This window comes from Gossypium hirsutum, chromosome D02 (assembly GCF_007990345.1).
Source record: "Gossypium hirsutum isolate 1008001.06 chromosome D02, Gossypium_hirsutum_v2.1, whole genome shotgun sequence".
NCBI lineage: Eukaryota > Viridiplantae > Streptophyta > Magnoliopsida > Malvales > Malvaceae > Gossypium > Gossypium hirsutum.
Window position 1 is genome coordinate 26,980,112 of NC_053438.1, and position 72,089 is coordinate 27,052,200.

Genomic DNA, 72,089 nt, shown 5'->3' on the forward strand with positions numbered 1-72,089 from the left:
TGGACGGGATTATGACAAAAATTACGAGTTTTAGGCTTTTAATTCAAGTTTAAATCATATTGGGTTTGCGTTTTAAGCTTAATTTTTATTATATGTGAGCCCAATATTGTATTTATCAGTTCTTATTATTTTATTATTTTATTATTCTGAATTTTTAATAAGTATTAAGTAGTTTATGTTATTTAGGAGTTTTATGTCAACAAGAAAGTTTAGTTTAAAACTACTTCTTGCTTAAATTAATTAGAATTCAAGTATACTTAAGAGTTTTATTTAAATTTATTTAGCTAGCTTATATATAGGCATTTGCATTGTACACAAATCAAAGAATTGATTATTATTCAACTTCTCTTTTGAGTTAATGAATTCTTTTTGAGTTTTTCTTTTCAAGAGTTTCTCTTGAGTTTCTTTTACAAGAGTTTTAAAAAAAATTCAGATTGTGGGGATCATCTTTAAACTTTTTACTGCCAAGTTTTCTTTCTTGGAGGGGAAATTAGAGTCGCTTGAAGGAGGTTGTGGATTTTTCGTGTTTCCAAGGCTTCTTAGGACTTCTACATACCATGTTCTATCTTTCCATCTACCTTCTTTATTTTCTTCCTTATTGTTCTAATTATAGACTTATTATTCTATTTTAATTATGTTAGTTATTTATCTTAATTGTTTTGTCTGACTTGGATTTGATTGCGTTTCAGGTTGTGTCAAAATCCAAGTATCTTTCTGAATGTCTAAAGTCCTAAGTCAAATCCACGTCTTGAACAAACTTTACGATCCGGTTCCACATTCATCCTCCTAATTCTTTACCAGTACATGTTACAGGAAAAACAAAGCAAAGCTAACAAATACAGTGAAAATCTGGCTAAGTCCCTTCATGAACATAAAAGACCTAAAACACCTGAAAATAAAAGAGGAAACGGAGGAAGTTCAAAATTAACTTAGTGAGTTCCACACAAAAACAAAATTCTTTTAGCCCAAGGTTTCCCAAATCACGAACAGTATAGATCATCAAGGTAGATAAGTTACAAAATAAGCCTACAGTAAGGCTTGTCAAACATCATCTATCAAGCCCGCACTCAAACTACATTGGAGGATATAGAATAACTAATGCTTATCTGCACTTAGGAGAACTAGTTATCAAAATCCCTGCCAAAGCATTGCGCGTTCCTTCAATTTGCATAATCCTTCAGACTGCACAAAAACCTAGCTTTCACTAAAATCGGTTCACCTACGAATATAGCTCATCCCACGCAACAATTTACTTGGTGAGTTAACTTTCATGCAGATCCTAGTCATAACAGATACTTGTTCAATGGCGAATTCTTCAATCATACACTTCGCAGACAGATACTATCTCATCTAAGAATAGTTCGTCCGCTACCATCTTATCTGAACCACTCACACATAACTATCTTATGTAGTCACTAACACTTCCTTTTCTGTATGCTCATAGAAGACCATAGAGACAGTTGGCACACTAGCCCATATATTGATAATACATTACGCTCCTGCATTAGAAATACAATTCACAGATAATTACAAGCATGCCTAAGTACATTTCATAATTAGGTACATGTTACCACTTAAAGGAACCTTATAGTGGATACTATTCGCAAGCCACATACCATTTCAATAAAATCGTTACTGACCTTTTTTATGCATTTGAGAACAATTTACAAGCAAAACACTTACAGAAGATTGGACATCTTTCCTTGAGTTAGCTTCTGATCCACAATATGATCTGAAGAGCCACGATACGTTATTACTCTATAGAGCTAGTATTTCATTTATCCAACCGAACCTTCACAAATCTTTCTTGTTAATTAGAACACCTAAGTGCTTTCTCGCAATGTTAAGGCATTCACCAATCACGATTTGTAGTTGCATGCCCTACTGAAGGTAAAAATCATATCATTTCATATTCTCCATACATTTTTCCCATCACATTGACACATCAACGATTTACCTCCACAACCCCCACTTCCACCAATCCGGATACGAAGCTTGTGCTCTAAGGAATGAGTGTTCATTCAATCATTCATGCATATTCAACCTTTATTCTTTTATTAGTTAACACGATCATGCTCATCATGTAATGCACACGCAATTACATGAGCAAAACAACAACACTCGGACAAACAATTACTTGAGATGGTAACCCATACCATCAGTTGATACGATTAAATCGTGAAGAATGGCTACACATAACCCTATTAGCACACAAACACAATCAAACCTTTTTCTTGGACATGGAACATCTTTAAAATAGTTTCTTAACTCATCAAGAAAAGGATAAGAGAACTCACTTGGAAAATCTTCCTAGTAAGCTTCAGCCCACACATAGTTCTTTCCATATGCACACATGTTAACACCTCTATCCTCAGATGGAAAGAAAAAGGAAAAATGAAAAATGAAAAAAAGAGATTGACTCTTCATCTCTCTCCTCCACAATAAATATATAGGAAATATAACACAAACAAAATAACACTTTTGACCAGCTACCAATCAGAATACTTGCATAGTCAAATCCACTAATCAAGCACAACAAACGAAAAATTCAGCCACAAAAGGGCTCGCCACAAACGTGTCCGCCAGCGGAAGAACTCACCAAAATAGAACGAGAATCCACAAAAAGGCAGATCACCATGAAACAGTTCGTCCAAGGTGAAAGGGAAAAAACAAAATCAGTTAAATTTCACAAATTAAACTTAGCTTACATAATTCCTTTCTGATCTAACTTAATCAACTGGCCAAAATACGGGTCCGTCGGTTGACCCGTGGGCCTTGAGGTGTTAAAATTTTGCCTCAAACCCTAGTATGTGACGCCTTGTTTATAAAATAAATATTGAAAAAATATTTCAAAAATAAGGAAATCACCTAGTGGTTAATTGATAAATGTAAAAGCATGTAAATTAAATTAAGGTCCCAAGTTCGAACCCTTTCACATGCAAAATAATTAATTTTTACAAAATCCCTTGTTTTTATTGTGTGTGTCGTCCATGCCCTTGTAACCCTAGGTATAAATGCTAATTTTCCATAAAATAATCAGCTTTTATTTTATTTTTACTCACCCTAGCCGTTCCTCTCCTATCACTATCTTGATTTTTATTTTTTTTCTTTTTCCCTTCTCCCACCATTGTTGTCGTTGCCCCTACCACCACCATTCACTATTGATTTTCTTTCTTTTGTCACCAATATTGAGCATCATCTTCTCCATTACTTATCTGCCATTTATCCTTAACTAAATCAGCCCTAAATTTGAAATCTTGACCTTCAAGATCGATCCCAAACATTGCCAAGAAAGTGTCATTGTCGGTTCTCTCAACTAGCTTGTGTAAGATCTCTTCTTTCTTCAATTTCTTGATTGATATTGCCAATTAAAAGCCCTAAATTTATAGATATAGAATTTGGGGGAATTTTAAATATTTTAAAGTTATTTTTCCAGCTTTTAAATGGATCTCTAAATTGTTTTTAAATCAGCCCCAATTTTGGCCACCATGGGTGGTGGTGCGTGTGCCTAGGTGCAAGAAAGGGGGTTGTTTTGTTTCTAAATTCTTGCCCATTTATTTCCAGCCTTAATTTGTGTTCTTGAAACCTCCTAATTAGCCTTTAATTACATATCAATTAGGGAAAAATGTTCTTGATCAATTGGTCATTCGGATTTCTCAAATTGGGAAGTGTAAGTGTGATTAAATGCAAACTAATTTGTTGTTTCGACATAGTTATTGGGTAAAGATTATACATTGATTAAATGAATGGTTTTAATCAATATTTGATAATTATTTACCAATATGTAAATTTCTTAGGTGCTGGCCCAAACACCCTAAATCAACCGTCAAGCCAAAAGACGTTCGCGCGTGCAATTCGCATCAAAACAGTGTAAGAAATCTAACTAGTTTGAATTCGTAAAATAGTAGTAACTTGCGATTGGTTTGAACCCATAAGTATGTGTTTAAGGGCTGTTTAATAGATGAATTGATGGAATTTATACTGATTTTTTACTTAGGTTCGTTTTAAGGCATATTAAGGAAAATCGAAAAATTCACTAGTATGTTGCGAAAAAAGTGAAAGATAAGGTGTGAGTCCTAAACTCATAAGCTTGTTTGAAATTGATAATTATCATGTTATATTTGATGAATTAGCTTTCTAATTGGATTGACTTAATAGCCAAATAATTAATATTGTAAGTGACTGAGCGAGATACACTTCGAGCCCTAAAAGATTGATATGTTAGCAAAGTTGCTAGTTTGACAGTGTGATTATGTGATTGATGTTGTGATACGTGATTATGTTATTTGGTATGAGATTGGTTGTATATATAGCATGATTTGCTGAAATATGAGGTTATGTATGATATAATTGCATGGAAAATTTGATATGTTATATTGAAAAGGTTGATATACATGCATATTGGAAAAATCATAAAAGTATGTGAAATTGTGTAAAGTTGAATAATACCACCTTAATGGTAATTTGAAAGTTTGGACATTAATTCCATTCACTAAAAGTATCTGATTATTGAAGGCATGTTGAACATGTCAATTAAATGTGAAAAGTATTAAATTATGACTTCGAATGAGATTGTATGACATATTGCATGTGCATTGGGATAGGATATTTTGTGGTTGATGAAGGAGCTTCGTGGAGTACCGGAGACATATTAAGTTGACATTTTTTTTTGTATTCAATGCACTACATTCGAAGTACCAAAGGGATTTGTGATTATATTGCATTATTTGTTATTCAGCAGTTTTACTGCATTATTGTTATTCAGTGGTTTTCCCACATCGAGCTTTACTTGCATTCGTTGGAGTTTGACAGGCAGGTTCTAGGGAACTCGTGGTGTGTAGAGGATGATTTGGATACGAACTTTTTTTCATTTTATCATGCTCACAGCATACTCGAATGTTGTTGATTAATGATACATATTGCATTGTGTTGTATTGAATGGTATCAAAATTAATGATTGTTACTCGAGTGAATGATGACCTATGCTTATACACCATTTGACATCAATTTGATAGTGGCTATGTAATGATATGAAATTCTAATGATGGTTTTGTGTTCTTCTGATAATGCTAACATGTTTCAATATATTTGATATTTATGTCTATTTAAATAACTATTTGACTCACACTGAGCTTTCATAAGCTCAACCCACATAGTATTTAACTTTTCAGGTAAACTTTGAAATTAGGACCAGACCCGGCATATAGAGAAATCACCTTGGACCTCAGACTATTTTTAATAAGTATTAATCAATCTCTATTGGTTTTAGTTTGTAAAATTTTATTATTTCTGATCTGTGGCTTGGTAACTTTTCATTTAAGGATTTTTACATGCATGGATTACTCATGCATAATAACCGAAAAATGCATGATATTGGGATTAAGTAAAATTTGACATTGTTACCTAATTTCTGATGCATTTCAAAGGAACTGCTTTTGAAAAATAAATCCATAAGGCAATTAGATTTCCAAAATGACTTGAAAAATGATTTGTTTTTCTATTACATTAGTTTAACATGGAATTTTTATAAAGAAGAGCAACAAGCAAATGGTTTTTTTTCCTAAAATAAAACTATCAACAATAAAATGAATCTTAAGTACAATTGTTCTAATAAATGAATGTTTTAAACTAACATAAAAGTAAAACTACAATTTTTCTCTAAAATGAGTTTATTTAAGGTCTTCAAAAGTAACGTAAGTTAGCTTAGCCATTTCGGTGGCTAATGTAGCCTTCTCACTTTAACTATAACGTCTAGGTCGAGTTTGGGAGGTTATAGATCTGCCATTAAAGATTTTCTTAGAGTGCTTAGGAAACGCAACAAACTGGTAATTGATTGAGAGTACATCGATTAATCGATAAGGAATAGAAGGGTTAGCCAGAACCCAAATGATATAGGGAGAGCCCAAAAAGGGGAAAACCTCAAAATGGCAAACATGTCTATCAAGACTATTCCTCTCTAAGGGGGAAGAACTGGTGTAAGGTTATATGCCAAATGATTAGATTCCAAGAGAACCAAAGGGTGAGTTTGAGAACTCGTGAATCTAAATGGACACTCAATGACACTGACTGAATAGTTTAGGCCTTAGTGGTTAGTAGCAAGAAGATGTGCTTCCTTGAAGGGTAAGATAAAACTATTAAGGTGATTAGCAAGAAAGTAATTGTTGGGAAATGTACCCATATTGTAGTAAACATGTAATTTTTTATATGTATTTGAACGATGAATAAATAAATTTCACATTTCCTGTTATGTCTTTTGTATTTATGTCTTTCATATTTTGCATGCATAGCAAAATTGTGACAAGAAAATATTATTTCATTGATTTTCTAAGCTCAAACTAATGATAAGTGGCACTGTAAGAACATTTCCACTGCGAAAAAGATAAATTACTTCAGTAGATAACCTAAATGAGTCCGTAATCCCGTAGAATAATCAAATTGAGCATTTGATACAAATACTGAGAATGATTATTATGTCGTCAACAATTCCAATTGAGGAGATGGCTAGTCTTGGCCATTAAAGTAGTTGATTACATGGGTAGAGACATATATGTATTCATTGACAAAATGATACATTGGACTAACCAAAGATGAATTAATTATGAATTCGTTTGTGAATTAATTCACTTCTGACATTCGTGGTGTGATTTACCTAAATCTTGAGTTAGCCACTGACCATGCGTATGTAACTCATATGCTTTGATATAAGTGGAGGATTCTGCTCTAAAGATGATCGAGTAGATAGCCCGTATATTGGGTACATGACTTGTGTATGTCATGATTTTACTAGCAATAGTGGAATTCATAGCTCAATTAAAGAGTTAATGATATCCTCTCATTGGCATTGTGTGGATTGATAAATATGAAACGTGGCCACGTGTTGTTTGTTCTCAAACAAGCAATTTATCACAGTCATTTGTTGACAACGATCATATTAATCGCTAAGAAGACACAATGGTGACAATCGGATAAAATAGGATTGTATTGAGTGAATAGATTTAACTCAAAGGAATCTAGGATATCATATGAGGGTAACACACACATGGCAAGTTCATTGAACAGAACAATTAAATGAATTGCTTTCATAAAGAGTATATAATAATGAGTTTTCAATCATGGTACTTCTTGTGGACAGTCTCTATGAATAAGTAATTGCGAATTACCGAAATAATATTTCTGGACATAATTGCAATTACTAGAGCCTGATTGTTATGTCCGATTGGTCCCCCTGCTAGCTCAACAAAAATTCAATCGGGCTGTTTTTAAATTAGAAGAAAATTCTACGACTTTGAAAATAATTTAATTGAGTCAATTTATTTAATGTGGAATTAAATTGGGTGATCGCAAGAATTATTCAACTAGAGAATTTGATTAAAGAATTTTTTTGAAAAATTAATTCGAAAAATCGAAGTAATTTTTGGGAAAATTAATTTTGATCAAATAAAAATAAATTAATCAAATTAAGTAAAATTAATACTTTATTTTTGGAAATTAATTTTCAAGTCAGAAAATTGGCCTAATGGGTATTTGAACTTGAAAATTGGACTCGAGATTGTAAATTGGGCTAAGGAGCCCAAAACCGAGACCAAGACCAAAAAACTCGTCAAACCAGGCCTGGCATGTGAAATCAGGCTGTCGATCAAACCAATGGTTGGATTGGACCAGTCAGACCGTCACTGGCCTAGACCGAACCAGTAAGAATCAAACCAGCTTGGGGTGTCGGCGACTGCGACGATGGCATTCTGGTGACCGTCAAACGGTCGGCATTGATGGGTCTTCGGTGGTTGAGCGGTTGAAGAATTCCACTCCTACTAGGACTCTACCGGAGAATTTCATTACATATTAACTATTCTAAAAATAATATTATTTTAATTAATTTAATATTAAATTTAATTTAATATTTATCTTGTAGATAAATATTCTATTAATTTAATAATATTTAATATTAAATTTAATCTAATATTTTTCAAGTACAGATTTATTAAGATAAATATTATATTAAATTTAATATTAAAGTGATTAAGTTTAATCATAGTTGAAATCTCTAAACTCTCTCTATATAAAGAGAGTCGTGAGTCATTATTTGCACACACTTGAATTCAAGAGAAAGTTGTATTGAGAAGATTCTCTGAAGAAATTATTTCAAAAAATTTCTAGAGATATTTTTCTTATTTACAACTTCGCCCAAAAATTCAGAGAAATTGTGAAATTACCCCACTAGTAATTTTTTGTTAAAAATTTTCTAATTTGAAGTGAGCCCACACTCGGTAGACATGAGCTTGAGGATAGCGAAGAAGACTACTCGGTCGAAGTGTTCATCCTAGTCGAATAAAAAAGATACAATTTTAATTAAGTGTTTTGATAATTCTTTTTAAAACTCTGGTTTTTTCCTAAATTTATTTTCCACTGAATTTTCTAAGCTCGATTTTTCAACAGTAATTCGGTTGCTATTTAAGTTAAGTAGGATTTAATCATCCAGGGTGGCGTGAAAACTTTCTAGTCATACTAATGCATGACACGATAGTGAAAGTGCCATGTAGGGGAATGCTAATTAGAGCTACCATATGGAGGTTAACTATGTGGGGAATAAAGGATATAACCCTTACTCCAACACCTATAATCTGAGATGGCGTGACCATCCTAACCTTAGGTGAGGACGAAACCAAGGGGGACCCCCCAATCAAGGAACCAAAACCTTGATCATCTAAAACCCAATGCACCGTATCAACCTTCGTTACTTTTTAGGGCACCCCTACATCAAGAGAGAAAACCAACATATAGTAGTGTCCTTCCATTGTTGATTAGGATAAGTAAGGTAGAGGAAGGCTCGCATGTACTGCAAGCCAATGTGCATCAAATTTGTGGTCAATTAGACCAAGTCTTGCAATTGTTGCAAATAACTTAGCCTTTAGCATACCCATAATACCAAACCTAGTCCAAAGAGGGAAGGAAAAGAGCATGACAAGGTAGTCACCCTTAGATCCGAGGCTATGGTTAAGGAACCTATCCGACCAAATTGTGGGAAACGGAAGTTAGTGGGAAGAATGAGAGAACTAGCACTTCTAGTGCTGGAGATAGGGAGGGAGAGAAGGAAGGACCTGAGAGTGAGCTTACACAAGTTAAACCAGAGGATAAAATCGTTTTACCACCACGACCACCACCAAGCCTAAAGCCTATACCATTTCCTTCACATTTTGAGAAGAAGAAGAAGAAAGAGAGTGAGGAATTCTTGCAATTCCTCAATATATTTAAGGCCTTGAATGTGAACCTCCCCTTGTTATAGCTCATTTAGAAAATACCTAAATATGCCAAGCTCTTTAGGGATTTCATGCCTCGTAGGAAGAAAAAAAGGAGAGCAGAGCAAATAACTCTTAATGAAGATTGCAGCACGGTAGTGTCTAGAAGAGTTCCTCCCAAGCTTAAGGATCCCGGTAGCTTCACCATCCCAATAAAGATATGAGGAGTTAGTTTCTGTAAAGCCCTATGTGATTTAGGGGCAAGCATTAACCTCATGCCATTGTCTATTAATAGAAGGTTAGGTTTGGGGGACCTTAAGAAAATGACAGTCAGCTTGCAATTAGCCGACCAATCTTTGGTCTGTGCCAAGGGAATCCTTCAAATTATAGGAAGCTCGATCAATTTGGAAGCTTGTAAGAGACCTATCACACTATATAGAGATTAAATTGGTAGATTTTGATGTCTTGAGCAAGGTTATAATGGCATGTATAGGTGGACTTGTGGTTTATAATAGTTGATGAGTTTGGCATGTATATGTCATTTTGGTTGATGTAACCTTAGTACTTTTGATGCCTTATTGATGTGTGTCATTTTGACAATGTGTTAATGCATGTTTGAGGGGCCAAAATAGTAGGTAATGAATTGACCTCAACATTGTCAAGTTATAGTATGATTTGGAAAGGTTTTGAATATATGTGCATGATTGAAATATGGTATGCATATATGTTGGTTGTTGGTACCATTTGGAAATGGCTAGATTTGTGTCATTTATATGGTTTTGATGCATGTGAGAAATGGTCCAAATGGTAATAGTACTTTGACATGGCGTGAATCTAATATGGTATGGTTGAAATGTGTCAATTGTAATATGATTTGGTATGGAAAATAAGTTAGTTGATGAATGGTTAAATATGCACATGTTTAGGTATATTTGATACATTGTGTTTGATGTGCTTTTTGGCATATTAGTTGCATGGATAAATGACCTTTTGAATTGGTCTTATTATGCATGTTTTAAGATTTGATTGAATATGCAAATGGCTTGCAGCTGTGTACTTGAATTTGGCCTATTTCTTGTCTACACGGCCTAAGACAGGGGTGTGTGTCTCAACTGTGTGTGACGCATGGCCATGTGGCACGACCATGTGTCCCCTAAAGGTTTTAAAGGTTGCATTTTGAGTGTTACACGGCCTGGCACACGGGCATGTGGCTTGGCCGTGTGACTCAAGTCAATGAGTTACATGGGCATGAACACGGGCTGGGACACAACCGTGTGTCCCTACTTTGAATGACCACACGGCATGAGACATGGGCGTGTGTCTCAGCCGTGTGACCCCTACAGTGTGAATTTTTCCAACTTTTTCCTTAAGGTTTCATATGTTTCCGATTTAGTCCCGAATTGTTTTTAAAGTGTTTCTTAGGCCTTGAGGGCCCAAATAAGGGACGATATGCATGTCTTTAAATTGACTATAATATGATTTATGAAATGTTTAGAAATGAATGATTTAAGTTAAGTTTTAATGGTAGTGCTCCGTAACCCTATTTTGGCGACGGATACGGGTTAGTGGTGTTATAGTACGTCCGGTAAGTGTTGGAATTAGTCGTATAGTAAGTGAAAAAAGTAAGTAAAGAACGGCAAGAGGCGTATAAGTATGTATATTTATTTAACGATGAAAAGGTATCCGCCAAAGGCAGAAATGGGTAATTCAAATAATAAGGATGAAAACTTCAAAAAGAATAGTTTAAAGGTATTTTATATTTAAACTCACTAAGTTTGTAAAACTTACAAACATCATGTTTATGTTTCAGGTGTCGTTATATGAGTGGGTCATTATGCATAAAACTTACAAACATCATGTTTATGTTTCAGGTTTATGTGGCGAAATGGTCATTATGCATAAAGTGGACAACTTTGGAGAATGGTGTATAGTAGACCCTCACCTTAAAGAGTTGGTCTTTAACAATTTTTTGTGTTGTAATGAATTATGATAAGTGTCATGTATTATACTATTTTAATTACTTCTTTGCTTCTTAAATAAAGAAATTTTAGACAAAATAATAAGAAAAAAATTTTAAGTCAAGAGTTCAAGAAAGTTTTTTTAAAAATTTGTTAAGTATTGTGATGTAACACCAAAGATTTGGACCCAATGGTTTGAGTCTAGTAAAGGGCGTTACACTTCCAGCCCCTGTACCTTGGTTGTCAAACATTTCTAACTTTAGTTTAATGTATTTTAGTTTCTTTTACTTTTAATCAGCTAAAATTTGTTCATTTTATGTTTAATGCTTTAGATTTTCTTGTTGAATGACTTTAGTTTCATTTTCTTTAAGTTTTCTTGCATAAAAATCCAAACTTTTATATTTTTCTTAAGCTTTACTTTAATGGTTTCTTTGCTTTTCATTTCCATGTTCATTCTCTTTATTTTCGGTATGAGTAGCTAAACCTAAAAGGGGGTTGGTTCATGGAGATGTGGGTAAGTTGATTTTTGAACAAAACATTAAATCATAATAAATTGGACTAAATTGAATAGACCTAAAAACTTAGGAAGTGACGCTCCTAAGGGAATATCCAGGCAAGTGAGACCAAGAGGTAATCTTGTTGCGCACCCATTCATTATTCCCGGATTAACCGATGAGATCAATAGATAGATCACATTAATTCATCTAAGTCATTAAAATTGAGATTGAAAGATAAAATGGAGCCACTTAGTAATTTAAGTGATTTAAGTCTCTTGTTCGAGGACTGGCGAACCACATCGAAATCAACCAACCACTGTTAGTCATTTATTGGTTAATTTCTTAGTTTTGTACTCGTTGCGACTTAAACCATAGATTAGCATATTTAATTTTCTTGCAAAATTTTCTGATTATGATTTGTCGTAGTATAAAATCTTATCAGTAGTCGATTAGACTCTATAGTGTATGCTATTTATCACTCAATCGCCATATCATTTGGGTTCAATCCTTCGAATACTTTGGTGCCCCATTGTAACACTACAAATATTACAATTGACCTGTACACTTGCAATAAAACTATGCTTTAAAATTGTTTAATAAAATCATTTTTTATGCACACGTGTGAACGTGGTCATGAGGCAAGAAGTACAGGGATTATTTTCGAAATTTTAACATTGGAGTCGCAAGATAACTACACTCTGGAAATGAAATTAGATAAGGAAAAGAAAGAAGGAAAAGGAAAATGTAGGCGAGAAACATAGGGCAAAATGATCGGCAAGAAATGAGAAATTGTGGAAATTCCTTTAACGATTTGGTTCATTTATAACTAGAGGAGAGAGTTGAAAATATTGAAAATTTAATGGGGTACTAAGGAACCCTTCAAACTCATTAATGCAAGGAAGCCACCTGTGGTATTGGAAAAAGGAAGAAATCTTTAAGATTCCCAAAACGAGAATATATGCCAACTGTTACCCATTAGAGTTTGACCCTTATGAAAGTAGGACTAGTCACGGGTCTATTGAATGATAGCGCTTTCTAAAAAGGTAGACAAGCCATTGTTACTATTGGATTAGGACTCTAGAATCAGAGTGGTAGCTCTGGTATTCTGCCCAGTAGAAATGAAAAGGTTTTGGGGGGCAAATCTAGTTGCCTTATGACAAAGGGAATTGATCCGTTAGATGGGCAGGGGTACTATATAAGAAAATATAGGGATCCCGGGATTTTTCAACAAAATTTAAGATAAGGAGGCATCGAATAGGTGGTGTTCATTACAAGGCATTTGCAAAATTTTGGTTTTAAAGGGAGTTATGAACTAGGATAAGTCTAACATCGAAATGGTTAGATACTCGTCAATAAGTCGGTATCTATATTTTCTAAAGTATAGAGAGATCCGCGAATTGGGTGCAGTGAGTAAGAAGTGGAGATATGAAAGGAGGACCGGGTTGAAAGTTCCTGAAAAGGTGAAAAGAAATCATTTCCATGAACCATAAGATGGAAAAAATAAGGAAGAAATTTACTAAGTCCACCTTTAAGGCCAAACGTGAAAGGAAATTTCAATGATGAATTTTTTTTAGGGTGGGAAAGTGGTCACACTCGAAATCTTTTTAACCCGAAAATTAGGATTTTTTAGAAGTTAAGTTGGAAAAGATCATAAGCTGGCGGTCTCTATTGAAAAATCAGGAAAGTTTAGGAATAAAATGAAGTTTGGTTAAAAACTAAGCCTCGTTCAGTTGGATTAGAACCAACAGGTCCCTTAGTGGGGGACAAAAATGATTATGGATGAATGGTTGTTATAAGGTGGAAAGCCGCGCACAAGGGGCTATATATATAGTTGGGGAGTAACTTTCCGGGGAGGATTCAACTCCATCTTGTTTCAATTTCCTCTCTTCTTCATCTTCTTCATGGGTTGCTTCAAAGAAGAGACGGTTAAAGGGAACTCTGTATGGAGCGATAATCATGAGGTTCCAGTATGAAAATTTGAGAATCCAGTAAGCTGGTTTAAAGTGAAAACACCAAGTTTAACCCATGATTTGGTTGTCTTACTTAGCTACTCGGAGAAATGGAAGCTCTGGCATCAAGAAAAGCTAAGCGGATAAGGAGAAGAGGCATCAGGTGAGTTTCTGCACTCCAACCTTGGAATAATGATCATGTTGAAAGTCTGCATGAATATAAGAGTGTCCTCTTTTTTAACTCAGTTGGCATAATCCATGTTAATTGGTCTGCGAAAATACATGAGATACATATGTACGATGATAGTGTGAAAGGGGAATAATGTCGGAGTAGATGAAGTTAGGAAAGGGAAAAAGGGAGAGAGAGTAATTTTATTAGATACCGCCATACGATATTGTTGAGTGCAAACCGTGACGAGCAAAGCTTCGGGCCTTATGGAAGGGACACTGTAGTGTCCGAGCATCAAGGTTAGGAATGGTAAAATAGAGGAATGGAAGGAATGAAATGTGAAGAGTAAAGATCATGGCAAAGCCATGGAACAAATCGAAGGCTATAAGCCTAAAATGAGTAAGATCATAGCTGAAAGACGTTATGGCATCATCATAAACAGGACTAAAACCATAGTTGGACTATGGCATCCTAGTACTCTACCAAGAAAATAAACACGGTGAAACATAAGGTGTAAGACCATAGTTGGACTATGCCATCCTAGTACTCTACCAAGAAAATAAACACGATGAAACATAAGGTGTAAGACCATAGCTGGACTAAAGCCACTGCTATAGTCCTCTGGAATGATAAACACGGGGTTACATTGAGTAAGACCATAGCTAAAAGATGCTGTGGTATCAAAAGACAAATTGATAGTAGAATGAGTAAGACCATAGTTGAAAGTCATTACGGCAACAAAGATAGTCTGACGGGACATTAAACATGAGATAGTTTGACGGGACATCAAACATAGGGTTGTTCATCGAGATGGTAAATACAAGGATTTAAGAGGTAAGACCATAGTGCGGCTAGGGCAACGAATGAGTCTGCCAGGACCAAAAATGTGTAACCGTACAGCGTAAGACCTTGGCTTAGCTGTGGCAGCATCAGAAGGTTCACTTGGACAATAACACGGGGGAACAATCAGAATAGTAATTGTGGGGCAACCCATGAACAAGGAAAAAGGGGTTGGAAGGAAAATGGAAGTATGAGAAAGCATCAATTATGCAACGAGTCTAGGGAATCTGCCATTTAATAGAAAGAGAGATGAAGGTGGAAATACTTCGTTAGAATAGTTAGTATAGAAGCCCAATGGGCAAAAAGGATGGCAACACAGCTAGAAATAGACACGGGAAATGAAGCACAATTGATGATTATGAATGAAGGTTTAACCAAGGTCTGCGGATAAGGATTTGCCATTAAGGATTTTTCGAGAGTGTTCAGGAAACCCTACAAGATGGTACTTGATAGAGATTTCGTCGATTAATCCATAAGGAATGGAGGGGTTAGGCAGAACCCAAATGATCCATGAAGTCCCTAAAAAGGGGGAAACCTCAAAGTGGCAAACTTGTATGTGGAGGCTATCCCTCTTTGAAGGGGGAAAACTGGTGTAAGGTTATCCACCAAATGATTAGATTCCATGGGATCCAGAGGGTAAGAGAGAGAACTCATGAATCTAGATGGACACTCAATGATAGTGACCGAGTGATTCATGCCTTAGTGGTTAGTTGTAACACCCTTTAACCCGAATCCATCCCCAGATTAGGGTTACAGGGTTTTACTGGACATAGCACAAATCAAAATAGGCATTTACTATCTTTCTTGTTTCACAACTTAAAAATTCATATGCAATTCATGCTTTAAAATTTTAAGCATATCAATGTCTATTATTTACTTACATATTCGAAATAGCTAATGTGTAAAAAAAACCATGTTACAAGCACTCAATACATATATGCTGCATAAATTAATGATATACTAAGACCGAACAACTTAACATATTATATTCCATTAATTATATCACTGAATATTACACTATTTCATACCACGTTTGATAGTTCAATAATACACATGTTCTTCTAAGTTAATCAAAACATGCATATTTTCCCTTTATAACTTGCGGATATATGGTCTCAAATATACCATTTTCAAAGTCCATATTTCTTTACCATACTAAGCTACACATTACATATTCGAGTTTTGTATATGTATCAACCAATCCATATTATATTTGTATTATGCTATAAAACACATATCATACTCATTATTATAGGCCATCCCATTTAACCTACTATACATATACACTTAAATCATTATTTTATATCAACCTATACAATTGAAACATGCCATTTCCAGTTTCATATCCAAGCCATAAGTCTTAATCCGAAATACACTATAACATAGTAACATTCATTTACTCTATTAATAGGTCGAAAGTAAGTAGTCACTAATATTTACAAGCATACTTTAAATTATAATTATTAACCTATACTTACTTAATTACTATACTCAAACATACTGTACCTATCATTTACATATATAATATATAACCTAAACATTATCTTAACATTACTTATCTAAAGAAATATAACAAACCTACTTACCTCAACAACTTAATTGCCGAAACACATTAATGAAATATCACCATATAAATATCATCCACATAAAATTTAAACCTTGACCAAAGTAAGCTTAAGTCTTAATTCAACCAAAACCAAACACAAACAAGAAAATTAAGCCATTTTGGCATGGCTTTAATACATACATTTTCGAATTAAGCAAACTCCAAAACTAGTCTATACATGCCATAGTTCCAAAAGAAATTTCAGCTTATAAGATACCGTAGTTACTCGATAGTGTGATAAGCTTTTCTGATGATTCCCAAGCTCGTAACGACTTCAAAATCTATAAAACAAGGTAAATAAATACAAACACACACAGTAAGCTATTTAAAGCTTAGTAAGTCATAAGCATAAACAATATTTAACTAGTAAAGATTAAAGGCACATAATTTACTATATAAAGATATCATACATTACATGGTCATACTTTGATCACATATACAATTATAAAACCGAATATATCCTTTTATAAATGCATATAAAACTTTCACCTTTGGCAACATAGTTATCAACTAAAAACTGAATTACACATATATGTACAAACATGATAATTCAAAATTTATATTCACATACTATATATAATTCCAAATAAATAACTTACCTTATCTTAATATATTCATTTAACTAATACATACCTGCACATATAATTTAATTACATATCCGTCTTCATTTAACATTACCCGTTTAACCGTTCAGAATTTAAAAGGATACGCAGATACTTGCAAGGCTCGTACAATGCCAACGTCCCAGACGTGGTCTTACATGTAATCACAGATCGATGCCACTATCCCAGACAGGGTTTACACGAAAACACAAATCGATGCCAATGTCCCAGACGTGGTCTTACATGAAAACACTTTTCGAAAATCCTATGTCATGATAAGTATCCCATCTATTCCTAGGGTTCGTACGGGCTTCAAACATTGATTATCAATCGAATCGAACTCGAAATAAAATCCCTATCCTAGCATACACATTTGGCCAAGACAATTAACCAATTCAATAATTCAATTTATTATATATCTATTATATATTCATGAATTTTAACAAATTTAAATGCTTATCGACTTACCTCGGATATCGACGGACATAGTTGACTACTCGACTACTTTTGACTTCCCCCGATCTAATTCCGTTTTCTTCGATTCTTGATCTAAAAATATTCAAATATAACCCTTTTATTCATCAAATCATTCAATTAAATCCAAAAACACATAAATGGGAAAATTCCATTTTGCCTCTTATATTTTATACTTTTTGCAATTTAGTCCCTATTGCATAAAACACAAAATACACAAAATCTCACAACAACATAGTTAGGCCGAATCTTCCTTGTATTCATACAAGTCCATGCATTTCATTTATTTTTCATTTTAGTCCCTCAAAAATTAATTTCATAATTTAGCCCTAATTACTCAAATTCACCAAAAATTCAAAAACAAAACATGTTAATCTAACACATATATTTCATATTTCACCTACTAACATCATAAAACTCAAACATTAATCAATGGCACATTTCAAAATCATCAACAATTCACAAAATTAAGACATGGTTTTTGAAGTATTCAAAGCAACGATCTCAAAAACGTAAAGATTATCAAAAACCGAACAAAATTCATACCTTAATCAAGCTTGCAAGTGCTGAATATGTTAAAGCTGTTAAACATTCTTCTTTCTTCTTAGTTTCGGCCAAAAGATGGAGAAATAATGCTTTAATTTTGATATATTAAACATATATTACATTAATAATTAGTTTACTTTATTAACATTTATATAAATATATATACATTTATATAAGGCTATACTTGTACTTTGCCACCCACTAACTATATTTTGGCCTTTTTACATCATAAATCCTACATTTTATAAAGACAACAACAATTTGTTACCTTTAGATTTAACCCCTAAGTTTTCATTTTATGTGATTAAGCTATTTTCTTTAATTGGTCACTGAAACGACAAAATTAAAGCACGAAAATTTCATGCAATTAAATTCACACATAATAAACATAGAAGATAATATTAAAATATTTTTGAAACTCAAATTTGTGGTCCCGAAACCACTATTCTAATTAGGGCCGAAATCGGGCACTTAGATCAGTAGAAAGAATATGTGTTACGGTGAAGGGCAAGATAAAATGACTAAGGTGGATTAACAAGAAAGTAATATGGTCACTATTTAAGCTAAACAGGATTTAATCCTATAAGGTGGCGTGAGATCTTGCTAGTCATATTGATGGAGGGAAAGGTGAGCTAGTCATATGGGGTTAAGATAAGGACCTTTAGGCGAGAAAACGAGAAGGTCGCCTTAATAAGGCATGTTGTTTGGAAACGAAAACCATGATAGGAATAAAGTGAAGAAATACTATAAGTAAAAGAAGGGTAGGCTCCTTAGAGATGGCGAGACCATTAGTGAAATTGTCAAGGTCGACTAAAGGCAGGTAGAATGATCGGAAGGAAATCGTTTAACAATTTACTCTCAAGTACATATGGGTGGGAATAGGTGTAACACCCTAAACCCGATCAAGATGATTCGACCCGAATCCGATGTGCCACATTAGCCACCGAAGTGACTCTCCATTAACTCCCAACCTAACCTCCAACACACCACTTACAAATAACAATAATATGTTAAATAAAAAAGCAACAGTGGAAATTATACATAAAGAAGTAAACATGCAAGCTTAACAAATAATCCAAGAAAGGTTCATGCCTAAGTTCATATGACTAAACACCACATAAGTTCGCCTATCTTAATAACACAAGATTTCGCAAGGTAACTATAGTTCACAAGATACCTAAGTTCGCAAGCTTTAGAATAGGTCCATATATAAACCTACTTTGCATCAAACATGTTTCGCAAAAGATACCATGCATGCTTAGGTTTTCATACTTTGTGGTTTTAATAGTAAATAGGCTTTGCAATTGAAGGAAAACATGCATGAAAAGGTTACCATACTTTAGTAGGGCTCACATAAAACATGGGTTCGTACACATGTAAGGATTTGCAAAGTCAAGTGTATGCATGTAAATATTGTTCGCATCATACAGGGTTTCAAATGTAATAAAACTATCGCTACAAGGGTACGCGAGTAATTTATGCAAACATACATGGGTCAAAAGTTATGATAACCAGCCATATAATTGTCTCACAAATATTAAAGCAAAACAAAATAGTACTCATGCATGAATAACATCGATTTATTAACAACATAAACACTTGCTCCAAGTCATGGTTCACAGAATAATAAAAATTAAACTCAAAAATAGGTCAAAACTTTAAAGGTAAACTTAAGTAATTGTTCAATACTTATGTCAACAATATAAATAACATTCTAAATCCATCGTCTATTTCTCAGGTTCGCCAATACCCACCATTGCTATCCGCAACCTACTTACTTGAGAAGTAAGAGAGGAGTGGATGAGTTCAATTCGAACTCAATGACTAATCAGAAACCAACAGATTATGCTTTAAAAATAGAGTTTGAAAACAATAGAATACATAGTTTTGAAATTATTTTGCTTGTTAGGTTCGCAGGTGAGGTTGCGAGACCCATTTTGTATGTATTGTCAGAAAACATATTTGTGGAAATAGTTTAAAAACAATACTTATTAATCATTTCTTTTAAAACTTGCTTTAAAAGGTGCTTACCTTATATTATGAGGTCAATTTCATTCAAAACATTTAAAACTTCGAGTATGGGTTTGCCTTAAGTCTCGAAACCAGCTCATACTTATCAAAAATCAAAAACAGAGTCGGCATTAGGTCACACGACTAGTTAGTCTAACAAAAAATATGAACAAGGTCTGCCTTAGGTCGCAAGACTGGTTCGGTTACGGAAAGCTTACTGAGAAGCTGGTGATTATTCATAATCCTTGGTATGCAAATCAAATGGCTCACAAAGGAGCTCGCACATATCAAAGAGCTTGCATAAAGCTGATCTTAATAAAGAGCTCGCACGCATGCGAACTTAAAACATTTTCTTATAAAGCTCGCACATTAACTCCCTTTAAAACAAATTTTAAAGTTCACTCTTTCAAAACATTCTTAAAACCATAGACTTTCTTAGAAGCTCGCACAAAACTATGATTTAAAATAATCTTTTCAAAATTATATTTTGAAAATAGAGCTTTTTAGAAAACTTGCCTTTTTGAAACTTGGGTTTTGAAAACAAATTTCTTTTTAGAAAATCATAATAGTTAACATAATTCTAATCATAATCGAAATAATCTCAGACCACTCACACTTTTGCAAACTTTAAAAAGAACATATTCACGTCGAATCCTCGATCACTCATCTAAAACAAAGAAACTTAAACAAGTTTAGCTTTTCCCTTATCCTTGCTGGTAGATGGTCTGACCGGTTTACAATAAACATAAAAATTACTAAACAGAACATATAGATTTAACACATGCAAGTGAACCTAGCTTTTCAGACGACCAACCTAACAAGATAGAGACTTACCCAAATTGCTATGAACGAATTTTAGAACAAAGACTTTGACGACAAAATATTCAGTGAAGAATTTCATAGGACTAAGGGTCTTATTTATAGACTTAAGAGTCCTAAATACCTTTGGATACCCTATCTGACTTAGGAAAGACATTACTTGCACGTAAAGTATTCCTAGATACACTAAATCTCTTTTCCTTAATTTGAGTCTAACTTTCTCTTTGACCGGCAAACCCAGTTTGCAACTCAACTGGCAAACCCCGGTTCGCCAAATAGAATGGTGAACCCCAGCTAGCCAAATAGACTAGCAAACCCTAGCTTGCCAAATAGACTGGCGAACCCCAGCTCATCAGCACGTTAGTGAACCTGCCTCGTAGGGAAATTGGTGAGCTCCTTACCACATCATTTGGCATACACTACTATTGGTGAACCTTCACTTCACACGACCAAAATTTCCAACCCCAATCTCGGGATGTGACAATAGGAACAAGTCCATTAGAATGAATTGAAATAAAATTCTCAACAAACTCTCAACAAACAGGGAGTAGTTGTATTGTTATTAATTATTATTAAGTGTTTACTTATTCAATCACTAGAAAGGTGTGGCATGCATGTGAATAAGGAAACTCACTAAGTTCATTCGAACTTACAAACAGTTGACCTGTAGTTGTAAGGTTCATGGAGCAAGGAACTCAAGGAATGACCAAGCCAAATTAAGATGAGTCAGGAGGCTTCAAAGGAAAAAGTCATGCACATAGGTTAGGGGTCACCATAAGGAAAACTCTCCAAGAGGGTGATAACATTGTATCAATTTTAGATGCCTCAGAGTCCATAGAGTGGACAACAAACCTTGTTTAGAAATTTAGATGTTTATAAGATTATTTAATAAGTAATAAAATTATTTTAACATAGTGAAATTTTAGTACGAATAATAAATCGGTTCTGTTGTGATGTCTGTACTTAGATCTGATGATTGCATCGAGTTAGGGTGTTACATTAGTTGCTTTTCCTTTAAACCTTCCACAGTGAAAACCAAAGCTTTCATCTTTTCTTCAAGTTTTACATTAATGGTTTTCATGTATGTTTCTTTTATGTTAGTTAGCTTAGATATGTTAATGGGTAACTAAATCCTAGGGGGTTGCTTGATTGAGATGTGGTTAAATTAATTTGTAGAGTTAAAGACTTAATTGCAATAAATTTGAATAAACCCTAAACCCTAAATCCTAAACCCTAAAAAATTAAGATTGATGCCCTATAACACCCCTAGCCCCTATCTGTCACCGAATTAGGGTTGCGGAGCATTACCAAAAAATTTAGAACATTTAAATTCACATAGAAACAATTAAACATATTATTATTAAAATTACATTTATGGGCCTTAAATCGAGCCTAAGAGGCCCTGAAAGTAATTTAAAAAAACTCAGGGGTCATTTTGAAACAAAATAGAAGAATCTAGAAAATTTGAAAAATAAGGGTCACACGGCCGTGTGGCCAAGCCGTGTGACATAACCCAGACCGTGTGAGTACTAGAAGTATGGACACACGGTCGTGTCCCAGCCCGTGTTTCCACCCATGTGAATATTCGAAATAGGGTCACACATCCGTGTCGCAGATCGTGTAAAACCTACACTTTAAACAATAGTGATACACGGTCATATAGTGTGGCTGTATGTAGCACAGGGCCGTGTGATAGTCCGTGTCCAAGGTCGTCTACTCCAAAATGTACCTTCAAATTCAAGTTTACCAAAATATGCATACTTGGACATCAAGAAACCCAATTTCCATCAATTAAACTTACTTAAAACACAAACAAACAAGGTCAAAACATGTCAAGACATACATCCTAAGTGTCTAACCAATATGCCCTCATTGTCACCACAATCTAATAAGCAAACCAATATCACATTTCAAACTAAAGTAATTACATTCAAAGTACTCAAATACCTACACCAATTCATATCAAAACCACCACTCCTTTCAATCCATAATTCAAATTGCCATATTCCAACACTTTCATAAGACTTATAAAAAACATACCAAACAATTTCCAAAACATATATATATACCAATCAAAACATATTCACATGTACCAAAATCCATCTATTGGCAAGCATCATTCAAGACTAACAAACTTCACAAGTAACAAGTAACCAACGCAATACTATTCACCTATTACATGCCATATAACCTAAAGTGAACATTCAAAAACCACCAAAAGATTTCCAAATAGTGTGATTCTTTGAGTCGATCTGATCGCCCATTTCCATTAAAATGTATTTACAATGAAATAAGAGAAAAAAACACTAGTAAGCTTAATTGAGCTTAGTAAGTCCAACGACTAAAATAATAACTTATTGAATAAACATATCTAATACAGAATACAGAAAATAAACCAAAATCCTATCAAATCACAATCAACTAACGGGTGAGATTTATGATTAAAAGCAAATGATACAATCCAATCAATTACATTATACCATTGAAAATATAACTGATGAACGTTATAACAAATTTGAATACACGGTTAACCATCCAAACACACCAAATCGCTCAAATGAGCTAACCATCCGAGAACACACCTCGGCACTAAGTTCCAAGCCCGTAGGCTAACATCCCTCCGAAACACACCTTGGCACTGAATGCCAAGCCCGAAGGCTTTACATCCGCCCCCGGAAACACACTTCACTGTAATATAACACGGTTGTCCGCAACAAATGCAGAACTTCGGTATATTTAGTACACAATAATAAATCAAAAATCATCATCTCAACACCAATCAATCCCGTACAACGCGTGATATAACCTATTAGCATGCTAATTGCATCCTATCCTATGTTCATTGGCTCAATCATTTATCAAATGAGAACACTTAATATAATTACTTTCTCAAATCAATCCTCTTAATACAATTCAACACTTTCAGGACATTTAACAATTTCAATTCATAAATAAGTAAAGTTTTTAAATTATACAAATTTAAACCGTACAAACTTACCAAGGCTAAACTGCAGAAATAACAAAAGTTCAGGGACTATTCCATAACTTTCCATTTTCCTTGGTTTTGTACTTGTTCTTGATCTATAATATAATTTATTTCAATTATTAACTTCAATTTCATATACAAATCAATTCAATACATATAATTCCTTATTTACAATTTCGCACATTTTCCCTTAAACATTTACATTCTAAACAATTTAATCCATAATATTAAATAAGACAATTCCACAATTAACATATAAACCCAATATTTTCGAATACTTAACCTTTAACATGCAACCTATATATCCTTAAATTTATAATAAAATCCTTCTCATTTAACAAATTACTCAATTAAATCTCTAATTTCCAGATTGATACAAAATTACTCTATATAATAACACAAAATCAACATCAAGCACCCAAATAAAACTCTTTTAAGAAGAAGGCTTCAAAAACATTAAGGGTAGACTTTCTAAACTTTACTAATCTTACAAATTAACCCTAAACTAAATAGATTTCAACTCAACTAACACAAAAACATAAAATTCATGAAGAAACAATAAAGATATCACTTACATGCAAGAAGAAATGACAAAACCAAAGCTCACTTAGCTACTAAAGTGGTGTTTTGGTTAGACTGAAAAGAAAATATGAAGAAGATGATAGTGGCTTCAACATTTTTTATTATTATTACTTTAACCTTATTTTAATATAATTTTAATCATAAAAATCACTTAATTCAAACTTCAAAACTGGCCACTAATATTAACATTGGCCAATTTTCCATTTAAGTCCAATCAATAACACTTTTATACCTAATTAGTCCATATTAAATATTAGTGATTAACTTTTACATTTTTATGATTTAGTCCTTTTCTTTAATTAACTGTCTACACATTAAAATTTCTTAACCAAATTTTAATAGGACCATAATGACCTCGTAAATATTAAATAATTAATATTTACGAATTGACACGTTAAAATTTGTGGTCCTAAAACCACTATTCTGACACCACTGAAAAACAGGATGTTACACGCCATTAAGGGAAAATTAAGATAAGTGAGACCGATAAGTAATCTTATTAGGCACTGATTCATTATTTTCAAGTTAGCCGAGTGAGATTAAGAGATATACCGCACTAATTTGTCTAATTTGGTAAAATTGAGACCTAGAGGTAAAATGGAGTCACTTTAGGAGTTTCAACAATTTAGATCCCTAATTCGATGATTAATGAACCACATTGAATTCAACCAAACATCATTGTCATTGATTAGATAGTTTTACAACTTTGCATGCTTTACGATTTAGTCCTTTTGTTAATTAGCTAGCCAGCTAGTTTAAATACTCTCAATTTCATGGCCTATCGTACTATGCTATCTAGCGAGTAGTTGTTTAGACTTTTTTTTGCATGTTTTTAGCTAGAATTCACCCAACTGCTGACTCTTGTGTGTTCGATCCTTAGAGTACTCTTGTACCCCGTTGTACAAATTATATTACAATTGACTTGTCACACTTGCAGACACCGCACATAGTTAATTCGATTTTATTGTTGTATTTGTGTTGATTCTCAACCCTGATGCACACACACTCAGGTTGGGTGATCAATGTCTCCACGCCATTTCCAATAAGTAGAATATGATTGACATATAGAATGAGAAAGACCACCTTTCCATCCTCAATACGTTTATAAACACAAGGTTTATCTATGTTTTGCTCAAATTAAAAAATATTGACTGCTTGATCAAATATTTGATTTTGTGAGCTGGATGCTTACTTTAGTCCATATATGGATCTAAGCAATTTGCACACTTTATGCTCATTTCATTTAACTATATATCTGGTGGGTTGCACCATATGATGCTCTCTTCAAGACAGCCGTTCAAGAAAGCTATCTTGATGTAACACCCACTCCCGTCTTCGTCACCAAAGTAGGGTTAGGGGATGCTACGATAAATAACAGAACAAAATCATTTTATTTTAATTCAAAACTCAATACTATTCATAACATTTCAATTCTTAAATACAACTAAAAGTCTCAATGGTACACATGTATAAATGTATACAAGCTTCAATTACTCAATCTAAAGATTATATCGTATAATTTTATTTATTTATTTTTCAATAGTACATCCAATTTCAATATAATGACAATCATTATTCCATTTTATTGCTCGAATTATGCATCAAATTCATAGATTTATCACATTTTCATATTGGCCCTTTGACTCTTATATCTGATACATATAAGTATTCAATACTATTGATATTCATATATATCATTAATTAACTTTGTATTATCATATCACAATTATCAATCCAGTTTATATCTCACAAATCAAATATCACATTACTTTCCATCTCATATCTAATTGAAATCTCAATTATCAAATAATACTTTTCATTTTAGATTTTCAATCTTATGATTTCGAGGACTCTATCATCATCGTTTCGGTTATACTTATCCCACTTTTACCATTTATTCCCCCTATTAACTCGACTCAGATTCGAACGAATACACGGATCCAACCAACAAACTAGTTTGGTACCCAATCCTTCATCAAATAAATTCGAAGTAAATAGTTTGCGCCCACGGTGCTCATTAATAAGTTTGACATCCAGTGTCTCATTGATATAACCAAATTAATTTGGCACCTAGTGCATCATCGACTCATAGTCGAAGTAACCTTGAACTCTTCCTATCTTATGGCATGCCAACTATATCCAACTCTACCCGAACAGTTAATAGGGTAACCATTTTCAATTTCCATTATAAGCTAATTTTTCAATTCAATTATATATGTTCAATAGTAATTCATCAATAGATATCAATATACCAACAAAATTCTTCTCAATACAAAAGCAATTTTACATTTACATTAATATACAATAATCTCAAATCAATTCAATTTAGTCCTTACCGTAAACAACCGATCAATTTCATACCAGCACAATTCGACCAATTATAATAAATTATCAATTCATTTTTATTTTAGATATTAATTCATCATTTTAAGTTTTAACCATCAGCTTATCATTTTTCTATGTTTTAGTTCATAACTCACCCGTTGTACCAAATTGTGCAAAATTCAAACTATTATCAAACAAATACAAATTCAGACATCAAATATAAAACAACTTAAATACAATTATGCTATGCAAACTTACTTGGAAAAATAGAAAACAGTCAATTCTCTAAGGACTAATCAACAGATTTGCCTTTTCTTCGATTAATTCTAATTTGGTCCAATTCTTGATCTATACAATTATTCAATTCAATTTATCAATTTCCCCTCTTATTTCATCAAATTATAGACAAGTATCAGCTCAATTTCATTATTCAGCCGCCCCTAAAGTTTTTCATTTTATTCAATTTAGTCCTTAAAACCGAACTTATCATATCTTCTGAATTTAAACTCCAAAATTTAAACCCACTTCAGTTATGTCTATATACAACATCATATCATCACAATTTACAGAAAATTTATACCAATTTCTAGATATTCACAATTTAGTCCTTAAACTCAAAAGTAACAAAATTTACTTAATAAATTAATCCTATGTCATTTCTAAGCTTCAAAATCTACCATAAACATTCAAAAATGTCAATTAACATCAATGGAAGCTTTAGAAGTCTTTAACAGTTTTGAAAATGGAGATACAAGTTAGCTGGACCTAGTTGCAATAATCTGAAAAACAAAAAAAATTACAAGAAAAGGACTTAGAAATCATACCAAATGAGGGACAAAATGTTTAAATATTTGAAACCTTTTTCTTTCTTTTTCTCACGGCCAAATGAAGAAGATAATGAATATATCATATTTTCTTTTTTTTTATGTTATATACTATGATTATAAGTTAATAGTTATAATTAATTAATTAAAGTTCAAACTTACACATGATTAGCAAAATTGGTGGTATACAATTGGCATCCACCACCGTTTGGTGGTTTAAGAAAGGCCCAATTACTCATTTAGTCCTCAATTAATTAAAAATCCATAACAATTAACTTTTATCACTTTTACAATTTAATCCTTATACATTAATTAATCACTAATTCGACAAAATTTCCTATCCCAAATTCAATTTACCGATATAAAAAGTCTGTAAATATTTAATAAAAATATTTACAGGCTTGATTTATGGAAACGATGTCTTGATACCTCATTTTCCAACATTATTGGCTTTCAGTACGAACCACTTATACCTTGACTGAATGACCAATTAATAAAATCTATAAAATCAAAATTCACAATAGCATAATATTTAACTTGTAAATATTAAATGATAATATTTACAGACTCACTCGTCGAAATTGTGGTCCCGAAACCACTATTTTTGACACCACTTAAAATTGAGTTGTTACACTTGATATCTGTTTGCCAGCTCTCGTAATCGAGAGTTGTCGCAATCGATAAAAATATGCAGATTGAATTGAGCACGAATAAAAATTTTCCAGCTATATATATATTTTGCTATAAGTTTGGCATTGTAAGTTTCCACTTTCCATCTGCATTTCTTTTATTCTTGTAGATCCACTTACACCCTATGATTTTTATCCCTTTCGGTAAGTCTACAAGTACCCAAAGTAAGTTGGATTCCATAGAATCCATCTCAGCTTTCATAGCTATTTCCTAGAGCTTGAAATCAACATTCTACATCGCTTCATCAAATGTGAGTGGGTTATCATCTTCCTGTTCGGAAAACTCAGTGTTTAAAACACTTCTTCTAAATTGGAAGAACTTAGGCTTGTGAGAAACCCTCCCACTACAATGAAGCTCCTTATGCTGCTGATTATTTGTAGGTCTACTATTAGAAGTTGTTTCTAGAATCATTGCTACAGGGTTTTGTATATTTCCCAAAAGTTGTTCAAGTACCTTTTTTACCTCTAGGCTTAAATTAATTCGTGTAACTTTCTTCAAGGAAAGTAACATGAGTCGACACTATCATTACTTGCTCTTTTGGGTCATAAAAAAAATCACCCTTTTTTCCATCAGGATATCTCACAAACATGTACAACTTTGTCCATGAATCCAACTTCATCGCATCTTTATCCAATAAGTGGGTTGGGCATCCTCAAATCCTTCCATGATTTAGACTTGGCTTCCTATTGTGCCATACTCCATATGAAGTTTTAGATGTAACCTTAGTTGGTACATCATTCAGAATCTAGTGAGTCGTTTGCAGGGCATATTCCCAAAAGGAGATTGACAGCTTCGAATAACATAACATTGAACGAACCATGTCTAACAAAGTTCAATTTATTCTCTCTATCACGACATTTTGTTGTGGATTTCTCAACGCGATTAATTGGGATAATATATCATTTTTTATGAGATACCCTAAGAACTTATTTGATAAATATTCCCCACCTCAATCAGATCGAAGTGTCTTTATGGGTAAACCTAGTTTTTTCTCCACCTCTATATGAAACTCTTTGAATTTATCAAAAGTTTCACTTTTGCAGTGCATTTGGTACACATACTCATATCTGAAATAATCATCAATAAATATTACATAATAATTGTAACCAACTCTTCCATTAACGTTCATGAGGCCACATATGTTAGTGCGCACAAGTTTTAAGGGTTTCACAACCCTCGTTCCTTTTTCATTAAAAGATCGCTTAGTCATCTTACCTTCTAAGTAAGATTCACATTGTGAAAGATAAAATTCTTTAAGCGAACTTAAAGTGTCATCTTTCACAAGTCTAGTGATTCTTTCTTGGTTAATATAATCAAGGCTCAAAATCTCAAAGGTATGCCTCATTAGAGTGATAATGTTTAAGTCTTTTATTCAAAATTTTAGTTTCAGTGTGTACATCTTTGGTTTGATAAAATAGAGATTATTAGACGTTCATCCATTAAAATAAAATTACGATTTCTAAATATTACAAGACTATTATTAAAAGCCACGGTTAAGCTGTCTTTAAATAAACATGCACCAAAAATTAAGTTTCTTTTGAAATTTTATACATAGAAAGTGTCTTTCAAAATAATCTTTCTAAAATTATCAAAATAAATATGTACAACTCCCACTACTTCAGCTACCACACTTGTCTCATTCTTGGTTCGCAACAATAGACTCTTATCCCTGAGATCTTCCATTTCCCCAAACCCTTATAGAGAAACACATATGGTTAATGACTTCAAAATCAATGACCTAGTGGTTTATCGAATCTTCCACTAACCAAATTTCTATCATAAAGAGTTTCATACATTTGTCCTCAGTGGCTAGGGTAATCCTTCCACTCTTTACAGCTGGCCTTAAAATTTTCTTTCTTGTTGTAGAAGAAACACTTAGACTTGGTTCTCTTCCTTTCTAATTTAGTTGGCCTAGATGACTTAGTCTTATTTCTTTTAGTGTGTTGTCTCTTCCTTTTAGAGGAAGAAGCAACTGGTAAGTTTACTTCTACTTTTCAAATCGGTTGGTTGCCATTTAACATTAACTCATAGGATTGTAATTCCTTCATGAACAAGAAAATCTCTCCTATAAATACCTTGATGAACGATGCAGAAGGGATTGATTTCCTACACCTTAAAGTTACTTTGAGCAACTCTCTCCTTAAGTCGTTTGTCCTTTTGTCCTTGTTTTGGCTCTCAGCCTCTTCAGGTGAACTAATCTCCACAACACCACCATATTCTTTTCCTTGTTCCTCCTTATCCTCTTCTCTTGTTGTACATTATATCTAGGGGTGAGTAAAACTCGATTCGACTCGAAAAAATCGAGAAAAAAATTTTAATTTTGAGTTAAATGAATCAAGTTATTCAAATTAGTCGAATTATTCGAGTCAACTCGAATTTCTTTTTCAAATTTCGAGTTTGAATTGAGTTTGGTTTTGAAATTCGAATAACTTGAATAATTTGAATAAACCGAATACCAAACTATAATATTTTACACTTTTACCTCAAACTCCCAAACCTCTTTACTTTCCCTAAAACTTTTACTCCCTCTCACTTTCCCCCCAAAACTTTTTCTCCCCTTCCATCCCACCCCTTCTACCCCAAATCCATCCTCCCAAATTTTTTTTGAATATTCCCCCCCAAAATTTTTACCAACCATTTACTTTTCCCCAATCCCTCAACCCCCAAAACTTTTTATTTCCCCCCAAAACTTTTATTTCTCACCTTTTACCCCCAAATAAAAAATCATAATCATCCAAAAAAATCCATAAATCTAAATAGTAATAATTTTATTTATATCTACTATTTATATTATTAAATTTAATTACACAATTTGTACTATTTATATTATGGAATTGTTTAATCATATTGAATATTTATAATTTTTTGTTAAAATTAAATTATTAATGATGCTATAAATATTCGTGTTAAAATTTTATGTTGGTATCAATTTCACATTTTATTTTTAAGATAACTTCTATTAAAAAATCACATTTTTTACATTTAGTATATTTTTTAATTTCAAAATATATAGTGACAAGAATCAGAAGATAATTGAAGCAACTAAGCAATCAAAGAAGCTAACCCGTATATAAAATATTAATAAAAAATTATGAGGGGATGAAAGTTAATAATAAATTTGATTACGATTGACAAATTTGATTACGATGGGTGACAGTGATTACAAGGACTCAAAATCATTTTTTTTAATTTAACTCAAACAAATATATTCGATCCAATTTAATTCGAATTTCATCTCACTCGACTCGATTTGAGAAAATTTAAAATCGAGTTAGGATGATAAAGTAGGATTCGTCAACTCAATTAACTCGAAATTTTTTCATTCAATTCAATTCAATTCAATCGAACACTCACCCCTAACTATATCAACACACTTTCAAAAGTTCTCTTCTAATGAAAACGAAGGGGAAAAAGTATAAGATAACCCTATAAAGCAAAATTAATGAATATCCAACAAGTTTGAAAGCACGAATTATGAATTTGTTCAAGGAAGTTAACTAACATACATATCATCCATGAACTTTGTAGCAACTATCACACAGGGGATGAACGTTGAGAGAATAGATGTGCGAAGAGGGTTGCCTTTGAGTAAACTGATCAAGCTAAACCCAAAATAATACTAATTTAACATTTTCTCAAAAAAAAAAAAAAGCTTTTGAAATTTACAAAAGTGAGGATTCAACAAATCTAGTTGTTTACAAGAGACTAATAGAAATAGAAATAAATTTAAAGGGAATTGAAAGAAAAAAAAAGACCAATTCATCCAATTGATTCCTTAGCTCCATTTAGCCTTTCCTTAATCTTGTTCTTGTTCTTTTGCATTCTCTTCTGTGGTTTTCCATGGATTCAATGTGTATTTTTCTCTAATAAAAATCAAAATGAATAAATCCAAAAATAAATTAAAAAGGAATCGAAAGAATACAAAATATATCAATTAATCCAATCGATTCCTTAGCTCCATCAAGTCTTTCCATCTTCTTCCTCTCTTTGGTTTTCCATGGAACTGAATATATATATGTATATTAATAAAGTGAAATGGATTTTTGGCAAAATGAAGAAAAAGTAAATTGGGTATATTGAAGATGTTCACTAATACATGTATCAAGAAAGGACTCGAGGGGCATAAATATAGCGACACATGAAGAGGTAGAGGAAGTTTATTTGTTAGGCAAGGACTTGAACTCTCAAAGTGGAAAATTTTCTTTTAGTCCCTATAGTAATTACAATATTTTAAGTTAATCAAATGGTAAAACTATATTTCCCCATAAAATTTAAATTTCTGTTGTAGTTCCTTCAAAAGTCAAAATTTTATATTTTAATACCTTAAAAAATTGTAAAATTTTATGTTAATACAATGATAAAAATCCAAAAATTTGAATTGACTTATTTTTTATAACAAGTTGCCATGGGGCAAATGCAACATTTTTTTTTCAAAATTGGATAAATATTATATTTTTTGTTTGTCTTTTTTTAAATGTGAAAAAAAATTGTCTTATTGTGAAAATCAAAGTCAAATGAAAAAAAATTAAGATAAGGATGGAAATATATTAAAGGCTAAAGAAATTGGAAATGATTAAATTATAAGGTAAATTATATAATTAGTAACTAAAATATGGGTAAATTTTTGTTTTTTTCATTTAATTAAAAAAATTTATAATTTGATCACTAAATTATTCAAAAAATTTTATTTAAGCCACTGAACTATTTAAAAAATTTTATTTAAGTCATTGAACTGTTAAATTCTTTTTTTGTTTAAGTTTCACCAGTGAGCTCCAAACAAGAAGTTGACAATCAGTATGGTGGATCAGTCAGTATACATCAATAATAGAAGAACATACCTTAGATCCAAGTTGATTTGACGATCAGTGTAAAAAATCGGAGAAAAAAGCTATTTTAATTTTGATTCGTAGACTCGTCGCATCCTAAGTTGTTTTATAAAAAAAAAAACTTAACTATGGAAAAGAAAAAGAATGAGAGCTTTTAATTGGTGTAAATAGTGCGAACTGAGAAAACTATAGAGTATCGATTTTAACTGCCCAGCGACTTAAATGTAAATTTTTTAATAGTTCAGTAACTAAATTGTAACTTTTTTAGTTAAATGACTAAAACAAAAATTTACTCATAGTTTAATGACTAATGTTGTAGTTTACCCTAAATTATAATAATGAGACTAAATTAAACAAAAACGCATAGTACAAACACCATTTACAGAATTTGAACTAATATTTCTGTTAACCGCTAACCCAATAGGTTAATAGATCTGTCTGATATATTATAGACAGAGAAGAAACGGAAGGAGTCAAGACAGAGTTGAAGGTCTGAAAAAGGAAAAAAGCATTTGTAATTGTAATTGTTTCGAGATCTCTGTGTGTATAGACAGTCTCAAATGGCAGTAGCTGCAGCACCAGATCACTTGTTCCATTTGAGGAACAATTTCTACTTGGGTTCCTTTCAGGCTGCCATCAACAACAGCGATCTTCCCAACCTCTCCCCCGACGACGCCGTCGAGCGCGACTGCCTCGTCTACCGCTCTTACATCGCTCTCGGCAGCTACCAAGTACCCCCTCCCTTTTGTACTCAATTTCATATTCTTTTTCCAATAGTATTTGCAAATCTAAAACTCGTTTTTGTTTCTCTAATCCCAGCTGGTGATCAATGAGATCGACTCCGCCGCTGCAACTCCTCTCCAAGCCGTTAAACTGCTGGCCCTCTATCTCTCCAACCCTCATGATAAGGTGAAATTCGTTTTAGATCTGCTTGAATTTTGTTGTTATAGGTAAAGATCTGCTAGAACAATGGGAAAAATATGTAGTTTTGATAGAGGATTATGATTGGGTTTTGCTGAATATCGCCTTTAGGAATCAACAATTGCGAGCTTGAAAGAATGGTTAGCAGATCCAGCGATTGGAAGCAATGCCTTATTAAGGTTGATTGCTGGAATCGTTTTCATGCATGAAGAAGATTATATTGAAGCTCTTAAACACACCAATGCTGGTGGCACCATGGAACTGTGAGTTTTATTATTCGACTGCATTTTCATTCTTGCTTGGGTTCTGTTATCATTGATGATGCCGAATTCAGCTTCATCAATTCTTGTTCTTTGTTCTATATATTTTCAAATTGGTGACCATTGATTTGCACAGTTAAGTCATCTACCCTTCTTAACAGTCCGGATTCTTGGGCATAGAAGAAAAAGGCTCATAAGATAGGGTAAGATTACCTCCCTTTATATACCTTGAGACTAGTTAGGGCACATACGAGACATAATACTGTCCGAATTCCACTTGAATCAGAATTATGAACACTATATAGCCCTAAATCCTCTGCTATTTCATATTGGTCCAGAATCAGCAGTTGCCCCGTTCAACGTGCTAAAATTCAGACATTTGATAATAGAAAAATGTCATTTTTCTTTTATTTTTTTCTGTAAATGAAAGCACACTGAAATAGTTTAGACACTAGTGTAGAAAATGGATTGAAGTTGTAAAGTGCATTACTAATCTGCTCTCTTCAGAAGGGGGGGGGGATGGGATATTAACCCATGCATGTGGTGTAAGCGTTAAGGATTGGCTTTCCTATAAAAAGGAGACCAGTTGATAACAATGTTATTACAATAATATCAATGTTTATCCACTTTCCCAATCATTGAAGATAATGTGGGAGTGACTAGTTTTATTTTTTATTTTCTTTGCAGTGAGCGAAAGAAAAGAAAAAAGAGTGCACATCCAATTTAAATGGATCAAAATAGGTGTAACTGCTGCATATTGAGTTTCACCTATTTATTTTACTTTATTCTGGTATACCATCCAAAAACTGAAAATCATATTTTACATGGAAATCACATATCATAAAATATTTTAAATCTAAAGAAACAGATCCTATATCTAAAAAGATGTCATCTCTTCAAATTACAAGATACAACAGCAATAGTAGATAAGTTTCAGTAACACATTTTCTCTATTCTGATTCAAGTACTGCCGATGCTGCAATAGATCCTCCATTGTACCGAATGGAAACATGTAAGTTTGTACTTGGTAGTAGTGCAAAAAGAATTACTTTTGGTTGATACCTGACTTGCATGTTGCTGCATTTGCCTTGCCTCTATGTTTGTGGTCAGAGGTGAACGATACTGCTTTCAAATAGTTGAAAGCTAATACTTGAAGTACAGGACAGGATTCTAGGTATATAGTGGTAAGTCAGATGTTTAAAATTGCAAGTTTTGGCTGGATTTCATTGAATTTTTCCTCCTAGGAACGCACTTGTACGGGCTGACTGTGACCTTTGAGATATCCCCTTCCACTGTAGCTAAAATGTTGAGTCTTCTATGGTTTCACAGCACAGATTTGGCTCCGATTTCTTTGTCCCTCATATCTATAAATTAGAAAATATGGAACAATAATACAGTATGATAGCTTAACTAGGAACTATGTAAACAATTAGGTTCTTGCATGTTGCAGGTGATTTCTACCAGCATGCAATTTATATTTAGAAGGAAATATAGCCCTAGCCCTACAATTATTTCTCTTTCATTGGTGTTTAGTTGGTATAAAAGAATGTGGACTATTTGTGTTTCGAAGCTCTTGATACTCTGTGAGCTTGATGCTGAAGGAAAACTTTTCTAAATAAGGCTACTTAAGTAAAAGCCAAAATTCATAGTTAAACCACTCCAATGGTGGTCTGCATCACCTAATTTGTCAAAGGCTGATGTTATGTGAACATTGGTCACAGTTGCCTTTGCAACTGGCAGTTCATTCCATTTCCCCAATACACTAGCAGTCTAATTGGCTGGGATGCTGCATTGGATTGGCTCACAGTTCCCTCTTTGGATTAATTTTAAAAGGAATTTTGCTGATAGATAAATAGTAATTAAGTAAATTCATAAGCTGGTGACAATAAAACATCTCTTTCCTATGCAAATTCTCTCATCTTTCCCACAAATGAAATTTTCATACATAAGTTTGTATAGCACTGGCTTAATACTGCATTTCTATGAGAGGTTTTCCTACTCAAAAGTTGTTGAGTTATTCTGTAAAATCTTTGTACCAAATATACTTACAAATGTGAACTAGGAGTTGCTATCCAATTCCTCTAGAAAATGCGAATGTTCCATTTAGTGGGCCTCTGAAAAAGGATTCTTTTCCTTCTAGTGAATTTGAGTTGACTCTTTGATTGCTAAAGTATAACATCAGCAACTTATACATCCAGAAGCAAATTGGAACCTCTGATTCATCTGTTAAGTTTCTGTTCTCCGTTTTCAGTCATGCATTGAATGTGCAAATCTTCATTAAGATGCACCGGTCAGATTATGCAGAGAGACAACTGAGGGTCATGCAGCAGATTGATGAGGACCATACACTGACTCAACTTGCAAATGCATGGTTGAATCTAGCAGTGGTATGAGATAATTTTCATTTTAATAATACTATAAATGAGAAATCATGGATATTATGTAACATGTTATCCTACCTAATCAGGGTGGTTCAAAGATACAGGAAGCTTATCTGATCTTCCAAGATTTCTCTGAGAAATATCCAATGACTGGTTTGATCCTAAATGGGAAGGCTGTCTGCTGTATACACATGGGAAACTTTGACGAGGCTGAAACACTGTTACTTGAAGCACTTAATAAGGCAAGATCAAATTGTGGAAATTAAACTTTTGTTTTCTCTAGATTTAAACCTATGATTTGGCTACTCTTTTGGTCTGATTATGGCCCCGTGAACAGGACTGACTACAGTAAATGTGTTTCATGATCATAAATTGCTCTGCCAAACTTGATATGTTTTAAGTTTCTGTTTCTGATATAACCTCTTAGTGATGTCAAATGATATTGAATTTGACTCTTGGATTTTCCTCTAGTCCCTTGTGTTCCTGTCAATTTTAAAGTTTTGGATGCATCACGGCACCAAATATTTCACTACCAAGTTTCATTGCTTCGAATTAGTTGGCTCTTATATAACTTTGTGATAAGGGGTTGTTTGTCAATGGATAGGATGCAAAGGATCCTGAAACTCTGTCCAACCTGGTTGTATGCGGCCTTCACCTCGGTAAATCATCTTCACGTTATCTAAGGTAATCTAGTTATTTGTATCCTTTATCTTTATTTGTCCTGGCTTTTATTGTTGACTACTCCCATATCAGTTTGGAAATTTCACAAGTTTTGGTAACATTTTTCTAAGTTAGCATTAAATTAACGAATTCAATACACTAATAGGAGTTTCCACCGAAGTTCCTAGTTTGGATTGCCTAGTTGGTAGATGATTAAGTTCAGGCATGCCCGTTTAAACTCAGATTCAGCATTCCTTTTAATCAATTTTCGTGGTCCATATTCACTAAAGTTTTCTTATTTTCATGTACTTCATTTTTGAAACATAAGGGTAAGGCTTGAAAGTCTTGCAAATTTGATGCATAGGTTGCACTTGTTTTACAGAAAACAGCTTTCAGAAAGTGATTTTTGAAAATGCTAATATTTTCTGGTATTTAGACGATTCTGTATAAAATATTTTCCATTATTTGACAAACTTTTCTGAAATCATTTTCTAAAAGTTGTTTTAAATGAAACAAACACAACATGAATATATCTGCTATAAAATATCATAGGAACATTCCTTTTGACAATCAAAATTTATTTTTATAATAATTAATATCTTATATAAAATTAAAAATAAACTGTGCCTAATTAAAACTTAATTTAGATTACATATATTACATATATGAGAGTGAATAGTGGCACATTAGAGTTGGAAAAGATAAATGAACCTAATAATGATTTAAACAAATATTCATATTTTATACTATAAAATATCTATTACTAAATATTTATAAATTGTAATATATATTTATTATTAAAATATTAATATAAGTATTTTTCAATGGCATATTAAAAATATTATTGTTAAAATTTATTATTAAATTAAAATTGTAATATTCAATAATTTATTCAAATAATAAATTACACTATTAATTTATTAATTTATTATATAAATAATTAAATATGTATGTTTAATAATATTGAACATTATAATATTTGATATTAATATTTTAATATTTTGAATAATTTTAAAAATTAAAAATTAAAATTTATTATTAATATAAAAATATTTGGCTTGATTCAAATTAATTTTATATAAAAAATAAAATTATTCATAAAGTAGCTATTTTTTGAAAAATGACTTACCCTTTTCAAAATAATAAGTCAATTTTCAGAAAAAAAATGTCTTATTTTCTTTTGACATGTAAGTAATTTTTCTTTGACCAAGTTGTTTCCATTAAACAAATATAGGAAAATGCAAAAAAATAAAATAAGATTCCGTAATTCATTTTTCTTGAAACAAGTGTAAATGATGTTAGCTGGTGCAAAAATAGCTTTTCCTTTTAATTTTCCATTCACCTTATTATTCATGATGAAGATGGCAGGTGCTCTAACCTTGAATCAATTGAGAAAGTTAGACTTTATATATGTACCTAAATGCATGTTATGCATGTATTGTGAAGAGTATTTCAATCTTAAATTCAGTAGGTATTCATGCATGCTTACGTTGCAAAACTAGATACTTCAATTAGGTAAGTTGAAGCAGCATTTCTGTGTGAAGTGAACATGCTGGTTGTTTTCATTTAAATGTAGCTTGTATGTTTTGCTCTTTTTAATACACCAGAATATGACCGTTAACCAAATCAGTTTTCTACCTGAGGCGGCTTCAAATCTCAATCCTTAGTTCTAAGCCGTTTGTAAAAAGAAAAATGAGCAAGTCTTAGACTAATTTATACCGAGTGGTGTTACAGCCAGATCTTAATTGAGATGCTACATTGTTGATTGTTTTGGCAAATGCTCCCAACCCTGACCTTGTCTTTTGACTTCTTGGCAGCCAATTGAAACTCACACATCCAGAGCACATTCTTGTTAAACGTGCATCATCTGCGGAAGATAGCTTTGAAAGAGCAGTGCAATCAGTTGCTTGAAGAATTGGAGTTAGTTTTGTTTTATTCTACAACTGTTCTGACTGCTATTCTTTGCCTTACGTGAGTCTATGATCAATTATGAGATTGTTGGCAAATTTAGTGCTTGCTCGGCAAAATAGAAGGGTAATTGGAAACTTTTGGATTGTATGTTTTTTTTTGGCTGTTTGTACTGTTCTTAAAAAACACTTGAAATTCATCATCTTTTATATCACTCTGCTATTGTTTGTACTGTTAGAAAACTTTTTTAAGTTCATGGAAATTTTGGGTAAGGATGTTATTTATCGTAATTTGATTAAGGCAACGGGGTTTTGGGCCAAGCCAAAATGAGCCTGGGTACGGGATGATCTGGAAGCTTATCTCCCTATTTAAAAAAAATATTTTTACTAGATTATCTTAAAACTCATTATGAGGGAGAAAGGAAAATATTTTTAAACAGATATATTTATATTTTTATCCTTAAATTTGAATAAAGAAAATCCTCTTTAAGTAAATAAGGTGTATATATATATGTTAAAAAAAGCTCTTATTGATAGTTTTTTTATATTTAACCAAATACATATGTTTTAATCATAAAAGCCCTTATTTTTTATTAGATATTTTTTTGATGATATGGAATTTTTTTGAGAAGTTGATGACATGGAATTTAAATTAATAAATTGTATGGAAATTAATTGTTGATTTGGGCACAAGTAAAACTATATATATAAACTTTTATCACAAATCTAATGCTAGTGTAACATTGACATAAATCTATATTTGTAAATTATTAACATAAATTATTTTGTTTTTAATTTTATCACAAATCTGGTATAAGATTGACATAAATCTATAACTATACAATTTGTTAACCTAATAAAATGATTTTGCCAGGCTTTGGTAGTTTACCTATAACATTGCTAAAAGAACTTGATACTATTTTTTAGAAAAATGTTAGGTTAAAATAATATTTTTTTAGTTAATCATAGGTTTCATCATCATCTGTTTTACGATCTAGATCTAATTTTGAGATAGTATTTACGTAAAGTCCTCCCAACAATAATGCTTGATGTATTATTTTCAAACCCTATGATTCTCATAATGTATATGCATTTTATAGATTTAACAAAATATAAAAAGATATAAATACCGTCAAAATAATATTTGTTGCTTTTCTTTGTAAAAGAAACAAACTTTTGGTAATTTCACAACCAAATTGAGACTCGGTTGAGGGGTGACACCAACTCAGTCAAATGTTTAAATAAAAGTATAGACAATAAGTACAAAAATTTTAATTTAAATTGTTTGGTCAAAAGTTTGTTAAAATGATCTACTAATTTATCCTTGGCGTAAATATTTATTTGGTGTAACATTTGAAAATTCCAATATGACATATAGTATTATTCTAATAGTATACGATATTACAGGTCAATGCCCAAAGGTTTCGAGCTCCAGCATGTGTTTTGGACTCAAGAATACGTGTACACTAAGCCTTGTTCAGACTATTTACCTTGTAGGTTTAACCCTAACGGGTAACTAGACACTATTACTCATTATTTGTGTAGGTTTAACCTTGACGAGTAATCAGACACTATTATTCATTATTCATGTAGGTTTAACCCAAACAGGTAACCAGGCACTATTATTTTCACCTGTGCACTGAATTCTTTTACGAAGTTTCATCGGGTGGAATTGTAAATGGAAATGTGATGGTATGATGTTGAGGCTAGCAAAAAGGATGTTCATGATATGAATATATGATACAAGTTAGATTGTGCTAGAAATATGAACAATTGAGGTTATGAGTATGGTTGGAGTTCAAAACCTTATGTATTTAATGATGTTGTATTGTATTTTATTAGGGATAATTGTTTGGCATAATGAATTTGTATGTGATAAGTAATTGAGGAAAGTAAATGTTTATATTGTATAAGCTTACTAAGTATTTTAAATACTTACTCGTGTTACTACTTTTTTGTAGATTTTGGACGTCCGAAACATGTTGATCAGATCAAGGAGATGTATATGTTTCAACTTTGATGTTTCAACTTGGTTACTTGTGACATGTACATAGGTTGGTTAGGCTTGTTTAAGTGAATGTATATGTTTTGGTATGTTTATGTTTGTATGTAAGTTTATGGAGTACTTTGTTATATGATGTGTGGCTTGATGACAAGTTTGGTATTTTGACAGTTAAAGGAAATGGAAAACTTTTGGATTGTATTATGCATATGAATTAGATTGTGTCATGAAATGGTTAAAAGCTTTGGTATGAATTGTATTTTTGAGTTTGAATATATGTTGGTGCCAATGAATGCATATTGGTTGAATGTTTAGATGGTTATATAGATGGAGGTTTTAGCTTTGAAACATGTATGTTTTGAATTAGGTTTGAATGGTATGAATGGCATTTTAGGTCACCTTGTAGGATTGGTATGTTCCTTGCACAAAAAGGGTCATATATGCTGCACACGGGTAGGTGACACGGCCCTATGCTTTATTGGTTAAGGATGGTTTTGGTTTCACATGGCTACAGTTAGTTACACGGCCTGGCGAGATGGTTGTGTGACCCTGGATTACATGGCATCGGTCTGTTGCACGATTTGGGGACACAGTTATGTGATATAGCACCACACAGGCTCAGCCTGTCACAAGGCCTAGCCATACGACCATGTGACTCCTCTTTTACCATTTTACCTATCTTTTTTGTAAAAGTTTCAAATTGGTCTTGAATTGCTTCCAAGCCGGTTTAAGAGCTTTCATAAGCTCGTTTGAGACTTGAATTTGTTTGAAATGCATGTTAATCATTAAATTCAACTCGTATTTATTTATATATTGAATATTATTGATTAAAACATATGTGATTATTTCTATTTACTGTTGTAACATCCTGTAGCTCGAGTCCAGCGTCTGGACTGAGTCTGGGTTGTTACAACACTAGCAGATTAAGTTCTTCTTGGGATGTTTAGCGGTTGGATTACTTCCTTGTAATCCACCTTATTTGAGATACTATGCTCGTGAGTGTCTCATGACCGTCTGTTGTGAACCATTTTGTCATTCAGTACCTAGCACACTATTATCAGAGTGGTCATCTGTGCTCACGATTTCTCCCGTATTTTGGTTCCCTACGAAACTAACCATTTGACTAATACTTTCTCGATAGTATTCCTTAAAAAAGACTAGTCTTGATAGACATATCTGTCACTCGGTGTTTCTATTTTTGGCAACTCTATCTATTATTGGGTTCTAAGTAATCCCTACTTTCCTTATGGACTAATTGGCGTACTTTCAATCAACCACTAGCATACAGGGTTCCTTGAGCTACTTCTGGAGATTCTGGATGGCAGATCATTATCTGCGATCCTCGGTTAAACCTTATTTTGTTTTTCTTGTACACCAGGCACTATTGGTGTGTCATTTTTCATGGCTAGTTCTTGTTGGGTTACCACCCATATGCTCTGCTAGCCTTTTCTGATCACTATGCTAGCTGACTGTTTCCTTTTTCACTTTTTTCTTTATCCAATGGATTCCCCAATGATCCGTTGGCTCACTATCTTTTTTCCATTACTTTACATTTTTCATTCCCCTATTTTTCCTTGTTCGCGGGATTCCCACTACTACTGCCCTGATTGTCCACCCGTGTTTCCTGTCCCTACAGACTTTGGTATGCTGCCTCAGTTGAGCGAGGTACTTACGCAATATAATCCCATGCTTAACGTCTTGGCAGACTACCTTTTGTTTAGTGCCCCGGTGGACCACCCCGTGTTTACTATCCCCATGGACTCTATTGGTTGCCACAGTCGAGCTATGGTTTTACTATAACACCCAAATTCTTAATAACTTAAAATTAAAAAAGAGTAAGAGACTAAATTAAAAGAGATCGTAAGCTGGCAACCTATCTTTGAAGAAACGGAAAAGCTAGAAACCAAATTGTACATGGTTGAGATCCAATTCTGGTTCGATTAGAATGGAACTAGTTGATTCCTTAGTGGGAGACATTATAATTAGCCATGGATGACTCTTATAGGATTGAAAATGGCACGAGAAGGTTTATAAATAGTTGGGAGATGGCTTCCAAGGTTGTTTTTTTTCCTGACCTTGTTCCAAATTCTCCCATTCGTATTCTTCTACAATAGATCGTAGAAGGAGTAGCCATGGAAGGTTCTGCATGAAGTAGACTTCATGACAATGAAGCTAGAAATGTAGGGAAACCAACAAGCAAGTAAGGTTCTTAACCTTTTTGTGTACGTAAGAGCTATGAAGCTATAGAGCTTCAAAATTGTTTTAAAGGTTTTGCATGTTTTTGAAAAATGAGTTAAGGCTAAGAATATTGAGTATAACCTATGATTATTTTTGGTTGTAAGCTATTGTCTAGAGAATGAAAGATTTGGTGCTCGAAGAGAAAGAATAAACTATAGCAACGATAAAGATTCAGGTGAGTTCCAAACTCTGAACTTGTTATTATGGTTTACGTTGTTTAAGTATACCATGGTTTCATAAGCATGAAGCATGATAATATGAACATGCATTACATGATTTTGGGTAAACTTCAAGGGATTAGATGAAGATAGTAAGAGAAATAGAGACAAAACCTTTAGTTACAACCTCGGGTGAAGCTCCAGACCTTGAGGAGGGAATAATACGGTGTTCGAGCTTCAAGGTTAGGTGGTGTTAAGGAGGTAATGGGAGGAGGATTCAGGAAATGAAATAATGAAATGGTATTTACCATGACAGTAGTATCCACTGGTCCTTCGGGGCGACATCGTGACAATGGTATATAGTGTAAGACCGTAGATGATAGAGGCTATGGCAGTCTAGTATAAGGCACGTAGCGTAAGACCATGGATAAAAGACATCATGACAGCATGGTACACGGAAATGATAAGGGCGTAAGACCATGGATGAAAGATATCATGGAAACAAGGTATATGGTATAAGGTATATAAAATTAAGACCATGGATGAAAAACGCCATGGAAACAAGGTAAATGATATAAGGTATATGACTTAAAACTATGATGGAAAACACCATGACGGCTTGATATATGATATGAGGTGTAAGACCAGAGATGAAAGATGATATGGCAACAAGGTATGATGAGTAAGACAATGGATGAAAGACGCCATGACATCATAAGATGGTACGCTAAGATTGCGAATCGGTGTAAGACCATGGGTGAGAAACTCCATGGAATCCATAGAGATAGTCCACTGGGACGGTAACTGCAGAATAGATAGTTTGTCGAAACATTAAAAATGGATTAGAGTAAGTCTATCGGGACAGTAAACACGAGCTAGGTTTGTTGGGACAGTAAACACGAGGTAAGTTTGTCGGGGTACTAAATAGGGGCAAGTTAGATGGGACAGAGAGAATGAAGAAGAAGGGTATAAGACCATAGCTAGGCTGCGACAACCCATAGAGTCTGCCATGAAATGAATGCGTAAAGTACGCTAGAACCTCAAGTGAGGAGTATGCGGCCAGTGTGCTAAGTATGGGAGCCCATATAGGTGGAAGAAGAGTTAAAGGGAAAGTGCAAGTAACAGTAAGTGGACTTTAAGGTATCCGCCAAAAGAATGGTAGTGATAAGGAATAAGACATGGGTGAAGGCCCACCAAGAATTAAAAGAAGATAGGTTTGGTGAGAGTAAGCCTAGTTACAGAATGAAGGATTGGAAATTACCCAAGGATCGTAAGATAGGATCCGTGATTAAGAACTACCAAGAAAGGTGAAAGAAGGAACATGAGAGAAATGAATGCCCTTGTAAGAAAGAAAGTCTGGTGCAAGAACTCTGCCATGAGGTTAGCTCCATAAGGAAGAAATGATAAAATAAGATGACAGGCTTGCATAGCTGCATGGATGGTAACTTATGAGTTTGCCAGAGTGGCGATTTAAGCTGAAAGATGACACAGTAAAGAATTGCTAACAAGCCATTCAATAAGAGTGTACGGGAGAGGGAGTCCACCAAAGGGGTGGTACAATCAAGTCTACTAAGGACGGTATGCTCTAAGCATCCTTGGGCGGATAGTTAAAAATTTAACATAAGGGTTCATGATGGGAACCCGACAAATAGTCCAGTCAGTTTAAGGTCACAAACAACTCATGTAAGGAGGTAAATGTAAGAAAGGAAAGATAAGAGATAAGAATGTTAGAGTATGCCCAAAGACCAATTATGAGATGATTGTAATAACATACTTGTTTTACCTCATTTATTAATATAAGACATTGCCATTATTATTTCAATTTCTTTTGTGTATATAAATAAACTATTTTATAATAATGTTCTGAGAATAATATGATTATTCTTAAAAGGTTCTTAGTCGAGTATTATTATGGGCTTGGACAACAACAATGCATTAAGATTAACATGTAGTTGATTGATGACAAAGTGTTGTCATTGACATATGGATTTCAAAATCAATACATGAGTATATGTTAGAGAATAACATATTAGACTGACCCGCTATGAGTATGTTTCTAGGATTATTATATAATAGTCACTACATTACTCATAGTGATAACTATGTATACGATCCTTAGACTTTAGATCATCATTGTCCCAATATAGTGAATCGTATATTTTGATACAGCCAAATGTCTACTGTAATATGTTATACTATAAAGACTGATGTCGGGTATGCCACAATCTATGTAGTGGGATATGATTGATCAAGATAGGATTTGTCCCTCCTACATAATAGGAGTAATATCTTATGCCATTTGATGAAGTGAGACTAGAAATGCATGGCCGTGCTCAAATAAGTTACTATGAGATATTACACTTATTTTTTTTATTGTAGTCTACTTCGGGTATCAAGGAATATGAGATTGGACTTTGCAAGTGTGGCTATTTCATGACTTGTGTCCAATCGAGATATAAAGGAATAAATGATATAATACATGAAAATTTATCACAAAAAGGTTATGTTGAACCACGACTTCTTGTAACTTGGGTAGCAAAGATGCATTGCTAGATGTCAATCATTGCTTGTAACGTTAGAAGTGTTCTAGTATTACTACAAATGTTACAAGAGCCTACAGGGTCACACCCTATGGTTGAAATGAGCAGAATCTAAACACAGTTGGTATTAAATTTAACTATCACGAGAAATTATATTAATTATTAAATTAATATAATTTGACAGTTAAACAATAAACACAATTTATGTACAAATTCGTTGTAAAATAATAGAGAGAATAGTTAAAATAAATGTATGAATTTGATTCATATAAAATATTAATTATGATATGTTTACTGAAATTATTAAAATAAAGTATAATAATAATTAATTTCAGTCAAACATAAAATACATAAGAAAATTAATTTCCTTTTGGAAAGGATATTACACTATGATATTTTCATATATATTCTGGCACCAAAAAGGGGATTTCATTTTTTTTGGAATAGTAAATACAAGGAATCATAAAAAAAAACCCTAATGTGCAGAGGAGTGTTAACCAACATTAACCACAAAAAGAAATGAACCTAGGTCTAGCAGCCGCATTTCTTTTCAGAAAAACTCCCTGAAACATTCAGTGAGAGTTTTTGTTCATTCATTCGTAACAAGGTGGATTATGTAAAGGTTGGGAGGATTTTGTTACGGCTTTGGATCGGCAGCGTGCTAAAGGGATTAAAACAGCAGTAGGTCTTTCCTATTTTTCAGAGTACGAAAGGTATATTTTTCAAACCTTTTCTTCCTGATTCATTTCTCGTGCATGGATTCCTGGTTTGGATCGTTGGAATAATTTTTTCACTACGCCACGGGGCATCCCGGTTGTCCAACAAAGAATTGGGTTCACTGAAGTGGCGAGGTGTCCAGAACATGACTTAGTGGAAAGTCCGACCACAGGAAGGTCGACTAGGGAGCCAAGTAGCTCAAAGGGTTGGGTAAAGTTTGCCACCATAATGAACTAAACTTGTAACAACCCGATTTTAGCTAAAACGGAACAGTGGTTTTGGAACCATAAATCCAAAGTCGTAAAATGATTTTAATATTATTTTTGGTATTTACAATATGTTATTTAATATGTGTAAAAATTTCGTGATTTAATTTTACCGATTGGTTAGTTAATTTGATAAAAGGACTTAATCGCGTAAAATACGAAAGTTGCATACTATTTGTTAAAGTGCTCAATTGATATGATTAATTAAATGTGAGGTCCTTATGATGTGGTTAGAACATAGTTAGTGGATAATGACACAAATGGTCATCCATTATATGATTTTCTAATGATTTCATTAATGGCATTAAAGTAAATTAATAAATAAAGATAAATTAAATAAAACAAAACATGGCTATCATCTTTTTTCACCATCTTCAGCTAATTTTTCTATGGAAAGAACACAATTTAAGCTTTCAAGGTTCGGCCATGGTATCCTTGGGGTGCATGGTGAGTATTTTTGTTCCATTTTTAATGATTTTTATGTTTTTGGAGTCGTTACAACTAGTACTAGTAACCCGTGTCATCGATTTCAAAATTGTTAAAGATTTTGATAGTTGCCATTGATGAACTTATGTGTTCTTTGATGTTTAATGGTGAAATATGAATATTTGATGTTAGATTATCATGTTTTATTTAGTGATTTTGATAAAAATTTCAAATAGAGATTAAATTGAGAAATGAGTAAATTGAGTGGTTGAAATGTGAAATAAATGCAAGTTTTGGGCTGCTAGGGACGTATAATAAATTCGGCTAAGCATGGGTGTATTGAAATTTTGTTTAATTTGTGATTTTGTGAAATAGGGACTAAATTGTAAAAATGTGAAATGTTAAGGGCTAAAGTGAAAAATGCCCATTTATGTGTTTTTGGATGAAATTGAATGAATATGTCTTTAAATAAATTAAATTTGAATTGATTTAGATCAAGAAAGAAAGAAATAGGAGTTAGATCGGGGAAAGTCGAAAGTTATCGAATAGTCGTTCTAATCCGTTCGTTTCCGAACGAGGTAAGTTCATAAGTAATTAAATGTTTTTAAATTTAAATGTATGTATAAATATTATATGTAGCTGAATTGAATTGTATTTATTGATATATATGTATTGTCGAATTTATTTGAGCATGGGATTACCTGTTTCGAGATTGAATTGATGGAATTATGATGTTCGAAAGCCCCATACGAGCCATAGGAATAGTATAAGATACGTATGTCTTGACATTAGGATTTTCGAGGTATGAATTCCTGTAAGACCATGTCTAGAACATTGGCATTGATATGAGATTACGTGTAAGACCCTGTTTGGGACAGTGGCATCGATATGTGATAACATGTAAGACCATATTTGGGATATGGCATTGTATGTGATATATGTGTTTTCGAGTATCCTTAACGATTCTGAATGGTTCAACAGGTAATGTCGATACGAGTCTGAATGTGAATTTGAGCTAAATGAGTCAGGTACGTACGAGTTTTACATGTTTATTGAAAAATAAGGTTAGTGAAGTTACTTAATATGGTAATTTGGATGATTTGAGATGAAGGACTTTATATGTGTATGAGATTAGCTAAATTTAGTTCTATTCAAATTGCATTATTTATGTTCTTGCAATGAATTAATTGCTTATGACTTACTAAGCTTTCAAAGCTTACTTTGTGTTTCATTGTTATATAGATTTTGAAAGCTAGTTCGAGTTCGGGGATTGTCCAGAAACATCGTCACACTATCGATCGTTATTTCAATACCTTATAAGTATGTACTCTCGACTTATGGCATGTATAAGCTAGTTTTGATATGATTCATTTTGATTGGTATATATGTAGCCATGCGAAAATGGCTTGATAATGATGTAAATGTTTATGTTTATTAGGCCATGTAATTAGTTCATTTTGGAAGTATGTTATATGGTATATCTTGTGTGATAATAAGGATGTCCAAATATGTTTGCAGATTTTTCTTCTTAATGTTCGGATATGGTTATTAAGTTATGCTTGAATGTGTTCAAATGCTTGTTTATAATTGTCTTAATGGTGACTGAATAAGGCTACTCAATTGTGCTATAAATGTGTTTCAAAGGTATTAAAGTGTGGTTGTTTTACATATTACAATGATATCCAAATATGGCTATTTTTACATGTTATAATGTTGTACAAATTAGTGCTTAAATGCTGTCCTTTTTGGTTCAAATCTATGTTGTTCGAATGTTATTAATGCTGTCCAAATTAGTGCTTAAATGCTGTCCATTTTTACAGCTGTCCAAATATTTGTGAATTAATGATGTATGAATGTTGCAAATCAAAGCTGTTCAAAATAGGACATGTTTCCTATGATTATCTAGTGTAAATGCTTGTTAATGACTTATGTTTTGATGTGTAAATTGCCTTGTAAGTTGTTTTGTAAATGATGAAAATTTTCTTTGATCATTAAGTGAGATAAATTATTCAGCTATAGTATTTGGTTCATTTTGATAAGCATGAAATTTTGATATTTGGTAATGTATAAAGATTATATTTAACCATTTGTTAATGTTTGCTAATGAATCATATTTGGTTAACTAATAAATGATATAATATAATTAGTTTTAACTTGTTATGTGAAATTGCATAGGTATATAACATGGTTCGTATTTGTGATATGATTAATAAGGCCTATTTGAATTAATTAGTTATGTGCTTTATATATATATATGAATTTCACATATATGAATGAGTAAATGGTTGTTGTTTGAATTTGATAACTATTGTAAAGAAGTCATTATAATTTCGTGCATGAATTTTAATAAATGATCGTGATAAACTATGTCTTATTCGGTAATACCTCATAACCCTAATTCAGCGACGGATATAGGTTTAGGGTGTTACAAAACTTGCCATGAGCAAGCATAGGCTATTTTATTTATGTTAGTTTACTTTACATTGTTTACCCTAGTAGGATAGGGTTTAATTATATTGCTGCAAAAGAACTCACTAAGTTCGTTTGAGCTTACAACAGTACACTAATGTTCGCAGGACTTGTGAGGATGATTGAGGACGTCTAGGAGGGACCAAGCCAGATGGATTAAGACCAAGGATCACAGGAAGCTTATAGTCATGCACATAGGAAGTGGGTACTGTTGGAGGCTTCGCCACAATACTAGTGACAACGATGCTAGATGGTATATTTTGAAGCAAAACTTAGGAACAAATAGTCATTAAAATTTTTTTAGGAAATTCTTTGTAAATAAATAGTCTGATAAAAGATGAAAATGATTTCAATAATTAATTATTTAGTGGATTAAGGCCTTAGTTGCAAAGGTAATTAGTTTTTTTAGTTTAGTTTCAATATGAGATAATTTATTCTTGACTGTTTACAACAACTAATTTAGCCAAATTAAATGCAGGTCCATTTGTGACGCTTAATACCTAGAGTCGGCAAACGGGGCATGAGGTGTTACACTTACACCTTGTTGTCCTCATGTTTACTGTCCCAGTGGACTCTATTGGTCTCCTTAGGCGTGCCATGGTATTACACCTTGTAATCTCCATGTTTATTGTCCCGACGAACTCCATTGGTTACCATATTTGAGCCATGGTCTTACACCTTAAAACTCTATGAGGTGTCGCCCCGAAGGACCTTACCATCGTTGCAGTGTCACCTCATAGAGCCTATGCCTTCATGGTGTTGATAAATGGAACCTATTAACTATTAATATCATCATATCTAATATCAACCTTGATGCTCGAACATCGAAGTGTCCCCCCTCAGCGCAAGGCTCGGAGCTTCGCTTATCATTATTTGTTCCCAGCAATCTCGGATGGCAAAATCGTAACAAAATTCCAAATTTTCCTTTTTCCCTATTCCTTTATTCACCATCCTATACCTTGATGCTCGAACACCGTAGTGTCCATTCTGTAAGACTTGGAGCTTCACACGTCATGGGTACATTTAGAAACACTGTATGGCGGTATCTAACAAAAGCACACCTTGTTCCTAATCCTAACTTTGTCTAAATCAACGATGATTCCGTTACATGTTCCACTATCATAAACATGTCATACATGCTTTTTACAGATGAAATATCATGGGATCATAGTTAATTCATGCATTCTGAACTAAAATAGTGAATACCCATACGTCTATATGATCGTACATGTACTTAGCCTTTCCAGGGTTGAGGTGTAAGAACTCACCTGACACTTCTTTGTCTCCTCCTTCACTTAGCTTTTCCAAACACCAGAGCTTCCATTCCTTTGATAACTAAGCATGGCAACCCAAAACCATGAGTTAGATTCATCATTCTCAGTTGAAAACTCAATTTTCCAGAAACATGCAAAATCCTTAAAATTAACTTTTTTTCTAAGTCTTATGTACACCAAATGTAACATCCCCCAACAGAATCTTAATATTCAAATACTATTTAGAAAATGGGTCAGATAAGATGAGTCTAGAAGTGAGTAGTGTTAACACTAGTCCAAAGATAAGAACCATTTGGGTGCGCCCGTGATGCCTTTGGATTTGGCGAGCACTGAGTTAGCACAAAGTGAACAATAAGTAATCCGTTAAAGAAAGGTTCACCCCTAGAAGCCTCTGTTGGTGTGCATAGGATGAACAGAGTCTGTTATAGGTAAATTAACATTGTGACGAGAAGCATATGTCAGAAATGAAGAACACCCCTAAAGATGGCTTTGAAGTAGTTAAGTTATAGGGAAACAATATTTAAAGTTCAATTGAATGTGAACTAAGATAGTTGAGAACCAATGAAAAACACTTTATTAGTTTCCTTCAAATTTGTATGATTTGGATAAGACCACCAAATGACTAATGTGATGTTTTTTGAGTCCCAATAAAGTCTAGGGACAAGTCAAAATGTATAAGACAAGAAATATATCTTATATATCTTTCCTCGGGAGAGCAAAACCAAAGAGAGATAGGAAAGCTCCTCTAGGTTAAGCATAAGGCCTGACGTATGGTGAGTTTTGGAGTCCATAAGTAAATAAAATGTTGTCCACCCCAATAAGAATTTTGACGTTTATGTGGGCATGTAGTCTATGAAAAATCTAATGTGAGACGCCGTTAGGAAAGGATGCCCAGTAAACCACATAGTGGACTCAAGTAATAGAGTTCCCACCAAGAAGGCATGATGCGCCAACGCGTGATCAGTCGAGCTATCAGCTACACCCTAATGAAGGATGGGCTACGACCCATGCATAAGTTATGTACGCGTCTATATTCATGTATATGTTGTTTTACAGCTGTCATGCATTTAACTAGTGATCACATAGATCAATACACATGTCAAACATCCACTAGAGAAAATGAAAATATCTAATTGAACGGGTGAGTGAAGAGGAACTATCCATTACTTCCTCAAGAAGTATTCTCTACCTATACATGGGTGAGCTGAGCAGAAAAATCTCTCATCCTTTAGGATGAGCTGGGAATGAGAGGATTAGATTTGGGATGCCCCTTGGTAGGTAAGTCTCCCAACCTTGCATGCTAAGCTACTAGAGAGCAATTTTGTTTAACTTGGTAAATCAATCTTGGTAGAGATTTTCTAGGTGATTTTAGTGTTTGAGGTAAAAGGATAAATGAGTTATATTATTAGATCTTGATGATATTTTTATGGTTTAACATTTAGGGCTGTTGGTCTACTCGATAGAAGCCAAATCTGATGGTTAAAGCCGCGAAAGGTGAGAATTATGTGAGGATTTCGTGAGAGTCATGTGAGTACCTCGTGAATCTCTAATTGATCTTTTTGTGTATGTTTGTATGTTTATATGTTGATCCTCTTTGTTGACGATTTTTTTGTGAAATAAGAAAGAAAAGGCATGCAAATGTAGTGTGTTAGTTCTGTGATAATTAAAGCTTGATGAACTTGCATGTGATGCTTGCATGATGTTATGTGCCTCTGTTAAGAAAGAGAAATGTGTGCACGATAAATGTGTAAGGAAGGTGTGAGCCTGATGATATGTTTCTGCTCCACAAAAAAAAGTATAAGTGTAAAGAATGCACTTGAAAGTATGTTTCTGTTCGCAAGAAGTAAGTATGTACATGCATAAATACACTTGAACTCATGATGGAGTCTGTGCATAAGTAAGTCTCTACATGAGGAGTTTGCATGGATAAGTTGAATAAGGTGCGTAAGTTTGCATGTCGAGTCTGCTTGCGTATGTGTTCGTCAGACAGTAAACATAAATTCTGATATGGAAGTCCATGGCCATGGGAAGAAGACCATATAGTGTAAGACCTAATCTGGGACTATGGCATCATATAGGAAAGTGAAGATCATATAGTGTAAGACCTAGTCATTATGGCCATGGCATCATATAGGGAAAGAAGACTACATAGTGTAAGACCTAGTTTGAGACTATGGCATCATGTGGGAAAAAAGATAAAAGATGGTTGGGCGAGTACCAGGCGATGAGGGACAAACCTCAAGACATTGAGTTTAGGCAAATCCTTATCACCGAAAATGTCATTTACCCAAATGTGAAAGCCTTTGTGGTAGTTCTCTATTATATGTGAGCCATTGTGATAGAATATGTTATATGTGGAAGACTTTATGGTTGTTCTCTGTTATACGTGAGCCTTTATGGCGATATCTGTTATATAAAGCCTTAGTGGCCGACTCAGTGAATGCGCTTTCATGGAAAATTATGTTAAAGTCGATGCCTTTGTGGTTGATTCTATTATATGAGAGTCCTCGTCTCTGATTTTTTATGAGAAGAGCCTTCATGGCCGATTCTGTTGGAAACACCTTCGTGGTGAAGTCTATTATATGTATCTACACACTTTCGTCGTTATCTATTGATCAAGCAAGTGTCTAAAGCTTTCGAGAAGGAGAGAAGATATCTTAAGTCAAGAATACGCCTTGGTGGCACAGTCTATGAAATGACCTCGAGACAACAAATCAAAGGCAACACCGAATTGGTGAACTCTGAATAAAAGTGTAGTTATCGAGCTTGTGATAATGAAATATTAGTGAGGAACACTTCAAGCTGAGGAGCATACCAAGTCTACCTTGCCACAGAATGAAAGTATGTCGTGAGTTCAAGACCACAAGTAAGTTGAGTGATACTGATAGAGGTAATATTGTTTATAGAATATTAAAGAATACAAGGTATGTAGAGATTAATACATGTTCTTGCTGAGTTGATGAGTACTTGTTTGGTTCCATAGAGTAAATTGTTATATTATATTTAATATGATATGATGAATCAATGTATGATAATGCCTCACTAAGTTCTTATGAACTTATTATGGATGCCTTTGATTGTAGGACCTGTTAGAAAGATGGGAGACGAGAGACGATGCCAAGGCTATGCCAGAAGAGCAACGACCTTTGCTAATATCCATACAAATAAGAGAAGAATTGTGGCAGAGTTACTGTCCATACCAAAGGAAGAACTAAGAAAGTCATATGACTAGTTAAAAGTATTGATAACATACGAGTTTATACAAGAAGCCTTATAGCCAAGTTCAAGTCTGCGCAAAAAATGAAATACTTTATATAATGATAGAAATAAGGTGAAACAATAATTGTATTGTTCAAATTGTTAATATGATTTTTTACACTGTACAAGAAGTTATACTGATAAAAAAATACGAGGTAATTTAGTAAATGATAGTATAATATTTTATTAAGTCATTACTCATCTAGTACATAGGTGAATATAAGGGTTTAGGTTACATTTTTTTAGGGAGCAACACCCAATACTCGGATCCGGTCGATCGGGTCGAGTGGAGGGCGTTAGACTGAATGACTTAAAACCTTACCGGCTCCCCAGATTTTCTACTTTTCTGACTAATTCCTCAAGATTATCGCTCCATGCAGAGCTTTCCATAACCATCGTTTCCTCAGAGAAACCATGGAAGATGAATAAGAGAAAAGAACAAAATAGAATTGAGAGGAATCCACCTGAAGATTCACTTCTTAGCCTTTATATCGCCTGTCACCCTCGGTCTTCAACCATTTAGAGACCATCCATTGAAAATCATTTTGTCTTCCACTAACGAACCAGCTAGTTTTAATCTAGTCAAACTAGACTTAAATTTCAACCATGCTCCATTAATTTCTAACCTTTCCTATTTTTTTAGTAGAGACCGCCAGCTTACAGTTTTATTCAATTAGATCCCAAAATTGTTCCTAATTTTTGGGTTTAAAGAAAGCTGGGTGTGACACTCCATGCTTGTATAAACTGGTTCGCAAGGTTTTTTTACATGAAATCGAAATCATATTCACATATAATACCATTTCATAATATAATTTCAATTCATTATCATGTATCAAGTTCATACTTTATAACCCTTATTAACCAAACTTAGACTCTATATGGGTACACATATCATCCAACCAACACACCAATTGGCACCTTAGTGCATTATGGGATAAATAGAAGAAAATATACTGGCACACACAGTGCATCATTGGACAAACCAAAGCAAATATACTAGTACAGACATTATATCATTGGACGAACCAAAGCAAATATACTGGAACACGAAGTGCATAAACCCGTACACAATCTAATCCTATGACATGCCAACTATATCTGACTCTGCCCGAACAATTAATAAGGTACGCAATATAATATTTCATCTCAATTCATATTCAAATCATAATTTCATATCAATTTCCATCATCAACCATATTAGGAATCATTTAACAAGTTATAACATGCTTGTCTCTACTATATTCAATTCATAGGACAAGTAATAAACTTACCTCAATAACCAATATGCAACAATCATGTATATTATGTATATAAATGAAACGATCTTGAATCATAAAAGTACAAATTGAAATCATCGTTACTTGTCAATGACTCTTGCCTTTCCCTTTCCTCTCAACCGCTCGATGTCATCTTTATCTACATTTGATAATTAAATAATAAGCATAATATCAGTTTACACCCAATTCACATTCAAACACATAACTACTCATATTTTGCATTTTATTCAATTTAGTGTCTATACTTAGGATATGCATATTTGTCGATATCTAACATCGGACCGAAATCAAATTTCACATTCTTTTATTAGAGACCCTATACTTCCTATTCATAATATAATATCATGATAGGTTTTCAATTGATTCAATTTAGTCCCTAATGTTACAAAGTTATCTAATAATCTTAATTAAATTTACAATTTAGTCCTTATCATGAACTTAGCTTATTAACTATCAAATTCAAGTCTAATTCATCAACTTATCAATAATGGAAAATTGCTAAAAAATTTACAATTGAACAAATTGATATATGAGCTAGCTAAATCAAGCTCTCATGATCATAAATATATAAAAATTACAAGAAAAAAAGGCTTGGTTACCTTGTAATTTTGGTTGACCGAATAATAAAGCTTCAAATTCTTTCTTTTTGGATGAACTATGGAAGAATATGGATGTTTTCCATCTTTCATCCCACTTACTTAACTATATATATTAATTAGTATTTACTTAAGCTAATTAATTATATTTATTAACTTTTTTACATTTATTTATTAATCATAGTTTTGACCATTTAGTGGTTATCTCATCATTACCAAATATTAATATGAAGAAAAATTATTTAATAATCATTTAAAACCTTTGAATAATTGCCAACTAAATTATTAAGCATTTTCTAAATTAAAACTTGATAGCAATTGGATTTTTATAATTTAGTTCCTAAATTTTAATTAACTATTTTCTCGGTTAAATTACTTAATCGATCTTCAATATATTTTCATGATAGTTTTATTAATCTTTTTATTTTATCCTTACGGACTCGATTTATGAAAACGAGGTTCTGAAACCGCATTTCTAGACAACACTAAAAATCGGATACTTACACATTATCTTTATATAGTTTATTTAAACTCAAATAAATACTGAAAATGGTAATCACAATGCCTTTATTAATAAACTAGGTAAATATATGTTATTACAATCATCATATGATTGGTCTTTGGGCAAACTCCAACAATATGGTATGACGGAAACAAAGAAAACATATGTCAGTTCTTAAATAATTCCATAATGCAAGCAACTGGATCATCAAAATAGTTTGAGATAGATTTTCAAGGGTTTCTTTTCCAATTTTAAATCAAATGGATCTTTTGATATGTATAGATCAAGGTCTTAAAAGCTAAGCAAATAGAGAGAACACTAGAAAATCTACATCCATAGAATGTGATAGGCACATTAAAGATAATTTATTATTAGAATTAAAGAAATTGATTGCTAATTTTGTTGATGGAGCTATTCATAAATTTACATAAACTAATTGATTGCCACTAAAAGATTTTTTTAATTAGCTACTTGAGAGATAATTTAAAGAGGAGAAATTGGAAAGCATAAATATAGGAAAAATCTTGAGTAAGAAATTTTTTCTTGAGTTTCAAGCAAAATGGAATGAAAGAAATGTTTCTTAAGTGGGGATGAGATTAGATATCAAGCTAGTTTAAAAAGGTGGAACCATGATCACATTTGAACTATATGAATTTCTTGCCTACTTGGATAATGGTGTTGAGAATCCCTTTGAACACTTGGAATAGCTAGCTTTTTAAAACATTATTGATCCATAGAGAGATATAGTATTGATGAAAATGTAACACCCCTAACCCGTCTCCGTCACCGAATTAAGGTTACAAAGATTATGGTACTTAACAAATCAAATGAAAACATAAAACCATTCAACTATTAATTTAAAAGTCAATTATTCAAAATTAAGCATCATTTGTAGCATATATATGAATACATGCCTTATATCGAGGTTAGAGAACCTAAAAGTAAATTTGGAAACAATTAGGGACTAATTTGAAACAAAACAGAAAAAATAGAAAAATATTGAAAATAGGGGTCACACAGTTGTATGACCGGACTGTGTGACATAGCTCAGGCAGTGTGGCTCAGGGACATGGCTGTGTCCAAATAATGTACAATTCAAAAATAGGGTTGCATGGTCGTGTCGCTAGGCCGTGTACAATTCAAAATAGGGTCACACGACTGTGTAACAACATGTGGTTGTGTGGGATAATCCTGCACCACAATTAAATAAGCCACATGGTCGTGTGGTGTGACTCTGTGTGGCACACGGCCATGTGACAGCTCGTGTCCTAGGCCATTTGCACCTAAAATGACTTTTAAAACAAGGGGATTCACCACTCATTTGTTAGGTACCAAGCCAAACCAATATCAAGCATATTCATAGCTACAAAACACATTCAAACATGTTCAAAACATACCAAAACATTCAACATAAGTGCCTAACCAATATGACCTCATTGGCATTACATTCCATACACCAAACTAAAATCAAATTCAAATATCACAAGTCCTTACCTTATACACATGCCAAACATACCATTTCATCCATTCCCTTCACATAAAATTTTACAATATTTCAACCATTTCCAAGAAGCATAAACCACATAACTAAAGGCACTTATATATGGGCATATACAAACCAAAACAAAAAATATATACACAAGTATGCTTAAAACAAGTTTTAACAACATCATTATATCAAAAAAAACTTTAAAGCTTCTAGTACATGCCATTTACAACCCAACATCAAAATGACCAAAACTTCTACCGAGTTGAAGAGTGAATAGTGTGTGTTCTCCAACTTGAACTTCCAATTGATCGAGATCTTCGATGATCTACAGGGAAATAAAACAACTAACATAAGCAACTAGTGCTTAGTAAGCTCATATAAATCATAAACGTAAACTTACCAAATAGGCTCAATTTATACAATTCATGCATAATTTCATTAACAAGTTCACAAGTTTATTCAATTCCTATACACATCACAAATCTCACAAGTTAGTGAGTTAACATTTATATAAGAACATAAAACCATATCATATCATATAATGTTCATAAATAACAATTGTAATTTAATCATCCATCTTATGTCGATCATATGTGACTCATTCCATTCAATGTTTGATACCATATAACCATTTCAGAAATGTCCTTTTCATAAATCAAATTACATATAGCCATTTCATATAACTCATTTGTATATCACTTAATACCCGATGAACCACAGTGATATAACATTGGATACATGGGAAAATGCTCACACGAGCTATAACTGTAAATGCTCATATGATTTGTAACTGTAAATGCTTACACAAGCTGTGAAATGGGCCTACTTGCACGAGCTATGGGTCAGGATGCTAGGCTACACGATACTGCTCACATGAGTTGTGAAGAGTCCACAACAAATGCAAGACCTTAGCCACCGGTAGGAGATCCAAGACCAGCACTCGAGACTGTAATAACCCCTAATGACATGCCATTTGTATCTTAAGCTCTCACAAGGTTCAAACGGGTCATATCTTATCCAAGTATTTTATAATATTCTATTTTACGCATGGATCAATTAAATTTCATTTTTTAAATACCCCTAAATTTTTGTACTTTATTCAATTTAGTCCTTAAAATTGAAATTACAATATCTTTCAAATTTGAGCTTCGATCTTAAAACTGATCTCAATTACATTCTTGTAGAACTCTCTACTATCAATAATTATAACAATTTTATAACAATTTCAAAATTTATACACTTTAGTCCCTAGTTCAAAAACTAGCAATTAAACTTTACAAACTAATCATTTTTCACTTCTAAGCTTAAAATTTAACAATTTAGTATCGATTTCTTCAAGTATTCATCAATGACAACTTTTAGAAACTTTAATAGTTTTACAAGTTGGTACATAAACTATCTAAATCAAGTTTCCACGACCTCAAAAATATAAAAATTACTAGAAAAGGATGAAATTAGACATATCAAATTGAAGCCGAAAGTTTGAAGCTCTCAAACCTTAACATTTCTTTTTACTTCGTGAATGAGAAGAAGATGAACACAAAATGCTTCATTTTTCTTTTAATATTTTTATATACTTATTTAACCTTTAATCAAACATAATTAATTAATCAAATCTTAATTAAGTTAAAGTTACGTGTAATTAACAATTTTGGTGGATTCCAACTAACATCTCCACCGATTGGCCATATATTAATGGTCCAATTGCTTAATTGGTTCTTTTGTTAATTAAAAATTCATAGCAATTAATTTTTATAATTTTTACAATTTAATCCTTATACTTTAATTAACTATCAATTTGGAAAAATTAAGGGACCAAACTTTAATAGACTTAATATTAACCTCGTAAATATTAAATAATAATATTTATGAACTGGAACATTAAAATTGAAGTTTTGAAACCACTGCTTCCGACACCACTGAAAATTGGGCTGTTACACGTATGCACGTGAAAACCACGAATTTAAAATATATAAATGTTTATAAAAATAACATACAACAAACAATAAAACTATGGTTTACAACTAATTAATCACAAGAACACCTGAAATTAAAACAATACATTAGATTAATAATACTAAATGCACTACAATTATTTATTATGATGTCATCAATTGCGAGTTAGTGTCGAGTTGACTTGTGACAACATTATTAATATATACAACTGATGAAGATAATAAATTGTACATATTAAAATAAACATGTATGAAATATATCAAAATGAGGCCTCAGTTGAGTGGTAAATTTAAGGGTTTATTAATCTAATTAGCATGGATTTAAATTCCATCATATGTATTTTTATTAATTTTTGTTAAAATAAAAAGACTAAAATACTCTCGAATAGTATAAGTTGTTTTAGTTAGAAAATAACATTTCTATCATTTTCCTAATCGAGCTAGTGACTCTGTTGAAGGTAACACTAACTTAGTAAAATAATTAATAAATAGTATAGAGATATATTAGATTAGATTTGTTGTGGAGATGTAACAAAAATAATATTCATATAAAATAAGATTGTTGAAATTAGATTTAACTAGCGGGTTAAACCGAATAAATTTAAAATTGACGGATACAATAATCCAGAGCGAGAAAAAGAATTAGTTAACCAATAAATTGATGGTACTAAGTTAAAAGATCAGTTAAATTATTGAAGCAAATTTTTTGATTTTTTAATAACTTTTTTGCTAGTATAATTTTTATAAAAATTTAATAATTTATTTATTTGAAATCGGAATGGTGTTATTTAACTGAAAACCAAATGCATGATTTCCCTCCACTCCTTTCCTCTCCTCTTTGAGTATCTTCAAATTTCATCATGCAAGCTTGAATTCAAGTCCAAGCATTATAGAGTTTGACCAATATGCAGTGTTACTACCGGAGAAATGTACCTGAAAAACCTCTCTTTAGTCTGTAAACTGTGTCGACTCATTATTACACCTCTCAAATGTTTTCATACCAACTCCCATCACATTCCAGCATTCCAACTTCCCCCATTCTTGCAATCTTCTTCTATTGCTTTAAATCTTCATCAAGGCAAACAGGTTCACGCCCAGCTCATCCTCAATGGAATCACTACTGCCAATCCTCTCCTTTTGGCTATGTATCTTCGTGTTGGTAGCTTTACAGATGCCAAGAACCTATTTTATCGGATGGATTTAGGGTGTATAAAGCGTTGGAATTTGATGATTAGAGGATTAGTTAAAATGGGTAGCTTTCATTTTGCCTTAATGTTTTATTTTAAGTTGCTGGGTTGTGGGGTTTCTCCTGATAATTTTACTTTCCCTTCTGTAGTCAAGGCTTGTAGTGCTTTAAATAATGTAAGATGTGGTACCTTGATTCATGAGTTAATTATGTTAATGGGTTTTGAAGTTAATGTTTTTGTCGGCAGTTCTTTGATCAACTTGTATGTAGAGAACGGGTATACTAGTCTCGCTCGTAATTTGTTTGATAAATTGCCAGTGAGGGATTGTGTTTTGTGGAATGTGATGCTTAATGGGTATGTTAAATTGGCGGAATTAGATAAAGCTATAGAGATTTTTGAGGAAATGAGGAAAGGCGACACAAAGCCAAATGAGGTGACATTTGCTGCTATTTTGTCTGTTTGTGGTTCGGATGGAATGGTGAATTTTGGTACTCAGCTTCATGGCCTCGTTGTTAGCTGCGGCTTGGACTCGAATTCTGTGGTGGCAAACACGCTTCTGTCCATGTATTCAAAATGTGGTTGGTTGTCCGATGGTCGTAAATTGTTTGATATGATACCTCAGGCTGATTTAGTGTCTTGGAATGGAATGATTTCGGGCTATGTTCAAAATGGTTTTATGGAAGATGCTTTATGTTTGTTTAGTGAGATGATATCTTCTGGTGTAAAACCTGATTCAATCACCCTCTCAAGTTTTCTTCCAGCTGTTACCGGGTTGGGAAGTTTAAGAAAAGGTAGAGAAATTCATGGTTATATATTAAGGCATGGAATCCCGTTGGATGTTTTCTTAAAAAGTGCACTTCTTGATGTATACTTGAAATGTAGGGCTGTGGACACGGCACGGAACATTTATAACCAAAGCACCAAGTTTGATATTGTCATGTGCACAGCTATGATTTCAGGGTACGTGCTTAATGGGTTGAGTAATGATGCTTTAGAGATTTTCAGGTGGCTACTTAAAGAGAAAATTAGGCCGAATGCTGTAACACTGGCAAGTGTTCTACCTGCTTGTACAGATTTAGCTGCAATACAAATGGGGAAGGAATTGCATGCTAGCGTCATAAAAAATGGGCTTGCTGATAGATGTCATGTGGGAAGTGCTGTCATAGACATGTATGCAAAGTGTGGAAGACTGGATCTTGCTCATTGTGTTTTCAGAAGGTTGACTGAAAGAGATTCTATTTGTTGGAACTCAATGATCACTAGCTGTTCCCAAAATGGGAAACCAGAGGAGGCCATTAATCTCTTCCGTCAGATGGGGAGGACTGGAACCAAGTATGACTGTGTGAGCATATCAGCTGCTCTTTCTGCTAGTGCCAATCTACCAGCACTGCATTTTGGGAAAGAGATCCATGGGTTTATGATTAAAAGTTCACTCTTCTCTGATCTATTCGCTGAGAGTGCACTCATTGATATGTATGCAAAATGTGGAAACTTGGATCTTGCTCAGCATGTATTTGACATGATGGAATTGAAAAATGAAGTTTCATGGAATAGTATCATTGCCGCATATGGAAACCATGGCCACCTTAAAGATTGTCTTGCCCTGTTCGACAAAATGTTGAAGAATAAAATTCAGCCTGATCATGTTACTTTTCTAGCTATAATATCTGCTTGTGGTCATGCTGGTAAAGTTAATGATGGAGTTCATCACCTCAAGAGCATGGTTGAGGAATATGGAATCCCACCTCGGATGGAACATTATGCATGTATGGTAGATTTGCTTGGACGTGCTGGTCGCTTGGATGAGGCTTTTAAAGCAATACAGAGCATGCCATTTTCTCCGGACGCTGGTGTTTGGGGTACATTGCTTGGAGCCTGTCGAAACCAAGGAAATGTTGAGCTTGCTGAAGTGGCTTCAAGACATCTTTTTTATTTGGACCCTCAAAATTCTGGTTACTATGTACTGCTGTCGAATTTACTTGCTGATGCTGGACACTGGAGGAGTGTGCTTAAGGTGCGGAGTTTGATGAAGGAAAGAGGAGTTCAAAAAGTACCTGGGTACAGTTGGATAGAGGTCAACAACACGACCCATATGTTTGTTGCTGCAGATGGAAGTCATCCACAGTCCAAGCATATTTATTCATTGTTGAAGACTCTTCTTCTAGAGCTAAAAAGGGAAGGATATGTTCCTCAGCTTTATCTTCGAATGAACCCAAAGGAGAGAGTGTCATGACTGCCACTTCCACCTTCTTGCAGACAACTACATCACGGATAAAATTCTAGCCCGGTAACCATGGGATTCAACAGTGCATTGGGAATGTAAGGTTTTTGAGATATGCTTGCATAGCTTTGGATTTCGATTTTGAAGGACATATCTTGCCAAAATGAATGTGAGGTAATTTAAATCATCTTGGCATTAAGAATTTGTACTTGGTGGGGGGACATTATTTATAAACTTAACATGTTAAGCTTGCACCAATATAATATAATATAATATAATATAATATAATATAATATTTATTTAACTATTTGTGACTAGGTATGTAATAAATGTTCAAGTTGATTTGTGTTGGAGCAAATAAAATTTTATTTTATTTTTGGTATTAAGATTATCAAAATGTAAAACATGCTAAATAATATGTTACATTATTTTGCTTGGTTTATTTATTTGGAATGTAAAATTTTGGTCATTAATTGTTACAAAATTTACTTTTTTTAACAAATTAATTTATTTAATATTTTTTAGTCTCAATTATCATTAAATTATAATAATTTTTTATTGCAATTTATAGATCAACTTTTTTTTTACCTGTGCATCATTCATATAAATTTAATTTATTAGTTGTTTTATTGTTAAATACTTACTAAAATTTACATTGCAACAAATCATATATTAATGTAATAGTAGTTTGTTTATGTAACACCCTTTACTCAGTTCGGTTGTTGAACCCGAGAAATAGAATCTACAGACAAATACGAAACATCTACATACAAATTATAGTTCAAAATTTCAATTCAATATCATTTTACCATATATGATCAAGTATAACATGCAATACAATCAATTTTTGGTTTAAATTGAGCTTACCAAAGCTTTAAATTAACCTGATATCAATCAGGGATAAATTTGAATCAAATACAAAACGATAAGAAAATTTTGTAAACAGGAGTCAGATGGCTGTGTCCCTTGACAGTGTAAAAGGCTGAGGCTATGTAAGGATGGGACACACGACTGAGTGGGTAGACCGTGTAACAGACTGACCTCATGTGGCTTGGAGTCACACGGTCGTGTGAACAAACCATGTAACTAATTAAGGCCGTATGAGTCAAAAGTGAAATTATTCAAAAACTAACATACGACCGTGTCACTGGAACGACGAAAATGTGCAAGTGTACACAATCGCAACAAGTAATAAAGTGACAAGTAAATGTTGAGTTATCGTACCCATAGGGACTGTAAAAAGGAATATTTATGAAATTAATGTTAAAACACTTTGGTGATGGAAAATATTTTGGTTTAAAGATGATTAAAAACTAAGGGTTAAAAACTAAGTAAAAAAAATTAAAAATAAAAAGGTTCTAATGCACAATTTCTAATAAGGTTTAATCAAGATGATATAATTGTGTTGGATTAATTACATTCCTTTAACTTAGAATTATTAAACTTATGTTTATACTGCTACGAACAAATAACTCGGTAATTTGCTAACTACTGTTCATACATAGTTATTAAATTAATCAATCTCTTGAATATTTTTCAATGTCAATCCAAGCGATTAATCAATCTTCACAAGCATATAAAAGATCAAGTGAGGTAACAGAGTATTTCTACCTTGAAACAGTTTAATCACAATAATCTTGCAAGTTATGCAAGGCATATGTATCGCCAAATACAATGCTAAATTAACTTCAGCTACCTTAGAAGAATAAACATGCACTGATTAAGTATTGTGTCGATTAATTACAATTTCAATACGATTTAATAATTAATTCATTAGTTATCTAACAATTAATATTGTAAGAATAACTTAGGCATGATTTTACTTAATCAAGCATATTATCGAGGCCTATAACAGTACAAACACAATTTCAATAATTCAAGCAAGCAAAATATAATCAACCCAACACGGATTAAATTCAAGCTAGATTGATTAAAATAACAATTTCAATAGCATAAATATTCATAAACATGTTTGTCAAAACAATAACAAAATTTAAAGAGATAGGGAACAAGAAGCAAATCCGGTGTTTCTCCGTGACTTGATTGATTTCTCCGTTCTTCGTTCTCCGTTGTCCTCGGCTATCAAGGTGGCTTATGAGCACTTTAATTGCTGCTTAACAATGGTTGATGAGGACCTCTTTCCCAAGAGAAGAAATCGACACTTGAACAAAAGGGAAAATGGGAAGGAAAAGTTGAGAGAAAGTGAGAGAGGAGAAGAGAGAATGAGAGTGTGAGGGATGAGTTGAATGATCATCAAGGGGTGGCTTTTATAGCTGATTGTGACTGATGAAAATTGAAAATTCCATCAGCCAAAGAGACCCCCCTTGGCTGGCCACACACATGGCAACGTTGAGAGATTCAACTTTGCTAAAAATAGCCTGGGGCAAATCCATAAAGCCACATTTTTTGGAGGGGTTTGAATGCAAGGTTGAAAGTTCTTCAAGGGCTTCTTTGCAAGCTTATTTAGTCAGCTAAAATGCTGATTTGGGTCAGCATATGGACGGTTCTGGGCAGCCCAATTGGTGGTTGGTTCGGTTCACTAGATTCGGTTCAACCAATGCGGTCAACTAGACCCTTTTTTCCATAATTAATTAATAATATTTATTTAGCCCAAATTAAATTGGGAATAAATTAAAATTAATTATATTATGAATTAACACACATTTTTGGACCATCTTAGGCTGGAAATAAATTTTCCTTGATGCTTCAAATTGCTTCTCGGTTTTATTCTTTGAGCATTATCTGCTGAGCCAATTTTCGCCCTCTGTGCGAATCTGTCGAAAATAGTAAAAATTAATCAAAATTAACTATAAAATTAATTAAAATTCATCATGTTCATATTTTTAACATAATTTAATTATTTTATAATATTTAATTATTTTTCGACAAGAATTTAACCGAAATAGCATGATTTTAAGTTAAAAAGGGCATGTAAAAAACAAATAAATTTTTGTGTTTCCACACCCCAAACTTAATTCATTGCTCGTCGCGAGTAATGCACAAATTTGAAAAGAATTTTCTCGAAAACACTTTTTGAAAAACTCCTTCAGAACAACATTCTTTCCAAAATCATGAAATCAATATACTTATGCTCAAAAACAAGAAATTTGATAATTATGCTACTCAAGTATATATATCGTTCAAATTAATCTCAACAATTACTACAATATCAAAATTAGACTAAATGTTTCTTAAATACATGTTAATCCCTACCAATTTGATTTTAATCCCTTATTCAAAATTAAACTGCAATCATTAAGCTTAACTGATGCTTCATATGCTGAACAGAGTAATTTCTCTCCACTAATGTAGGTAACATTGGAACTTTGAATCAATAGGTCTTTAACAAGGTTGTAACGTGGCTGGGCTTAGGGGTAGGTAAAAGATAGATAATTTTAGGTTTAAAAAAAACCCTAGACTCAGCTTGTATCGGACCTTTCGAAATAATTACCTTCAATACATCAACTTTTCTTTCCTTTTCACATGCTCTTTAGTGCACTTTACTTCAAGTACATATGCTTTTTTTTTCGAGTATTTTTTTGCATGTACTACAATTTTTAGAGCATTTCATACTTCTTTGCAACTTCCCCAAACTTATTTTCAGAGAATGCTCTGAACAGTATTGAGTCTAGTGTTTGAGACATTTTTAAGATAATTAAGAAAAGTGATGGCTAACTTTGTAAGGGTTCAAATAAAATTAGGCCATAAAGTCTCAAAGTTGGGTTTCAAAGGATAAAAACTTCATCATGGTTGGCTTGAAAGGCTCAAACAGTCCAAACAACAGTTGCCTAAATCATTTTCAACGTTCCATGCTTCCTAGGATTTCGCCTCAAGAAACTACTAAGTCAATTCTAAAGACTTAAACTTTCATGCATGCCTAACTTTCCTAAAGAACTAAAATTTTATGGTATGATTTGCATGCTTTATTAGAAATACATTTCATGTCATTATTAAGCTAACATAACAATTTATTGAAATAATCAAACTTTATTCATACTTAAATTTAGCGTACTTAACAAAATTCAAATTTATTGAACAAAAATATATCATATTAATAATTAAAAGAAAAATTTTATTCTGAGTGGAAATAATTTCAATTTTCGGTCCTCCCAACTTAAAATGAACAATGTCCTCATTGTTTAAAGTGAATAGATATTATACACCAGGTAGGGTTCTAGAAAAGAGGAGGTGAGTCAATTTGACTGCTTAAGTACCAAGCTCTTCCTAGATCCAGTCGTAGACATGTATATACCTATTGCCACACTTTAGACTTTACTACTTGTCCATATTTACTTTTGATTCCTATCTCTTATTTTATTTTGCAGAAATAAAAAAAAAGATCCTAATTAATCCTAATTCTAAGCTAAGTTGATAAAAATTAATATATAAAGTATAAATAATATAATTATCTATTAAATTTTATCAAACTATTAATAATATTAAAGATATTTATTCTAGATGCTTTTTAAAAATATTCACAAAGAAAGACACCTAGTTTTTTTTATTTAAGAAAAGAGCGACTAAATTTTAAAAATAATTCAATTAAGTCCCTAGACTTAATGAAAATTTAAAATTGAGTTGCAAATTAAAACTTGGATCAAAATTGACCATTTTATTTGAAACTAAAAATTGATTTTTCCATTTAGGGGATAATTTCTTGGAAAATTATGTCAAAATAAATTCCTAGGAAAGATTGGAGGGGTCACAAATGGTCCCTCTTAAGTTCCAATCTCTTAGACATAATTTATTTTAGCATACTTTACCCGAAAATATAGCCTAAATCATTTATTCAAAAAGAAAAACGAAAAATTAAGTATCCGATAAAATGAATGAGGTTTTATCTCGCTCAATTTTATCTCCCCAATAATGTTTCAGGCGCTGAGCATTAACTTGAAAATTACCTCATTTACCTTGGAGTTCAACAACTCCGTATGGATAGACTTGGTGAATCGTAAATGGATCGGACCAACGTGATTTTAGCTTACTTGGAAAGAACTTAAATCTGGAATTGAATAACAAGACTTGCTGACCTACTTCAAATTCTCGAACTTGAATGTGGTTGTCATGCCATTTCTTGAGTCTTTCTTTAAATAATTTGACATTTTCATATGAGAACATTCGGAACTCTTCTAACTCGTTGAGTTGGAACATCCGTTTCTCTTTCGCGAGCTTAGGATCCAAATTAAGCTGTTGAAGAGCCCAGTAAGCTTTGTGCTCTAACTCCAATGGTAGATGGAAGGCTTTCCCAAAGACCAACCTATAGGGTGACATCCCTAACGGTGTCTTGTATTCTGTTCTGTAAGCCCATAAAACACCAAATGTGACCTAAAAATCACAACATCAAGCTTAACATTTCCCACCTACATATATGATTTAAGGCACAATGGTACTTATCTATAACATGCACATAATTCACTAGAATAACATCCAAAATACCACATTCAAAAAATGGCAGCAACACAATCAGCATAGCATACATCATTTAATCATGTAGAACCATCTTAAAATGACTCAATTACAACCCTATATAATATGTACCAAAATTTTCCAAAACAAACTAGTCAATATAAGCACAACATTCATCATTTCTTAACTACTTATTTACCACACTTACTCTATATCATACTATCAAGTCACCATTCAAACATAAAAGCATAAATACCCAAAACCATTCCACTAGATAACATTGCCATCACACACATATATACACATGATTCTCAAAATGCCAACAAAATTCAAAATAGAACATTTTATAACCATATGACACTTTAGGTACATGCTATGGTCAAAATAAAAACATCACCAACACTTGAGTCTGGGATTGCCGCTTGATACTGAAGTTGACGATAGAACAAAAAAAGAATCTAATCTGTGCATGGAAAACAAAACCATACGCTCAGTATAACCCATCGGTATTTCTATAATCCGAAAATTATAATATAACATAATTTATTTAAAATGTCTAAGTTAAAATCAAATGATGATATGTAATTAACATGTCTATTATACCATTTCTCACATTACTTGTTCAAATCTAATACAATTTACTAATATAAAGGCAAAACAAATCCATATCATATGTCATTTGATATCTCAATTCCTAAGGTAGCACTTGCCATCTCAAATCCCAATTTCATGTATTCAATGAACATAACTATCATTGTTTCAACTCATTTCACAAATAGATATTCCATTATACATTTTACTTTCATTTCATATCCATTTGTAATCTCAATATCGAATACCACATCTCATACTAGATTTTTCAATCTCAAGGATTCAAGAACTTATTCATCATCATTATTTCAATTATGAATATTCCATTTTTACGATTTAGCTCCCTATTAACTTGACTCGGACTCGGATGGATACAGGGATCTAACCAACACACCAGTTTGGCACCCAGTGCCTCATCAATAAATCCGAAGCAAATAGTCGCGCCCAACACTCATCAATAAGTTTGACACCTAGTGTCTCATCGGTATAACTGAATCAATTTAGCACCCAGTGCCTCATCGACTTGTAGCCGAAGTAACCCTGAACTCTTCCTATCCTATGGCATGCCAACTATATCTGAATCTAGCCGAACAGTTAATAAGGTATTCATTACCCATTTCCTTATCAACCAATATCTCAAGTCGCATGAATTTTCATCATGAATTCATTTATCCATATATATGGTAGCACAAATCATCTCAATATGTATTCAATTTCACATTTATATAAATATACACATTTTTCACATATATTCAATTTAGTCCTCATGAACATTCAATTCAATTCATATCAATCCAATACAACTCATTATAACAAAGTGTCTCACCTTATATTCGACCATGCACAAACAAGTTAATATGCAACAATTACAAAGTAGTTCGGATTATAGAAACACAAATCGTAAACTTTGAGCTATTTGCCAATGACTTCATCTTTCCTTTTCTTTTTAGAGGAATTCGGGCCGGTGTTAGCTACGGATGAAGAAAAACATAAAAAATTATCAATACACAAACATTTTCACATTCAATTGCTAATTTAAGCAACTTTTACATTTTATTAAATTTAGTCCCTAAGACCAGGACTAACATAATTTTCAATTCTAACGTCAATTTTTCATGTTGGTTTCACTATAGTCATTATTAGACTTTATGTCTCTCATTTCTACCACAAATTTTGAAATTTGTGTATTTTAGTCCCTATTAAACAGAACCATCAATTGACTTTACAATTTAGTCATTTTTCAACTCCAAACTTAAAATATATCAATTTAATACCTAAAGCTTCAACTATCCATCAATGGTCACATCCTCAATCTTTAACAGTACTAAAAAATACTACATGAGTCAACTAGCTTAAGCTCCCAAGATTCAGAAAATATAAAAATTACAAGAAAAGAACTAAATTACACTAACCAATTTTGTTGCCAAAATCTTCAAAACCCTTAAAGACGTCGAGATCTTTTTCCTTCACTTATGTTCGATTTTGCATGAAAAAATTGAGGAGAGAATGTGTTTTACTTTATTCAATTCCACTAAACATATTTTTATCTTATTTTATTTACTTTATTTATAATTTTATAACATTTTCAACATTACCATCCACCATTATTAAAACATAGGTTTAATTGCTTCATAAGCCCCTTAGTCTTATTCTAATTAAAGATTCTTTAAGAATTGAACATTTAACACTTACGATTTAATCCCTGAACCCTAATTAAAAAATAATTAAAAAAATTACCTAACCAAAATTCAATTCACTTCTAATATAACTTCGTAAATATTTAATAATATTTATGTGTTCGATTTTCAAAAATAGGGTTTTCGAACCACACTTTCAGACATCACTGACTTTCAGGTCATTATAGTTTATGAAATAAAAATGAATTAATTAATTATGAAAATGGTTAAACTAATAAAATAATTATAAAAATATTAATTATGTCTAATACAAAATCAAACCATGTTAATGAAGAAAAAATTGAGAATATATTATGGTGAGGAAAAATAAGAAAATATATAATATAAAACAAAATATATTTGAGTAATAAATGTTAAAAATAATTACATGTAATTTAAAGGAAAGTTTAAGCCAAAAAAAGAAATTATAAATTTATTAAAATATATCGTAAACATAATAGGTAATATGTAATTTAAAGTCGAGTTCTATGTTTGTAAGAACATAAAAACATAGAAAAGGTAATCTTTTCTTAAAAACTAATTTAGATATTTTTTTATAAGTAAAGTAATGAAATTTATTGATTTACTAATTGGAACGGTTGCGTTTTGTCTCGGAGCTAGGTACAGTGATGAATCGGGTCAAGAAATAGATGTGAATTTTAAAATTTGTCTAAATATGAATTTTGAGTATGAAATTAGGAAGTACTTAGTCTCAATAGGAAATTAGAAAATATTTCAGAGATAGAAAAATTTAAGTAAAAGCTTAGACTAAATTG

At 32.8% G+C, this 72,089-nt stretch overlaps 2 protein-coding genes across 3 annotated transcripts; both read left to right on the forward strand.

Annotated features, from left to right (window-relative positions):
• Positions 1-33,319: 33,319 nt before the first annotated feature.
• Positions 33,320-39,280, forward strand: LOC107910648 (coatomer subunit epsilon-1). 2 transcript variants are annotated; one of them, XM_016838586.2, is made up of 7 exons: positions 33,320-33,667; positions 33,756-33,845; positions 33,969-34,120; positions 36,369-36,504; positions 36,585-36,740; positions 37,103-37,182; positions 38,976-39,280. In XM_016838586.2, exons 1-7 carry the CDS (start codon positions 33,497-33,499, stop codon positions 39,067-39,069), a joined length of 879 nt encoding a protein of 292 aa, XP_016694075.1. In that variant the 5' UTR covers positions 33,320-33,496; the 3' UTR covers positions 39,070-39,280. The 2 variants fall into 2 exon arrangements, with proteins under 2 accessions (XP_016694075.1, XP_040945365.1); XM_041089431.1 differs by having other exon boundaries at positions 33,352-33,667; positions 36,603-36,740.
• Positions 39,281-60,939: 21,659 nt separating this feature from the next.
• LOC107910649 (pentatricopeptide repeat-containing protein At4g21300) lies at positions 60,940-64,003 on the forward strand. The gene has a single exon (XM_016838587.2). It carries the CDS (start codon positions 61,160-61,162, stop codon positions 63,650-63,652), a length of 2,493 nt encoding a protein of 830 aa, XP_016694076.1. The 5' UTR covers positions 60,940-61,159; the 3' UTR covers positions 63,653-64,003.
• Positions 64,004-72,089: the final 8,086 nt, after the last annotated feature.

Bases quoted from the DNA above. Each gene is read 5' to 3' on its own strand.
- LOC107910649 (XM_016838587.2), top strand. From the start codon at position 61,160: ATGTACCTGAAAAACCTCTCTTTAGTCTGTAAACTGTGTCGACTCATT.
- LOC107910648 (XM_016838586.2), top strand. From the start codon at position 33,497: ATGGCAGTAGCTGCAGCACCAGATCACTTGTTCCATTTGAGGAACAAT. The intron at 33,846-33,968 runs GTGAAATTCGTT...TATCGCCTTTAG, and splicing joins TCTCCAACCCTCATGATAAG to GAATCAACAATTGCGAGCTT. The intron at 34,121-36,368 runs GTGAGTTTTATT...CTCCGTTTTCAG, and splicing joins GCTGGTGGCACCATGGAACT to TCATGCATTGAATGTGCAAA.